At 38.7% G+C, this 72,089-nt stretch overlaps 1 long non-coding RNA gene across 2 annotated transcripts, besides 1 other annotated feature; it reads left to right on the top strand.

The window, feature by feature from the left end:
* Window positions 1-28,832: 28,832 nt before the first annotated feature.
* On the top strand, window positions 28,833-41,114 carry LOC105378783 (uncharacterized). Of its 2 annotated transcripts, none has more exons than XR_947478.2 (4): window positions 28,833-29,039; window positions 29,187-29,351; window positions 33,134-33,215; window positions 40,845-41,114. It is a non-coding gene; the product is annotated as an uncharacterized LOC105378783 (long non-coding RNA). The 2 variants fall into 2 exon arrangements; XR_947479.3 differs by having other exon boundaries at window positions 28,833-29,050.
* Window positions 51,342-51,977: an enhancer, noted in NCBI's record as "OCT4-NANOG-H3K27ac-H3K4me1 hESC enhancer chr1:69347197-69347832 (GRCh37/hg19 assembly coordinates)". NCBI's record gives its function as "activates a minimal SCP1, AML or CMV promoter by ChIP-STARR-seq in primed H9 embryonic stem cells {active_cell/tissue: H9 hESC(primed)}" and the evidence as "EXISTENCE:reporter gene assay evidence [ECO:0000049][PMID:30033119]".

Here is a 72,089-nt window from a genome sequence, read left to right as displayed (position 1 = left end):
AAACCTATAAAGAGAAACCTAAAGAAAACAAACTACAAAAGAAGAGTAGTTCAAAGTTTCTAAGTAGCTCCTAGACTTCAAACTAAAATGGAAGATTCAGTATGATTATGCCTGCATCCAACTCGAGTTACTGAATTCATAAAATTACAAAATAATAAAGTAGACTTTTAGAGGATGTACCTGGGAAATTTTTTAACCCCAAAATTCTATTTTCACATGTAAGGAAATTGAAGTACCAAAAGGTTGTGAGTTTTTAAGAAAGTGACAAGAACGATAACTCACATTTTCTCATTATAATTACCATGTTTGCTCCACTATGATATATTCAGTTGCAGGCAATTACACTATTTCTCAAAACCTGGTAAGGTAATTAGATACATTACTTTAATAATTACATACACTGGAAAAAGAATCAAAGTTCTGGTTATAATGGAAAAGACTATCATACATAACACATCTGTAACATAATCCTACACATAAAAGTTCACCTTTTAGTGAATTGTGAATGAAACATTTTGATCTCCATGTTTACTTTTTGTAATATTTTTCAACTTCTTTGCAAACAGATTAGAGAAACAAGGTGCTATCTGTTGGGGACATTCATCCGAAAAGTACATACAATGACCAACACAGTATCAGGCATTTTGAATTTTTATCTCCCCGGACCACAGCTCAATTATTACTGAAAATCATTGAGCATTTACTATGGTTCATTCCTCATTTCTCATCCCTTGCTTATTTCTTAAGGTTTCTCTCAGGAAAGAGGGGTTCAGTGAACGTACTGGACCTTATCTGTTGGTTCTCAGCATTTATTCCCGCTGCCTTTCATATAGTTCAGCAATTACAAGCTAGAAAACCACTTAGCACTGGCTGTCTTGCAAATAGGATTGTGTATGCAATTAGGTTTCTTTCAATGAAATGTACTCATTCAAGATTTGGGAAGTGGAAAGCATGTGGGGTCATTTCCCCAAAGTTCCAACACATGTCCATGATGGAGATGACTGTACTCTTTGCTCTGGTGTTCCATGGGTGTGAGGCAGCTGTGACTGTGACTGCAGCACCCGTAGAGTCTTGATGGTTTTCAACTGCAGGAGCTAGATCTTGCAATCAGTAGTTCACTAGCAGACCTCCTGACTTTGCTTCTCCATAGACCCTCCAATCATTTTATAAGCACCTAATTCCTTACATTAAATCCCTTACTTCTAGAAAGACATGGAATTGTTTCTTTTCCCTGCACTAACTCCTAATAGGGTAACCATCGGAAAGAGAAACCTTCCAGCATCTCAAATCCTTTGCCTGATTTATTTCCATAAATAAATGGAAATAAATGGGAAAGGATGGGAGGAAGACATTGTCACAGGAGCCTGAACCATGGGCAGAGTCTGGATTGTTGAGAGAGGACACAGTAATAAACCAAGAGCCTGGAGTGGGAAGGCAATTCCTATTTATTTATTACCTACTGATTTTTGGATAAAGACTCAAATCTTTAAGATGGCCCATAAGAAAAGCCTTTGTGGCTTCCTTCCTAGCTCTATGCTCTGTAGACACTTGACTTTGTTTTGGGTCCTTGAACCATCATGTCTTCTCCCATTTTAAAGAATTTGTAAATGCTCTAGCTTTTCACTGAAATACATGCCTTACCTATCACTCCCCTCTCTTCCCACTCCACCTTTTCCCTAAAGCCCTGCTGTCTGCACTGGTGCTCTTTACATACTCCATTCCTCCCCTTTTTTTCTGATCTCATTTCAAATTTCAGTTCCTCAAGGAAACCTTGCCCTAATCCCAGAGACCAGATGAAGATCTTCCTTTATACATTTTATAGCACTTAACACAGTTTGTATTTGTACTCTGTGTACAGGTACCAGCTGTTCCCACTGCATTCTTTCTGAAATCGCAACCCACAGAATCATGAGATAAAATAGTAATAAAATGTTTTAAGCTACTAAATTTTGGGATAGTTGTCTATAGCAATAGATAACTGGAAAAATCTACCTCATATTAATTGTTTTGATTGAAAAATTTATTTGTTGGCAAGCACTGGTTGAATGAATGAATTTCTAATTAAATAGATACATTTTAAAGTAATGAGTGCCCATTCTATTCCTGACAGATTAGCAATGATAAGCAAGGTTGATCATATCTATCACATTAAAAAGACTACAGCAAAATAATATTCTTAGATATCATTGGCAGAAATGTAAATTGGAACAACCTCTTGGAGAACAATTTAGAAATCTCTGTTAGAAGGCTAAACACCTATTTGCTTTAGTCATGCTAGTCTACTTCTAGGAAGGTATCCCACAGACATACTCATATGAGTGCAGAAACATATGCTCAACTACATTCCCTACGGAGTTCTTTGTGATGGTAAAATCCTGGAAATAATATAAATGCCTATCAATAGAAGACTACTTACATAGATTATGATATATCTATTAAATGGAAGAATTTCCCTTTATTGATAAGTGTGAAGTAAAACCTATAAGTACTGATATCAAATTATCTCTGAAATGCATTGTTAAATGAGAAAAGCAAGATGCAGAATACTACTCATTGTAAAAAAAAATGTGTAAAATAAATGGATAAGTGGTTTGTGTATAAGCACACTATTTTTAGGAAGCTGATTAAGAAACTGATGACATTGATTGCCATTGGGAGGTGGAGCAGGGGTCTGGAATAGTGGAAAATTTACTTTTAACTCAGCACACATTGGTACTGTTAGTTCTTTTTCCACATATGCTTGTTTTACTGTTTCAATTTAGAAGGACTCCAGCACCTTATTAATCAAAATTATCAACAGATACATAAGAGTACAAAAAGCTGTTATTGCAAAGACATCATGCTAGATGTTTTCTAAAACTCACAACAGTCATCTCTAACAAAGAATAGACAAGCTAAGGAATGTTTCAAGTGAGAATAAACCATTTCTCTCTGGAATTCTGGAAAATTAGTAAACCTTAAGAGTTTTGCAACCTTATTTCAAGCCTTCTAGCTCTTAACTTTTGAGGCTCAGTTTTTTTTTTCCTGGAATGTAATTCAGAATAATGTTCATATAATCACACATCTTTACATTTGTTTGCAAGCAAAAGCCCAAAAGGACTTGCAGGCAGCATTGTGATACTAGATTTGCCTTCAGCTTTCCCACTTTAATCAAAGTTACCACCAGATGGGCTTCTTTTCAAGCATTTCTATTAATGCATCACAGATTAATTAAGTTTTAAAACCTGGCACAGATTTCTTCACAATTTTTTTAAAATTAAATTACCAGCAAATCCCTCCTTCGCCATTACCTGCCATTCAGTGTCTTTGTAAAAATAATTGGCTTTATAAATAATTCAGATCTGTCTATTATTTTCATGAGTAAATGCAAGATCTCCACAAAGCCTATTTATATTGTCTATTATTTTCATGAGTAAATGCAAGATCTCCACAAAGACTATTTGTATTATTTATTTTTCAAAAAGCTAAAATGATTGCTTGGATAAGGCATAGGGGGAAGAAAAACTTCCCTATTGAATTAATGTAATGCAAAGATCCAGAACTGAAAGCAATGATAAAAGATGTTTCTTGCTCTATTATTTTTGTTTTCATGCTGCTTCCTTCTCCATAATTAAAAAAAAATAAGTTACTCGAATCTGCTTTATTTTTTTAAAGAAACACAGTTGAATTTTTTTTCCTTTCCTTTCCTATTTTTAGTTTCTTTCTCCTTCCTTCTCTTCTCTCCTTTCAGTTATAACTCCACGCTATAATATGCAATCACATTCTATTTTAATAAGCCTTGATTTATATTCATCCTTAAAATTCTTTATTTCTACATGAAGTCTTACTCATGTACCAAAATTGATACTGAATGCATCTTTTTTCTAAGTTCTGAAGCTCTAAAGTACTTTCCAACAGGATGATAAGATGTAACTCTATCATTTTCTGGCATATATTTTTTAATCATTTTGTGCCTACAAAGGTGGTGTACTAGTTTTCTTTTTTTTTTTTTTATTATACTTTAAGTTTTAGGGTACATGTGCACATTGTGCAGGTTAGTTACATATGTATACATGTGCCATGCTGGTGCTCTGCACCCACTAACTCGTCATCTAGCATTAGGTATATCTCCCAATGCTATCCTTCCCCCCTCCCCCCACCCCACCACAGTCCCCAGAGTATGATATTCCCCTTCCTGTGTCCATGTGATCTCATTGTTCAATTCACACCTATGAGTGAGAATATGCAGCGTTGGGTTTTTTGTTCTTGCGATAGTTTACTGAGAATGATGATTTCCAATTTCATCCATGTCCCTACAAAGGACACGAACTCATCATTTTTTATGGCTGCATAGTATTCCATGGTGTATATGTGCCACATTTTCTTAATCCAGTCTATCATTGTTGGACATTTGGCTTGGTTCCAAGTCTTTGCTATTGTAAATAATGCCGCAATAAACATACGTGTGCATGTGTCTTTATAGCAGCATGATTTATAGTCATTTGGGTATATACCCAGTAATGGGATGGCTGGGTCAAATGGTATTTCTAGTTCTAGATCCCTGAGGAATCGCCACACTGACTTCCACAATGGTTGAACTAGTTTACAGTCCCACCAACAGTGTAAAAGTGTTCCTATTTCTCCACATCCTCTCCAGCATCTGTTGTTTCCTGACTTTTTAATGATTGCCATTCTAACTGGTGTGAGATGGTATCTCATGGTGGTTTTGATTTGCATTCTCTGATGGCCAGTGATGATGAGCATTTTTTCATGTGTTTTTTGGCTGCATAAATATCTTCTTTTAAGAAGTGTCTGTTCATGTCCTTCACCCACTTTTTGATGGGGTTGTTTTTTTCTTGTAAATTTGTTTGAGTTCATTGTAGATTCTGGATATTAGCCCTTTGTCAGATGAGTAGGTTGCGAAAATTTTCTCCCATTTTGTAGGTTGCCTGTTCACTCTGATGGTAGTTTGTTTTGCTGTGCAGAAGCTCTTTAGTTTAATTAGATCTCATTTGTCAATTTTGGCTTTTGTTGCCATTGCTTTTGGTGTTTTGGACATGAAGCCCTTGCCCATGCCTATGTCCTGAATGGTAATGCCTAGGTTTTCTTCTAGGGTTTTTATGGTTTTAGGTCTAACGTTTAAATCTTTAATCCATCTTGAATTGATTTTTGTATAAGGTGTAAGGAAGGGATCCAGTTTCAGTTTTCTACATATGGCTAGCCAGTTTTCCCAGCACCTTTTATTAAATAGCGAATCCTTTCCCCATTTCTTGTTTTTCTCAGGTTTGTCAAAGATCAGATAGTTGTAGATATGCGGCATTATTTCTGAGGGCTCTGTTCTGTTCCATTGATCTATATCTCTGTTTTGGTACCAGTACCATGCTGTATTGGTTACTGTAGCCTTGTAGTATAATTTGAAGTCAGGTAGTGTGATGCCTCCAGCTTTGTTCTTTTGGCTTAGGATTGACTTGGCGATGCGGGCTCTTTTTTGGTTCCATATGAACGTTAAAGTAGTTTTTTCCAATTCTGTGAAGAAAGTCATTGGTAGCTTGATGGGGATGGCATTGAATCTATAAATTACCTTGGGCAGTATGGCCATTTTCATGATATTGATTCTTCCTACCCATGAGCGTGGAATGTTCTTCCATTTGTTTGTATCCTCTTTTATTTCCTTGAGCAGTGGTTTGTAGTTCTCCTTGAAGAGGTCCTTCACGTCCCTTGTAAGTTGGATTCCTAGGTATTTTATTCTCTTTGAAGCAATTGTGAATGGGAGTTCACTCATGATTTGGCTCTGTTTGTCTGTTGTTGGTGTATAAGAATGCTTGTGATTTTTGTACATTGATTTTGTATCCTGAGACTTTGCTGAAGTTGCTTATCAGCTTAAGCAGATTTTGGGCTGAGACAATGGGGTTTTCTAGATATACAATCATGTCGTCTGCAAACAGGGACAATTTGACTTCCTCTTTTCCTAATTGAATACCCTTTATTTCCTTCTCCTGCCTGATTGCCCTGGCCAGAACTTCCAACACTATGTTGAATAGGAGTGGTAAGAGAGGGCATCCCTGTCTTGTGCCAGTTTTCAAAGGGAATGCTTCCAGTTTTTGCCCATTCAGTATGATATTGGCTGTGGGTTTGTCATAGATAGCTCTCATTATTTTGAAATACATCCCATCAATACCTAATTTATTGAGAGTTTTTAGCATGAAGCGTTGTTGAATTTTGTCAAAGGCTTTTTCTGCATCTATTGAGATAATCATGTGATTTTTGTCTTTGGCTCTGTTTATATGCTGGATTACATTTATTGATTTGCGTATATTGAACCAGCCTTGCATCTCAGGGATGAAGCCCACTTGATCATGGTGGATAAGCTTTTGGATGTGCTGCTGGATTCGTTTTGCCAGTATTTTATTGAGGATTTTTGCATCAATGTTCATCAAGGATATTGGTCTAAAATTCTCTTTTTTGGTTGTGTCTCTGCCCGGCTTTGGTATCAGAATGATGCTGTTCTCATAAAATGAGTTAGGGAGGATTCCCTCTTTTTCTATTGATTGGAATAGTTTCAGAAGGAATGGTACCAGTTCCTCCTTGTACCTCTGGTAGAATTCGGCTGTGAATCCATCTGGTCCTGGACTCTTTTTGTTGGTCAACTATTGATTATTGCCACAATTTCAGCTCCTGTTATTGGTCTATTCAGAGATTCAACTTCTTCCTGGTTTAGTCTTGGGAGAGTGTATGTGTCCAGGAGTTTATCCATTTCTTCTAGATTTTCTAGTTTATTTGCGTAGAGGTGTTTGTAGTATTCTCTGATGGTAGTTTGTATTTCTGTGGGATCAGTGGTGATATCACCTTTATCATTTTTTATTGTGTCTATTTGATTCTTCTCTCTTTTTTTCTTTATTAGTCTTGCTAGTGGTCTATCAATTTTGTTGATCCTTTCAAAAAACCAGCTGCTGGATTGATTGATTTTTTGAAGGGTTTTTTGTGTCTCTATTTCCTTCATTTCTGCTCTGATTTTAGTTATTTCTTGCCTTCTGCTAGGTTTTGAATGTGTTTGCTCTTGCTTCTCTAGTTCTTTTAATTGTGATGTTAGGGTGTCAATTTTGGATCTTTCCTGCTTTCTCTTGTGGGCATTTAGTGCTATAAATTTCCCTCTACACACTGCTTTGAATGCGTCCCAGAGATTCTGGTATGTTGTGTCTTTGTTCTCATTGGTTTCAAAGAACATCTTTATTTCTGCCTTCATTTCATTAAGTACCCAATAGTCATTCAGGAGCAGGTTGTTCAGTTTCCATGTAGTTGAGCGGTTTTGAGTGAGATTCTTAATCCTGAGTTCTAGTTTGATTGCACTGTGGTCTGAGAGATAGTTTGTTATAATTTCTGTTCTTTTACATTTGCTGAGGAGAGCTTTACTTCCAACTATGTGGTCAATTTTGGAATAGGTGTGGTGTGGTGCTGAAAAAAATGTATATTCTGTTGATTTGAGGTGGAGAGTTCTGTAGATGTCTATTAGGTCCACTTGGTGCAGAGCTGAGTTCAATTCCTGGGTATCCTTGTTGACTTTCTGTCTCGTTGATCTGTCTAATGTTGACAGTGGGGTGTTAAAGTCTCCCATTATTAATGTGTGGGAGTCTAAGTCTCTTTGTAGGTCACTCAGGACTTGCTTTATGAATCTGGGTGCTCCTGTATTGGGTGCATATATATTTAGGATAGTTAGCTCTTCTTGTTGAATTGATCCCTTTACCATTATGTAATGGCCTTCTTTGTCTCTTTTGATCTTTGTTGGTTTAAAGTCTGTTTTATCAGAGACTAGGATTGCAACCCCTGCCTTTTTTTGTTTTCCATTTGCTTGGTAGATCTTCCTCCATCCTTTTGTTTTGAACCTATGTGTGTCTCTGCATGTGAGATGGGTTTCCTGAATACAGCACACTGATGGGTCTTGACTCTTTATCCAATTTGCCAGTCTGTGTCTTTTAATTGGAGAATTTAGTCCATTTAGATTTAAAGTTAATATTGTTATGTGTGAATTTGATCCTGTCATTATGATGTTAGCTGCGGATTTTGCTCGTTAGTTGATGCAGTTTCTTCCTAGTCTCGATGGTCTTTACATTTTGGCATAATTTTGCAGTGGCTGGTATTAGTTGTTCCTTTCCATGTTTAGCGCTTCCTTCAGGAGCTCTTTTAGGGCAGGCCTGGTGGTGACAAAATCTCTCAGCATTTGCTTGTCTGTGAAGTATTTTATTTCTCCTTCACTTATGAAGATTAGTTTGGCTGGATATGAAATTCTGGGTTGAAAATTCTTTTCTTTAAGAATGTTGAATATTGGCCCCCACTCTCTTCTGGCTTGTAGGGTTTCTGCCGAGAGATCTGCTGTTAGTCTGATGGGCTTCCCTCTGAGGGTAACCCGACCTTTCTCTCTGGCTGCCCTTAACATGTTTTCCTTCATTTCAACTTTGGTGAATCTGACAATTATGTGTCTTGGAGTTGCTCTTCTCGAGGAGTATCTTTGTGGCGTTCTCTGTATTTCCTGAATCTGAACGTTGGCCTGCCTTGCTAGACTGGGGAAGTTCTCCTGGATAATATCCTGCAGAATGTTTTCCAACTTGGTTCCATTCTCCACATCACTTTCAGGTACACCAATCAGACGTAGATTTGGTCTTTTCATATAGTCCCATATTTCTTGGAGGCTTTGCTCATTTCTTTTTATTCTTTTTTCTCTAAACTTCCCTTCTCGCTTCATTTCATTCATTTCATCTTCCATTGCTGATAACCTTTCTTCCAGTTGATCGCATCGGCTCCTGAGGCTTCTGCATTCTTCACGTAGTTCTGGAGCCTTGGTTTTCAGCTCCATCAGCTCCTTTAAGCACTTCTCTGTATTGGTTATTCTAGTTATACATTCTTCTAAATTTTTTTCAAAGTTTTCAACTTCTTTGCCTTTGGTTTGAATGTCCTCCCGTAGCTCAGAGTAATTTGATCGTCTGAAGCCTTCTTCTCTCAGCTCGTCAAAGTCATTCTCCATCCAGCTTTGTTCCGTTGCTGGTGAGGAACTGCGTTCCTTTGGAGGAGGAGAGGCGCTCTGCGTTTTTGAGTTTCCAGTTTTTCTGTTCTGTTTTTTCCCCATCTTTGTGGTTTTATCTACTTTTGGTCTTTGATGATGGTGATGTACAGATGGGTTTTTGGTGTGGATATCCTTTCTGTTCGTTAGTTTTCCTTCTAACAGACAGGACCCTCAGCTGCAGGTCTGTTGGAATACCCTGCCTTGTGAGGTGTCAGTGTGCCCCTGCTGGGGGGTGCCTCCCAGTTAGGCTGCTCGGGGGTCAGGGGTCAGGGACCCACTTGAGGGGGCAGTCTGCCCGTTCTCAGATCTCCAGCTGCGTGCTGGGAGAACCACTGCTCTCTTCAAAGCTGTCAGACAGGGACACTTAAGTCTGCAGAGGTTACTGCTGTCTTTTTATTTGTCTGTGCCCTGCCCCCAGAGGTGGAGCCTACAGAGGCAGGCAGGCCTCCTTGAGCTGTGGTGGGCTCCACCCAGTTCGAGCTTCCTGGCTGCTTTGTTTACCTAAGCAAGCCTGGGCAATGGCAGGCGCCCCTCCCCCAGCCTGGCTGCCGCCTTGCAGTTTGATGTCAGACTGCTGTGCTAGTAGTCAGCGAGATTCCGTGGGCCTAGGACCCTCCGAGCCAGGTGTGGGATATAATCTCGTGGTGCGCCGTTTTTTAAGCCGGTCTGAAAAGCGCAATATTCGGGTGGGAGTGACCCGATTTTCCAGGTGCCGTCTGGCACCCCTTTCTTTGACTCGGAAAGGGAACTCCCTGACCCCTTGTGCTTCCCAAGTGAGGCAATGCCTCGCCCTGCTTCGGCTCGCGCAGGGTGCGCGCACCCACTGGCCTGAGCCCACTGTCTGGCACTCGCTAGTGAGATAAACCCCGTACCTCAGATGGAAATGCAGAAATCACCCGTCTTCTGCGTCGCTCACGCTGGGAGCTGTTGACCGGAGCTGTTCCTATTCGGCCATCTTGGCTCCTCCTCCGGTGTACTAGTTTTCTATTGCTGCCATAACAGAGTACCTTAAACTTAGCTACTTAAACCATATAAATTTATTATCTTACAATACCTGTAGACCAGAAGCCTGACATGGGTCTCACAGTGTGTTAGTCTATATTGTCTAGAGACACAAATAAAATTAACCTTCACACTGGGCTAAAATTGCCATGTCAGTAGGGCTGTGTTCCTTTCAGGAAACTCTAGGGAAGAATCTATTTTCTTTTTCCAGCTTCTGGAGGTTGCCTGCATTTCTTAGTCTGTGGCCTTTTTCTCCAACTTCAAAGCTAACAAAAGTGGGCTGAGTCCCCACATCACATCTTATCTCATAAAAATTGCTTTTATTGAAAAATATATTTGTTGACAAGCACTTGTTGAAAGAATTAATGTCTAATTAAATAAATACATGTTAAAGTAACTAGTATCCATTCTATTCCTGACAGATTAACAGTGATAAGCAAGGTTGATTCTACCCATCACATTAAAAAGACTACAGCAAAATAATACTCTTAGTTACCATTGGTGGAAGTGTACTCTTACCTAATCTTCTACTTCCCTCACCCATTTTTAAAGGCTTCTGTGATTACATTAGGCTACCCAGATCATCCAATATAATTCCACATGAAAACTTAATTCCCCTTTGCCATGTAAGGTAACATATTCACAGGTTCTGGAAATTGGGATGTGAACATTTTGGGGACCATTATTCTGCCTCTCACAGGAGATGTTGCACCATGGAGAGTGCGTGGGTTTCAGGCTCAGGTGAATCTATACTACAATTCAAGTGTAGTCTCTCACCCAGTAAATGAGTTTAGCCAGATAACCTCTCTGAGACTTAGTTTTCTATGTGCAAAATGAATTAAATAATTTCTAAATTGTGATAGTTTTTGAGGACTAGGAGTAATATAAAATGCCTAGATTGTGGTAAAAAGAAAGTTAAGAGTGGCCATTATCATTCTTACCTATTTTTATTTGATCTTTACTTTTTTATGACATATATTATTCAAATGATATTTATTAATTAGTTTATTATCAGATTATCACATGTAGAGAATAGTGAGAAGGAGGTACAGAGAAACCTGCATAGTAGAAGGGAAGGTGATTTTAATAAGGTCAAGGCCTTACATGGTGGGATTGATGCCAGAGTGAGTAATCAGTGTACTTGTATTGGCTACTTCCTGGGAATATAAGCAGAAAAAAAAACAAAAACAAAACAAATACTCATTCTTGTTGGCCCAGTTTAATTAAATATGCCACTTCTGGCTCTACTCAGTACCTTCTCAATTAAAGACACTCAGAGTTCGCTTACTCTAAGTAAGGGACTACACAGGCTACTTACACATTGCTTAAAAAATTATCTCAGACAAAATGCATGATATGCTAGACAATCATGTTGTGTTAAACTGTATGCTCCAAGAAGGCAGGGGTTGGACATGTCTTGCTCAACACAAATTTCTTGGCACCTCGTCAGGTACCCACCACAGAATAGACACTCCATAAATATTTGTTGGATAAAATGAAAAGAAGTAGGCATAAAACCTGGATATTTAGTCCGTTTACCTGAACTGCATGTTTGTGAAGTCAGCTGGTATCTCTCAGTTGCTCAGTTTACCTCTAAAAGAGTTTGTGCTATTACCCTGAGTCCAAATTTATAAAAGCTTCATTATCAATAATACCTACTATGTGCAGACACAACAAAAGTTTTTCCTGTGCTCTGTAATTAAGTCTTACAAATCTGTGTAGCAGGTGTTCCTTTCCACATTTGAGAGCTGAGTCACTCACGGGTCAGAGAAGTCATTTAATGTGTTCAAAGTCATCCACCTTTTAATGGCAGACCTGATATTAAGCCTAGGCTTTTTTTGATTCAAAAGATCATGCTGTTTGACTTTTGCGGGCTTTTACGAAACAAATTTTTTTGAGCATTTGTGTTATGTGTTACGCCTCTTATAAGTGCTGGGAATATAAAGATGAAAATGTAAGACCAAGCCATATCCTCAAAAGCACAACTGTAACATGATGTGTTAACAGGTATATTAGCAGTATAAATATAGTACTATAGGGAGCACAGAGATGACAGCAATTATTTAGCATTCAGGGAATTAGAAAATTTTCTTCCTCCAAATTTTTGCATGTACCTATCCCAGTTCCCAGAACACTGTTCCTTTTCTTATTGATAGCCTACCCTTGGATTTCAGTGTAAACATCAGTCATACCAGTTATTCCACAACACTGAAGGCAAACCTAAATATTTCTGCTCACTATTTCCAAAGTTATAATTTCTCTATAATTATTGCTTAAATCTATTTTGTATGCGCCAGACATAATATCACGTGTTTGACATGAGTGATCTCATTTAATGACTAAAACCATAGTAGAGATAAGAAAACTGAGGTTAAAAGTTAGTAAATGTCTCATAGTTACACAGTTGGCATAGAATGGAGCTAGTATTTAAATCTAGACAGTTTGTCTAGATTATCATACCTGTCAAGGTACAGATTACACAGTTATATCATTGCTTATTGATGGCCTATCTGCTCTAAAATAGAGAACAAAAGCTGTGAGAAAAAGAATCTGGCTTATTTTGCTCACCTGTGTTATCTTTAGTTCCTAAATTTATGGTTGCAGGTAATCTGGACCTTGAAGAATTAGATGGAATTTGCTAGAATTTGAGAGAGAAAGAGATTTTGACATCAGTATGATTAATTGATTAGTTTTAGAGTGAATAGCAGCAAGGAAACCAATGGGAAGACTGTCTACAATTACCCAAGTGATGCAAGCATTAACTAGAACAGGAGTCATCAAACATTTTTTTGTGGAAAGCCTGATTGATAACAAATATTTTAGACTTTGCAACTACTCAACTCAGTCATTGTAATGCCAAAAAAGCCACAGACAATGCATAAACATATGAACATGGATGTGTTCCAATAAAACTTTCTTAGCAAAAGCAGTTGGCATACTCCCCCACAGGCAGTTGTTTGCTGACCCTGAAATAGAATACTGGTAATGTAACTGGAGGGTATGTGTTTTGAGAGTCTGTGTGTTATGCTGTGGTGGAAGTGAGTGAGAACTAGAGAAACATTTCAATGACAAAACTGGCAGGACTTGTTGACTGACAAACTATGAAGAATGAGAAAGGGAATGGCTGAAGATAATCCTGATTTCATAAAACCAAAGAAGATTAATTAGTTTAAAAGTCAAAAATAATAACATGAATTCAAAGTCCAAAAAAGTGAGTTTCACGTGGAAAATAGCATCTGATAATTTCTAAAGCCCAGAATAAAAGTGAATAGACATATACAGAGAAGAGCTCTGTCATGTACTTTTATAAGTCCATTATGGAACTCCATTATTACCCATCCCAATCTTTATATTTGGTTACTTAATTCTGAAGTCATTTTTTATGATTCATATTTTCCTTCAGTTCTTATCAAGAACAGCACAAGCTAAACTGTTCAAGCAGTAAGTCACATAGTCCAGTTCACAATTTAATTCACCAGGAAAAATTCCAAGAAGGTACCTTTTAAGATCTTTTGGGAAACCAGTGCTTAGAGAAAATTTTCCTTTGAGTTTTCAACAAACTCACAAAATTATAATTTCTACAGATGAGATTTTGTCCCTGACTGAAGGTTTTCTATTTGGCACAGTGCAAAGAGGCAATCTAGGTATTAAAAGTTGTGCCAAAAGATGAATTCATCCCACTGCATTCAAAGGTATCTTTAGAAAGAATATGAAAGATGGGCCTGGGTGAACACTCTTGGGTTTGATTTAATAGTTACATCCCTTTGCATTACACAAAGGCTCTTTTTGAAATGTTCCTACCACAAAATCTCATTTTATGATAGGAATTTGGGTACCAGATGGACTTTATGGATAATATTAATAAGCAGTACTTGCTACAAGTTATTTTCAAACTGATAGCCTGTACTGATATCCAGGTTTAAGAGAAAACACATTTTCTTCTCCATGTTTTTTAAAGGCAGTTGAACGAACCAAACAATGTGAGGAGCTTGATCAAAAAACTCCCTTTTTTGTGAGACAACTCCCTTTTTTGTGAGATGTAGTGATGGTCTTGAAGCACATAGAAATAGGAAGTGAAGGGAGAGCCTTTGCCAATAAATGCATCATCAGAATTTATAAATTGGCTTGGGAAGGAAGGGATGGAATATCAGAATCTAGTTACTTGTCCTCAGTCTTTCGACTCTTACAAAAATATGAGTCATCCTCTCACATAACTCATATGAACTCTGAGTAGCAAGAAATTCTGGAAACTTAGAAGTGTCACTAGGGGAGTAAGGAGGACAAGCCAGGGCTGAGAACACAAATTGGGCTATAGGGCTGTGTCCTCCCCAGACAGTAGTCCAATTGATAGTGCTCAAGCAGTAGAATAAACAGGCTTTTGGGAGCATTCAGCCATGATGTAGAAAAGACCAGATCTGGCCTTCAGAGAAGAGATTTGGCAAAGCCCAGGTCAGGGGTCAAAAGTGGTATACCCTTTGATAAGGACATAGGCAGCCCTGGTAGAAGGCCTATGGAGACAATCAAACAGCAAAGTGAACAGCCAACACCACAAAGATGGGCTATGGAAGGCTGGACATCACTGGTATCATAGGTGCCTAGGATCTACTCCAGATGCACTACGTACTGATGCAATGGCAATGAAACAAATTCATAACCCTGGTTCTTTACCCTTCACTCTGATGGTTAAGGCTGATGCCATAGTTAATGATTGATCAGTTGTGGCTTCTGAATAAGTTGAGAAGGCAAAACCAACCCTCTTCCTCCTCTTCACCTTCAGTCTTGAGGAAATTGTCCAGTGTCTCTTTGAATTTAGATAATAGTATTGGCTAACAAATATTAGTTCTTACTATGTGCAGACACTATTCTATGTTTTTACATGGTGCCTAATTCTTTTAGCTCTACAGAAAAGTATTATACCCATTCATAGTTTAGGAAAGTGAAATTAAAAGAAGGTTAAATTGTTCATCCAAACCTAAGTGATAAGGCCTACAACAGGAATAGTTAGAACATTATTGCTGCTTTCTAGAGGCCCACTCTACTCTGGATACAGAATCAGTACATATTAGTCACCCAACAAGATGGATGCTGTGGTAAAACAACGAACCAACTCCATAGGAGGAGAGCACAGCTTTTCCTGGAGAGATCAGAAAAGACTTCTCAAAAGAAGTTGACCTTTGATCTAAAATGCCAGGCCTTAACCTCCAGTAAGGGGAGGTCCTAAAAGTGGTGGGAGCCCAAAGAGGGTTGTCTGTGAATAAGTGGAACAATGATGTAGTTGGGAAGGAAGCTGAATCCTGGAGTTAGGAGAACCTGAACTGTGTACCAAACAGAAGGATAAAAGTCAAGTAGAAAACAACCAGGGGGCTTGTGTGAATAAAACAAGAAACAAGGAATGGAGTGAGGGAATTCGACCCAGGAAATAAAAACACTGAAAAAAATAAGCTATTTCCTTTTGCAAAAATGTTATTTGTAGACCAGTCATTTTGCATATTATCTAATGTTCACTAAAAATATTGCACCACACCAGGCACATAGTTTTGAAGGTGAGCATGGCTTGACCTGGCATGAAAATGGTGGTGTAAGGATATTCTACATCCAAGAAATAACATGTGCAAATGTGTCCAGCCAAAAAGTAATGTGACACGGTTCGTGTGCCATAGTTAATGAAGTAAGTATTTTAACAGAGCTTGAATAAAGTATGGTAGTGAACATGGAGCCCCAGAGGGATTGGAGAGGTGGGTGTTAACCACAGCATGTTGAAAGGCCTTTACAGTACATTATAGGAGTTGAATATATTGCATATTTGCTTTCAGTCATGGAATGCCACCTTCTGGTTTACATTTTAGAATATCATTCTCACAGCATCGTGAGGTCAGGCAACACACTGGTGGAAGAATTAGGATGTGGTTGCAAACGCCAGGCAAGCTAAGAGTGCACAAAGAGGAAGGAGTGATAGCATTTCCCGTATGGAAATGCTACTTACATGCTGTTGTTTTATTTTCGAAGGACTTTCTCCTTAACCCTAACAACTACACAACACTGCAAGGCAGACATATAATAACATCAGTTCACAGTATTGAACCCTTACCATGCCAAGTACCAAATCTTAGAGAGGCATTTAAGCACATTAGTAAAATTTTCAGCACTTAGTACCTCTGAGTCCTAGAGAAATGTATCTCCCTATCCCTCAATTTTCTCATCTGTAAAACTGGAATGTTTCATAGTGTTGTGAAGAATAAATATTACATTAAAAGTACTTGGAACAATTCCTTGCACATAGTAAGCAGTCAAAAATGTTAGCCTTATCATGTTTAAATTTTGCAGTGTCTTTTATTACTCTTTTAGTATCGTATTACAGATGAAGAAATAGAATCAAAGAGAATGTAAATATAACTTGCTAATGGTAAAAACACAGCCTATTCTGATTCCTGATCTTACTCGGGAGAGAAAGGGTGCATGATTTTCAACCAGCACAACATCCAATTTTATTATAATAGGTGAGGAGCTGTGGATGAGGGGAATGCCATCATCTAAGACTTATCTATTAATGGCTTCAATGAAAGCACTTCCCAAGCCAAACAGGGATTCTTCTTCTTATCTAATTCACTGCACTGCTTCTTGGAATCCTTTCACAGCATTTTTATCTTCCCTGACATTTAATTTGTAATCCCAGGAAACCAGAAACTTTCACATATGCAGTTGCCTAGGCTCTCAAAGCAGGGAACACTCCCTTAACTAGGCAACAGATATTTCCAGCAGAAACCGCAGTCAGTGAACATGGCAATATGCAGTGGGAATTCAGTGAAGCTTGCAATGAGTCAGCCAGATTTCTGTGCCCAGAGCTGTTCAGGGTTGATAGCACCATGTAAACAGAAAAATCAAGCGTGTAGGTTGAATACAATTGTGATAAAGGCAGAGGCCTACACTCCATTAAAACTATTGTTAGTTCAGTAGTATTGTCTATGTAATATTAATCATAAGAGTAAAGCTAGTTTTTAGGGTTGATTTTATATACTGTGTCACACAGGCAAGGCTCCAACAGGCGTGGTGATTTGTCAAGGTCAAACAGCTAATATATGAGTTTCCTATGGCTGTTCCAACAAATTTCCACAAACAGCGGCTTAAAACAATGCTAATTACTTTTCTTACAATTCTGGATATCAGAAGTCCAAAATGACTCTTACTGGGCCAAAAATAAGTGAGTGTTTCTTTCTGGAGACTCTAGAGACCCTGTTTCCTTGCCTTTCCCATCTGCTAGAGGCTGCCTACATAGCCTGGCTCATGGTTCCCTTCCTCAATCTTCAAAGCTCACAACTTCATCACTCTAACATCTGCATTCATGGTCACATATCATAATCTCTGTTAATTTAAAACCCACAAGATCCACACATTTAGAAAAGGAGATTTTATTTCTTGTAAAGGGTTGCAGCCTGCACATGGCCATTTCACAGAGTGGGAAGCATAGTCTCTGGCAAAGATAAGAGATGGCACTTCAAAGGAGGAGAGGTTAGGCTAGGAGCTTTATGATGAACAGATTGGCTACACATACATATTTAACAGGATGTGGGAGAAGATCTGAATATTCAGGAAGGTGGTCCTGACACATGCGCGCTGAATAAACATGCATGTAACATACAATCTACGTTCACTTTGAGGTGGAGACTTAACACTTAGATACATGACAATTAGATCCTGTATGTCTAAAAGTCTTCTCAGAACACAAAGGCACTCAAGTGTGCTGCCTCTGTAAACTGACCAAAACCTATCCATGGTCAGTGGTCTTCTAATAGGGAGAAAGTTGCTGAAATCAGTCTCTTGTCCAATCAAAGCTTTAGTTAGGGCTGGTGGGACAGGGGGCCCTCAGTTAGTCAGTGTCTAACGATTAGTAAAGTGGAAAGTTTCAACATTGCTTATTTCAAGGCCAGTATTTGTTTAGCCTCTTGCTGGAGAAAAAGGAAAAATTTGTGACAATTAGAACATAATTTATTCTTTAAGTGTAGGGCTGGATGACTTAACTCTTGCCTGGCATGGCCTTAGGTCCTGTTTGTAATTTGGTATCTGACTGCCACAAAGTCTGACCTGTCAGTCTTATGATCTCCAGTTTAACATTGTTTTCTCTAAACTCCAAAAGGGAGGGAGTATAACCAGGTGTGTTTGACCTCCCATCCTGTCAGTTTTCAAGCTTTTTCTGGTGTCTTCTTAGCCAAGAGGGGGTTTGTACAGTTGGTTGGGGCTTAGAATTTTATTTTTAGTTTACACCTGACTCTGGCTCTTTTGTCTCTGTCTTGCACTTGTAAGGACTCTATTATTACATTGGTTTTATCTGGATAATCCAGAATAATCTCTCTATTATAAGGTCAGCTGATTAGCCACAATAATTCCATGTGTTACCTTAATTACTCTTTGCCATGTAACCTAACATAGTCACAGGTTCTGAGGATTAGGCTATGGATATGTAGCAGGCCATTATTCTGCCTTTTACAGCTAGGAAAACTCCCCTACACATTTACTTAGTACAGAGATGCTCATGGAGGCAAAAATGAATGCAGCAAGACACTGTGAAAGTATGCCCAGCATTCGCTGTGGTGGCACACCAACTCCTCAGCCCAACAGTTCATTCTCTATTTGTCAGAACCCTACACACACTTGGTCACTCACTCAGTTAAGGAAGCTCTCCGTATCCACCTCTATAACTGATGCTTCTTCCTCTTTGCCTAAAACAAGCTGTTATTCTTCTATGTCACTTTTATGCCTTGTAGAAGAGATTAATCTACATAACTCTCCCAGTACTTTAAGATCTGCCATCCATTCCACTCCCAACTTTCAAGAGTTCAGCACAGAAAGTTTTATTAAATGTCTTATTGAGTGGATCTACAAATCTACATGTTAAAGGTGGTGATGATGCCAAGAGTCAAATACTGTCTTCCAGGAGCATGATTTCCATTTAATATGCATTCAAGGAGTATTTCCAGAGCACTGCGTTCCTGGTCCTGTGGAATGAGAAAGATAAGGGCACTCTCTACACTCATAGAATGTGCACTGTGATGGAGGAGGGATACAGATAAACAAATTGCTCTAAATCATTAAATGTGCAGGGTCCATAAGAGTGTGAAGGAGAGGCATGTACTTTCAATCAAGTGATCTCTTAGGGGAAACTGTGTTTTGGTTCTGGTTTTGGTTTCCTCACTTGCAAAATGAGACTGGAATAAATTGGAGGATGCTATCGGGCCCTGGACATATTTAGTCCATAGAGGGGATGCCAAACATATTGGCCCTGTGTGGTGGGTTTTTCTTTTCTTTTTTTGAACTAACATCAGATGTGCTGGCAACATGGAGCCTATTTACCTCCCAGCAATGATCTGAGCTGAGATGTGCATGCCTCTGGCATCTGCACATGCTGTCCAATCACCATCAGTCACTTCACTTGCTATGGCCCCTCTTACATGGAAGCCAAGTATCAGGGGCCATTTTTCAGCAGGCAGTAGGTCACCTCACTCATTCACCGTTAGTATTAGCTCATACCTAATGTGACTCCCAATTTTAATGGTCTGGTTTTCCATTTGCTTAATTGTGTGAATAAATCAATATACCAACCTCAACCTTGGGACTTTGGAAATACGGAGATAAATAATAAATATATCTTGCCTTTAAGACAGACACTAAACAGACGCCAATTATAACAAACCAATGAAACAGTGGATATGTGTTAACAAGAAAGAAAGCATGAAACAAACGACAAAGGACAGTTCTCTAAGAAGGGGACAGGCTTTACAGCAGGGTGGCATCAGGTAAGCAAGGAGAAAACAACTTTGCCAGTGCATTGCACACATTTGGATACAATGTAGGTTCAAAATAGATGGTTGCTGAAGAGAATGGAGTTAAATTGAATTCTACAATGAGAAACCTGAATGTCAAAGGCAAAGAGGTGAATGATAACCTTGTGTTCTGGGAGCCATAATCATTTGACCAGGGTTGTAGCATAGAATTTACATTCAGAAGAAGGGAGATATGAGGCTGGGGAGACAGAAAAAAATTCAATAATTGATATCTTGTGTGTCAGGTTGACGAGGTTTAATTTATTCTAAAGATGATAGGGTATCATGGTAGGAGATTAAGCAGGGAACACATGGATAGATTTGAAAGGTTTTTCAAAAGATCACTGTCAAGAGAATGAGTGATCAACATTAGGGGGTTATACCATAGATAGAGAAATAACTTGGGAGACTGTTGTGATAACCATGGTGAGAGAAAACCAATAGTTAAGATTTCTTTGTTGCAAATGAGAGACATTCCAAGTCAAATTCTGTTAATAAATAAGTAAGCTTATTGGCTTATGCAATGAAAGTAGTGAAGTAGGGTGGGCTTTGAAGATGGATTAAAACACCTGTCTCAGATCCATTTCTCTTTCGTTCCTGGGCTATACATTATCTTCTGGCTGGTTTTCCTCCTGTGGTGAATTAATTCAGGCTTTAAGTCTTCAGAAAATTTCCAGCAGTTGTCCCCTTGAATCTCATTGGCGAAATGGATTATGTGCTCTTCATCTAATCTTTTGTTCATGGGAATATGAAAAGCTAGGTTTAGGAGCCCCTCTTTGGGATAAGGATGGTAGAATTGCCATTCAATCAATCAGACCTATCCCTGAAGTTGGGGGTTGGATTAGGTTTTTCTGAATTATCCAGGTCATATACGGGAAAGGTGTATATGGGAACAACATTTAGATTACTATTGGGAACAGGAAAGGAGTGCTTGGGAGACAGCTATCAAGAGGTACTTTGAATGATAATGGTCTAAGTTTTTTTTTTTTTAATTTCAGGAATGAAGTAATGGAGAGGATAGATAAATGTTAAAAGGATGGAAGAATTGAGAGATGGTCATTGATTAATTATGAGAGGTTAAAAAAAATAAAGAAATTGAGAAAGGAGCCTCAACTTTCTGATATGGATAACTGGGATTTCTCAAAAATGAACATATTTTAAAGTAAAGAAAATGAGTTGACAATCCCTGATTCTTTGTTATTCAAGTGAGGTTTAGAAATAAGTTGGATGGTTGTGTTAGAGGACCAACAAGTTCATATGCCCACTGCATAATAACAGACCTAAACACTGAGGCAGCTGGGTTTACATCAGAGAAAATGACTAATGATCTCAGGGTAGCTGAGGAGATGGAAGGAGACCCTCAAACTCATCTCTCCAAGGAGTTTTGGGCTGAGGCTATTTTTATTTTATTTTATTTTATTTTATTATTTTATTTTATTTTATTTTATTATTTTATTTTATTTTATTTTATTTTATTATTTTATTTTATTTGAGACGGAGTCTCACTCTGTGGCCCAGGCTGGAGTGCAGTGGCGCAATCTCAGCTCACTGCAATCTCCGCCTCCCGGGTTCACGCCATTCTCCTGCCTCAGCCTCCCGAGTAGCTGGGACTACAGGCGCCAGCCACTGCGCCCGGCTAATTTCTTGTATTTTTAGTAGAGACGGGGTTTCATCGTGTTAGCCAGGATGGTCTCGATCTCCTGACCTCGTGATCCGCCCGCCTCGGCCTCCCAAAATGCTGGGATTACAGGCTTGAGCCACCGCGCCCGGCAGCCGGGGTTTTAAGGGGATTTATGGAGGGCAAGGGAATGAAAAATTGAGGCCATTCATTGGTTGGGGCAAGAAGGATGAAATCATCAGGATGTGGAAACTGCACTGTTTGGGTAAGTCAGCTTCTCCTGGGGTCCTTCAGGCCAGCTGATGTCAGTAATTTCACTGGTATGCAGGACTTGAAAGAATACCTCAGATGGGTAAATTTAATATTTCATAATGTTTAGGTTGTTGACTATAAAGCAGTTAAGGGGAGCTATAATTTGTGACAGGGCTTATGTGATTCTGAGGCAGTAGGCTGTGAACAACCATGAGGAAGCAGATCAGAGAGCAAGCTGACCTAATGATTAATGCTGAATGTGCTGGAAGCTTGGTTTATTTTGGTTTCTCCCCCTACCTTCTTCTATGATAAATTTTGTAAAATTTATAAGGATGGTTTCAGTTGAGTCCAGATCACAAAAGAGAAGATAGGATTGGAGGTAAAGATTAGGAGCATCATAAGATCACAGATGAGATTCCCCAAGGACAGGACTATGATAAAGGCAACCTCTGAGCATGTTACAATAAAATTGTTCTTTAAAGACATGATTCTTACAAAAGGGCAACTCTCCCCTTAGGAATAAAAGAGGTCCCACTAGCCTCTGAGAGCAGCTACTTCAACCTCAAAACCAAGGAGTTCCAGCTGAGTGGCCAGGAGAGTTGATGAGCAGCTTCTTCGCCTCCCCTTAGTGCTCCTTTGAGGGAGCTAAAATGCATTACAACTGCCACTGTTGTCTGCCCTCTGGAAGTTTACAATGTGAGACAAATGTTCAGTCTATTTAGGACAGGAACTGTGTCTGAAAATATGCCCCTCACCATACAAGAGAAGCAATGGATTCTTAGTGTCCAGAAATAGAGGTCTGACTGAAATTTGACTTGTGCTTGATAATACGTGGCTTGCCTTGTTAGGATGTTAAATATTAGAGAGGTAACTCATCACTGCAGATTAGTGAAGTCATCAAAATCATTTAGAAATAATTGCGGGCCTAATTTTAATTAGAAGTTTGATTGCTACTATTGAAACGAAATAAGAGAAATGCACACTCCTCACCCTCTGAATGTTTTTCCCATTGAAACAACAATTACTGTGTCAATCTTTAGCTCATTAGTGGGCCTTTTCTGAGATTTACATTAGATGGTTTCCAAAGAATAGAGTATTTTAGGCAGGGAATATAGTGTGGCAGGACTGTAATCAAGAAAACTCCTAGAATCAAAAGAAAAGATAGTAATGTCATTTTCTGAATGTAAGCTAATATAATGCAAGAAAAATTGATGGCTTTCAAAGGAGTAAGATAAAAAAGTATTCCAACAGGTGGGGATATTTTCATCAGTCTGGCAAGGAGAAAAAGAAGTGCCCCTAAAATGGAAAGCAACCACCTAAAAAGAAACAAATATAAAAACCTTAAAATGACTGTCTTAAAGAAATGTTGTAGGTAGATATAAGTTGTTGATTAGCATGTTGAAATGGGAGAGGTCCCCGACCCCCTCGTGGGACTTGTGACAGGGGTGTGACTCATTTGTTCACCACCACTCACTCAAGCCCCTTATGGGAGGGGGAGCATGCAGATGGGCAAGTACAGGAGCTGAGGCAAGTGCTTTTGGGCTCCAGCCCCATGGTAGCATCTAGGGGTGTGTTACAATTAATGCCCTTTTAGCAGTTGCCATCCACGGATGGCTAAGTGTTAAACCAGCTCAGTGGAGAGTTGGGGTAGCAGCCTTTTACACCCTGACTACTTGGTACCCAGGTCCTTGTCCAGTGTCCAAGAAGAATCAGGTCACTCGGACTTGAAGGATGGTGAGTGAGGGGCTTTTATTGAGTGGTGGAGGTGGCTTTCAGTGAGATGGATGGGGAGCTGGAAAGGGGATGGAGTGGGAAGATGACCTTCCACTGGGGTTTGGCTGTCTATGGTCAATTCCCCTCCAACCGTCCCTAGTCAAACTTCTCTCAACATTCAGGTGCTCCTTCTCATCTCTCCTTCTCTGCTGCACTGCTCTGCCACTCTGCCACTCTTCTACTCCTCTGTTTCTCTGCTTGTGGAGCTTGGGATCTATATGAGCAGAGGATAGGGGCATGAGAGGCCAGAGTGGCCTTGGAAAAGGCAACATTTGGACAGGAAAACTAGGAATGCCTGTTTCCATTCAGGGCTGTGTGTTTCCAGGGTTGAGGGTGGGGCCTTTGCAGGGTACTGTCCTCTTCTACCCAGTATTTTCCTGCCTTCTGTCCTTATCAATGTGATTTCAGAAATGATACACCAGAGACCAGGAAGCATCATTTATCAAATCTTATCCTCACATGGAAAGAGAGAAGAGACAGACAGAGAGGGAGAGGCAGGTGGGAAGCACAGAAACAGAAAAAGGGGCAGAGACTATGTGGAAAATAAGCATTTTGCTCAACAAAGTGGTGTACTCTGGAATAATGACAGTTCTCTGGGTTCTACATGGCCTATTTTATTCATGTCTAACTAATTTATTTTGCTCTGTTTCATATTTTCCAAAAACTGTTGTATTTCTATTTATTTGCTTATTTATTTAGAGACAGGCTGTTGCTCTGTTGTGTAGGCTGGAGTGTAGTGGTGTAGTCATGACTTACTGCAATCTCAACCTTCTGGTCTCAAGTGGTCCACCCACCTTCAGCCTCCTGAGTAGCTAGGACTACAGGCCCGCACCACCAGGCCTTGCTAATTTTTAATTTTTTTGGTAGAGATAAGGTCTTGCTATGTTGCCCAGAACATTCATATTTTGAATTTGGCTTTTCAAGTATTCCAGGATATGGTAAGAATGAAAAAGTTCAAGTGGCATGATTGACTGCTTAACAAATATCAAAATACTGTTCTAAGTATTTTGTTTGCACTACTGTGTCTAAGGGTACTTAGATAATAACAATTCTGGTCACTAACTTTTTTGCATTAATAAAGAATAAATGTGTTTTCTGAGTATGTCTTTGAGTTTATTTTCCATAAATTAATAACTAAACTAGTAAAATCAAAGATTAGGATAAGACATTAGTTTTCAAAATAATGTTATCATAACCCATTCTATATTAAAAAGAAAACAAAGAAACAAACTCAGTGGTCTGTCTTTCTCTTTGTTACTTCTTATTGCAACAAAGTGCATTTTATATAAAATGTCATCACTGGCCAATTTCTCAAATGCTAGCTGGAATTTTTTGCAGGTATCCAAGAGCTTTTTGCAAAGAAAACAAATGGTTAACCAAGTTAATTTATATAAACAAAGGAAGGGGTATATATGGCAGACACTACTAGTGCTGGCTGCCTACCAAATTATTCCTTCTCTTCTGTGTTACTAAGAGACTTATCCATCTGGAGCATCAGTGTTCCCAGGCTACAAAACAAATAAACAACAAACAAAATCCCAGCCTTCCTTGAAATTAGAGGTGTCCATGTTACACAGTGTTGGTCCCCCCAGAAAGAAAAGAAATGAATGGAAACATGCTAGACGTTTCTGGAAATGTTATTTTGGAAACTTTTATTTATTCACTCCATTATTCACTCGGTTTTAAGTAAAGTATACACACTGTGGCTCTTTATTACAATCAGCACCTGCACAAATTTATAATTCACCCTCTCTGTAACTCTTCTCAGTGGAATTAGAATGATGAGGTCAAGGCCAGTGCATTGCACAACTTCGGTGGGCACTGTAATCTATTCAAATAGTGTATTCTGAGGGCACCAACACTGTCTCTGGAAGAGGTTACAGCCTGATTCCACAGAACCAAACTGTTGTCTTACTTTATGTATAAATGTCTGCAAAATGTCATGGTTCTTTTGGAGAATTAATCGAATTGAGGTATATATTAAGGGAGAAGATATGTTGGATTTTCATAGGAGCAGCCTTGTCATTATTCTGAAATTTCTCATCAAACACTAGCACTTGAATATTTTTCTTGTGATGACAATCCCTTACTTCAGGTGGTTTGGCTGGTTCTCCGTCTCCAAGAGTGCTTTGTCCTTTATAAATGGCAACAATGACAACGGTTTGAAAAAGCCAAGTTGGAGGGAACAATTAAGAAGATAAATCTGATGATTCTGCAACTATTCTGGGCCATCAGTGGAGATGAAACGCGAACAATTTATCTCACAAAACAAGCTTAGCACAAATGCACACTGTGTCAATAGTCTTCCTCATTATAATTGATGGTAACTCTGTCCTAGTTGCTCAGGTCAGAAACAGAGTAATTCTTGACTTTTCTCTTTCTTTCACACTTCCACATCCAGTCCGACCACAAATGATGTCATCACCAACTACCATTTAAATTTCCATGTAAGTTCTTCAGTTCTGGTTTTGCTTTACTGATTTCAGATACAGCTGGAACCAGGGTTTGCAGGACCCCCGAGGTTAGATAGTTCATATTTCTCCTTCCCGCATTTACTCTGTCTCATGTCCTCAAAGCCAAAGAGTTTTAAACGGCAACTGGTTTGCATACTGACTTTCACTTTTTTTTCTTCCTTTGATTTTTGTTCTCACTAGCTCCAATGAAATGTAAAATACCTTGGAATCTTTAATGCTCAATTCTAAATTGACAGGTGTTCTAAACTTGGAATCTAGTCTGTGTGGCACTTGAAATCTCAGCAGATGTCTCCTTTTATGACCTTTGTAGTGAAGACTACTATGATGACCAGATATAGAAAATGATGTCATTATTGAGCTGATTTCTTCAGAAAGTATCTCTCTCTGAGCAAGACTGGACTGAGACATTACCTTACTTCCATGGTAAGGTGGGTGACAATGAGGCAGTAAACATTTTTATGGCGAAAAAAGTGTGTGTGTTATTTTATAGCATCCTAGGACACCCAAAGGGCTAAATCCTAAAAAGGAGGTCCAAGTAATGATAACATCAGTCTAGGGGTTCAAAGAGGTACACCTTGCCTGAGGCATCCAGTTCAGCACTTGTCTGGCTGGAAAATTTACAGAAACAATTAAAATTCCCTGTACAATAATTGTCCCAAAACTTAGGACAGTAAAGATGAAATGAAATTTAGGGAACCTTTTATTCAAATACCTCCTTTAGTAGAACTACAGGCATGATATTCCTTGACCAGATTTACACAGCAATTTAGAGGATGATTTGGACTGAAAACTTGAAAAAAGAAAAATCGTTCAGAGCAATCTGAGCTGTGTGAAGTATGTAAAATATATCAGGCCCAGAGAGATGGGAGTGTGGGACTTCAGTCATGTCACCTCCTCCCCCATGCCTGAGGGCAATTGTTTAAAGTAATTTTGTTCCTGACTAGCTGTCTCACGCATTATCTTCGTATTTCTGGAATTTCAGTTTGTTTTTTCTTTTTATTTTCTTTTCTTTCTCTTTTCCTTTTTCTTTTTTTTTCTTTTTTTTCTTTTTCTTTTTTTTTTTTTTGAGACAAAGTCTTGCTCTATTGCCCAGGCTGGAGTGCAGTGACGTGATCATAACTTACTGCAGCCTCAAGCTCCCAGGCTTAAGCAATCTTCCCACCTTAGCCTCCCGAGTAGCTGGGACTACAGGTGTGCACCATCTCACCAGGCTAATTTATTTTATTTTATTTTTTTATTTTCAGTAGAGATGAGGTCTTGCTATGTTGCCCAGGCTGCTCTCAAACTTCTGGACTCAAGTGATCCTCCTGCTTTGGCCTCCCAAAATGCTGGGATTATAGGCATGAGCAACTGTGCCTGGCCATGGAATTTGTGATACAAAGAAAAATATATAGCTCATCAATAGATTATGCTATTTTAACGTAAATTATTGGTAAACAGTTCTGGAACTGCCTCTTCTTTTTCATTAGAAATCTTTTCGATGTATCAGAAAGCTGAACTTTGAAAAAAAAAAAAGAAAAGAAAATCAATTGATAACTGCTGTTAATTGGAGTATATATTTAGGACAACTTGACTCTATCCTCCCAGATTGCTGTCCAAAGCAGGGTCCAAGTGAACTCTACTTACGTTAATTTTTCCTCAGTTTCTTCTTTTTAGTTTATTGAGAGAATACAGATGAAGTACTTAGTTTTTTGCCTGTTATTGCTAAGACAGCGATCTCAGGAGGGAGCTGTCATGAGTTCAGAAAGTTTCCCTCTAGAGCCTCAAGAACATGAAAATAGATCTTCAAAGCAGGCAGGCTGGGGTCACAATGTGGACAAGAAATTTCAGGGTTTGAAAAACTGTAATTAATCCCTAGAACCTAATGGGAACCCAAAGTGACTTAAGTAACCTACTCTTAACCCAAAAGGAAATAATAATAATAATCAATTGGCCAATGATTGCTATTTTCCAATAAAGTTTTTAAAAATGAACAAAGAGATCCACATTCATTTTCATTTTTATTTTTAGAACTAAAGAATTTGTAGCTTAATTGAAAGAAAAACATAATTTCATTGTTTAATGGCCTTGAAAAAAATTGCAATTTAACATTATGCTGTGATTGGGCTTTTTATACTGCATTTTCATAATCATATTTCTTTAGACTATCACATATAATAATTCTCTATTTTACACTGAAGAATTATTTACCTAAAGTAGTATTAAATTAGACAAATGTTCTGTTTAAAAAGGTTTTTAGCATATGTTTCAGTTTTAGAAAATCACCTACAAATGAATATGTGAACTTTTTGCAGGGAATTACACTGCAATAATCATCGCTATTTAAACACTACTTAAAACCGGAAAAAGACTAAAGTCATCATCATGTCTAGCCTCACTAACTTCAGTAAATTAAAGATTAGTGGCACCAATTTATAGTAACTACTGGAGTAATTGCTTACTACTTTTTACATAGTATTTAAGCCTGTTATATACTGTTAGTACATTTTCTATGAAGATCGAAGGGAGAAACTTCCCTTTGGTCTCAGCATCAGAGATAGTTATATTTCTCCTAAGCAACTGGTTTGTTTGGAGAATAATAGTATCATTTTCTCTTCTTTCTTATTTGGAACTTTCATAAGAAGTTCCATACACAGCTTTCATTTATATAGCCAATCATTTCATTTATATGTCCAATCATCTATTGAGTTTTATTATATATTAGACATCCTCTTAGGCACTGTAGACACTAAAATAAAGCAAGATTCCTGCCCTTAAGCACTCAAAATCTAATGGGGAGGACAAACCAGTAACTAACAGAAAATCCCTTTGCTATGTAAGTGTGAGAATGCCAGAGAAGGTTGCTATGGGAACCGTTGGAAGAGGAATCTGAGTCATAGGCATCAGGGAAGGCTTTTCGTAGGAGTAGATGTCTATACCAAACCCTGAAGAATGAATAGAAATAAGCTGTTAGAGAAGTTGGCGGAAAGTAGGGAGATAAAGAGAATAAGAATATTTACCAGGAAAACAAAATAGAGAGCACCAAACCCCAGAGGAAAGAGACAGCATGGAGTGTGGCTGGAGCAGAAAATGTGTGTGGGAGGTATTAATATGGCGGTGGGATAGTTAGGTTCCTAATGGAACTCATGCATCAGAAAAAGAGACTGGACTATCCTAAGGCAAGGGAGAGCCATTGCAACTTTTAATTTTTATTTATTTATTTATTTATTGAATTTTAGGAAGATCATTCTGGTGTGAAAATTGGTTTGGTTGGGGATCAAGCCTGGAGCACTGGAAACAAATTAGGATACTAAATCAGTTCTCAGAATCGAAGTTGAATGTCCTAACAATAGGAAGAGATTGATTGGAGACAGATTAAGGAGATGGAACCCGTAAAAGACATAGTAAGTAACTGGATTAAGGTTGATAGTGTAAATGTAATATTCTATTATCCTGTGAGATTTGTAAGGAAGCCTGGTCTTCTGTTTGCATTTCTGTGTGTACAACTTGCCTTTTATTACAAAAGATTTGAACTGAAGCTAGCCTCATTACTTCGAGTATCTGGGTATCTGTATAAAGTCATTTAGGTATTTTCAGAAGACCCTCTGACCCAAATAAAATATTGTCCACTTATATCTGAAATTCTACAATTAGAGCTCCATTCTTTTTTTTTTTTAGAGCTCCATTCTTTTTATTTAAGCTACACACTCTGCTTATTCAACAAAGCTTATATGTCACTTATAATTCAAAGTGGATGAGTTTATTGTCTCTTTTCCTGAGAAAATTAGAAAGAGCATTATAAGAAGACTTGCAGTAAAAGAGCAGTGGGAGTAGGGGTTGGGAAGGAAGTATACGATCCGCAAGGAGAGGCTAAGGACACAGAAAGAAGCAGGTGGAAGGTGGGCTTTCTTAACCAGTCTCCCCTCTCCCACTCTTGCCTTGCTTCATCCTGCCAAAAACCAGAAACTGCAGGCATCATGTTAAAACATAAATTAGATAATATAACTTCTCTGCTCAAAAGACTTGAATGGCTTTGCTGTTCATTCTGACTAAAGCCAAAGTAGCCTCCAAGATCCTACAGATCTATTACACCCTACCCCATGATGTTACTTCTTTGAATCTTCTGTCATCTTTCTTTCATCCACATGCTGGCTTTCTTGTTAGTTCATAAACCCATTGAGCATTCCTGTGTCAGAACATTTGTTTCATCTCTCCTCTGTTTAAATGATCTATCTCTAGAAAGACAATTGCTTGTTTCTTCATTTGCTTAGTCTTTACCCATATTTAATATTCTTTATTGAGGTCTCCCCTCATCATTTTATTTAAAATATGCCCCTTTCTCCACACTCCCTACTTCATTCTTTCTGTAATTTACCACCATCTAACATACTATCCACGCTACTCAAGTATGTTTTTTTTTTTTAATTGTCTGACTCTCGCTGGAATGAAATCACTTTGTTGCATCCCTAGATGTATACCACTACCAGACACACAATAAAGGTTAGTAAATATTTATCAAATTTCGCCTTACCAAAGTCTAGCTCTGCGGGTCAGGAAGTATTTGCGGATGGAGAAATAAATAGAGTATCACCAAGTAAGCCAGTAATAAAGTTGGAACAAGGGTGCAGTTCATTCTCGCTACGTGACTTTTACTGGAATACTACATGAGTTATATAGTCATTGTCATTCTTTCCCCATCTTCCTATTTTATATAAAATATATAAAATTCCGGTTGGAATGGGTCATCTGGAGAATTCAAGTCAGGATTCTCTTTAGCTCAACATACAGGCAGATTTCCAGAAAAATTCCTCCATATGCTATTTCTTTTTTCTCTAATGTCCTTTTCTCAAACTTCCTGTGCTGGCCACACCAAGCATGCTCTGTTGACTTAGCTTTGACATTCTCCAGGTGCTGAGAAGAGTCTTGCCAACGGACTCACCTGGGGTGAAACCTTTTCATGTTCTTCTGCCCCTAATACCAGAAGTGATCGGTCTCACTCACCCAGACTTTGAGTTAGGATTCAAAAATTATTTCCCCCATTTCTGTGAAAAATGCCACTGGATTTTTGATATGGATTTCACTGAATCTGTTCTATAGATTTCTTTGGGTGTTAAGGGTATTTTAACAATATTATTTCTTCCAATCCATGAACAAAAGATATCTTTCCATTAATTGGTGTCTTCTTCAATTATTTTCATTAATGTTTTCTAGTTTTTCGTGAACATATCTTTTGTGTGTTTGGTTAAATTTATTCCTAAGTATGTTTTTCTTTTTGATATTGTTGTAAGTGAGGTTTGTTTTAATTTCCTTTTTTGAATAGTTTGATAGTAGTGTAAAAAATGCTATTGATTTCTGCATGTTGATTTTGTTTCTTGCAACTTTACTCAATTTATTTATTAGTTCTAATAGTTTTTAATGGTGTCTTTAGAGTTTTCTATATATAAGGTCTTATCATCTATAAACAGATAATTTTACTTTTTTCTTTCTTTTTTGGATGACTTTTATTTATTTTTCTTGTCTAATTGTTCTGGCTAGGACTTCCAGTACAATGTCAAATAGAAGTGGTAGGAGAGGGCATCCTTGCCTTGTTACTAATTAAAAGAAAAGCTTTCAGTATTTACCCATTGATTATGTTAGCTGCAGTTTTCCATAAATGGCCCTTATTGTGTTGGGGTATGTTCTTTATACACCCTTTTTGTTGAGAGTTTTTATCAGGAGTAAATATTGAGCTTTGTTAATACTTTTTCTATGTCTTTTGAGATGGTCATATGGTTATTTTTCATTTTGTTAATGTGGTGTATCATATTGATTAATTTCTGTGTGTTAAAACAAACTTGAATCCCAGGGATAAATCACAATTGGTCATGGTGTATAATTTTTTTCATGTGCTGTTGAATTTAATTTGCTAGTAGTATTTTGTTGAGAAATTGTGCAACTATGTTCATTAGATATATGGTTCTCTTGTGGTGTCTTTGGCTTTGTTACCAGAGTGATGTTGGCCTCATAAAATGAGTTGGGAAGTGTTTTCTCTTTTACTGTTTTATAGAAGAGTTTAAGAAGAATTGTTATTAATTCTTTAAATGTTTTACACGATTCAGCTGTTAAAACTATCAAGTTCTGGGTTTTTCTTTGTTGAGAGGTTTTGTTTGCAGCTTAAAGCTTAATAACAAATAAGTTATTAGTCTGTTCAGGGCTCCTATTTCTTCTTGATGCAGTCTTGATAAATTGTATGTTTCTAGGAATTTATCCATTTCTTCATGATTATATAATTTATGGCATATAATTATTTATAATAGTCTCTTATGATCTTTTTTATATCTGAGGCATCTGTTGAAATATCTTCTTTTTCATTTTTGATTTTACTAATAAGTCTTTTTTTCTTAGTTATTCTAGCTAAGGATTCAAGTAACTTGCAAGTAGTTACTATCATTCTTATTTTGTAAATAAGGAAACTGAGTCTCAGTAAAGTTCAATATCTGGCCATGCTATGTCACTTTCAGTCAGCAAAATTGAATCCACAGTGAGTAGCTCAGTAGAAAATATTTAATATGGAGAACTATTCTCAAAGGAGTTGGCAGAGCTGAAAAAGCAAATAAGAGGTAGTGAAGCAACTCAGAACTCAGGAATAGCAAAAAGCCATCATCAGCCCTGGGACTGAAGGTCCAAGGAGTAGGTGGTATTACCAGACTCCAAGTGCTAGAGTGGCCTGATGTAAGCTACAATCACTACAGTGCAAGAACTATAAACTACAAAGAAGATGGACCCTGCTGCCCGAGGACTCCCTGTAGCAGAAAGAGTGGGAGAGAAAGAAACCAGCTTTCTTCTTGTTTCACCTTTCATTTCTCTTCCAGTGCCCTCCATTGGCTGATCCTAGCTAGAATACAACTGGCAAAAGAGCTTGTGAAATGCAGTTTGATGAAGTCAGTGCCCTGCAATACAGAATAGAGCAGAGAAAGTACAAGGAAAAGATCGAAGAGCAAGTAGGCTAGTGACCAGAATATCAAACAGGGACTCACAGCCAATAAGTGGCAAACCTGTGATTGAAACTCAAGTCTTTATACTCAGAAGACACAAGTACACCTTGACTTTTTAAAAATGCTCTAGTGTCCTTCAAGTGAAAGTAACTCTTTTTTTTGTATGTAGTATATCTTAATTTTTTCCTTGTTTCTGCTTTTTAAAAAACTAGCTCATAGGATGAAGAGACTGTGTTAAAAAGGGGACAGAAAAATGATGGGATACCTTGCTTGCACCTTTCCAGGTACTTCCAGGTAAACATTAAACAATGGTATGGATATCAGAAAATGACACTACTGTAGAAACAAGCAGCCAAGCATAATATTGGTGAAGACAGGCTTTATTGTTGGACAAACTGGCTTTGGAATAATATGACGGATCACACTTGCTTGTCACGTAATCTTGGGATAAAATTATGTAAATTATTTGATCTTCAGTTTCCTCATCCATAAAATGGGAATAATAACATGAACTGTTCATAGTTGCATTCATAGTGGAATTTATGAGGGATAAATTAAAGTATATATCATAAATACATAGATAGTTTTAATTTATTCATGTATATATACATATACATACACATATAAATATACATATATATAGTCACCTCATTATAATAGTGACTATTATATATTAGTCACCTCATTAAGTTCCTGATGTTTACTAGTGGTCAATCAGTGGCAGATACTGTTGGTGTCATGTCACGCAGTGTGAAAAGACAGCTAGAATTTGAATAGAATAGCATGCAGTTCAGAACATCCCACACTTCCTTCAAGGTAAAATTCACAGGACCCAAAAGTCAGTATTTTTGTACTAGATCATCTCCCTCAAGTGTCATGCTACAAATTCTTGAATTTTGACAAATTTGAAAAAAAAACTTACTTTAGACACTGAAGTTTCAGATATTCACTTTGATTCACTATAGTGATAGTACTTTGGAATAATTTCATCATTCGTAATGAATCCTCAGTAGAAAATGAATTTAAAGTGATTATATTCTAATGGAATAACATGGCAGTTTATGTAACCATATTGAAGAGGTTATCAAGAACTTGGATCAATTTAGATTTATTTTGCTATTTTTTATTTGGAAATGGAATGCAATATTATCTAAAAATTCTCACCTTGGGAATGTAAATTGGTTCAACGATTGTGGAAGACAGTGTGGTGATTCCCCAAAGGCTTAGAACCAGAAATACCATTTGACCCAGCAATCCCATTACTGGGTATATACCCAAAGGAATATAAATTATTCTATTATAAAGATACATGCACGCATATGTTCATTAAAGCACTATTCACAATAGCAAAGACATGTTATCAACCCGAATGCCCATAAATGATAGACTGGATAAAGAAAATGTGGGGCATATACACCAGGAAATACTACGCAGCCATAAAAAGTAATAAGATAATGTGCTTTGCAGGGTCATGGATGGAGCTGGAAGCCATTATCCTCAGCAAACTAACACAAAAACAGAAAACCAAACACTGCATGCACTCACTTATAAGTAGGAGCTGAACAATCAGAACACATGGACACAGGGAAGAGAACAACACACACTGTCAGGGAGTCAGTAGGGAGGGAGAGCATCAGGATAAATGGCTAATGCACGTGGGGTTTAATACCTAGGTGATAGGTTGATAGGTGCAGCAAATCACCATAGCACACGTTTACCTACGTAAGTAACAAACCTGCACATCCTGTACATGTATCCAAGAACGTAAAATATAATTTAATTTAATTTAATAGAATTTAATTTAATAGAATTTAATAGAATTAAATTTAATTTTAAAAAATACATATATATGTATGTGTATATATATATGCATGTGTATATATATACATATACACATATATGCATTTATGTGTATATATCATATGTGTGTGTATATGTATAGGAATATGTATTTGAAAAAAATAAGGTTTTTCTCAAACTTGTCAAAATTCAAGAATTTGTAGCATGACATTTGAGGGAGTTGATCTAGCACAAAAATACTGCCTTTTGGATCCTGTGAATTTTACCTTGAAGGAAGTCTGGGATGTTCTGAACTGCATGCTATTCTATTCAAATTCTAGCTGTCTTTTCACACTGCATGACATGACACCAACAATGTGTGTGTGTGGTATATATATGTGTGTGTGTATATATATATGTGTTTATATATTATATATATAATATATATGTATTATATTTGTATCATATATGTGTATATATAATATATATATAATATAATATGCATTATATAATATGTATATAATATATAATATGCATTATATAATATGTATATATTATATAATATATATACTATGTAGATAATTATATAATATATATTATGTATATATTATATTATATATATGTATATATAATATAATATATATAACATGTATATATTATATATTATATATATACACATATATATATAATTAAAAAGAGCCATTCCGGAGCCATGGTCTAACATTTTCCAGACTGGATCAATAAAACAAGCCTCAACAAGTTCTTAAAATCTTAAATAAAATATTCTCGCCTAAATATGTTTCCACTGCTTTCTCATGGCAAGGAATTTCCTAAGATAGATAGTAGATATGTGACCCTTTGTAAGAATAAATTGACAGATACAGTTTCTCTTAGCTTAATGCTGACATAAATTTAATTTGAATGTGGATAAGAAGTAGCTGTTGGAATTCACAGGAACCACTGAATTCACGTCTGATTCCAAGAGTACGGAAGCATCATTATTAATTTCCTATTGTTTGAGACATGTATAGTCTCTTCATCACCATAAATTATTTTGCCTTTAGGCATGCTGTTGGACATAATAAATAATTTCCTTTTTGTCATTCTGCCTTGCATCTGTTAACAAGTTGAGCTGAATCCACACACCATTTTTGGCATATTCATATGCTGACCAAACTATAACCTCCCCTTCGTTCACCCCTGAGCCTATCTCTCACTAGCTATCTCTCTACTACCAAATACTTATCTCTCACTCTGAGGGCAAAGGTATACCAGTTCAAAGAAGAGAGAGACACCAGAGAAGAAAAGGCAAAAGTGAAAGGGCATTTCCCAATATCCAGAGTAAAGCTAGTCCAGGCTTCACATCCATGGCTTTCAAAGGTTGCAACCTCAAATTAATAGGAACAGCTTCTGCACCTGTGTTCCTTCACAAACGGGAGAACTTCAAAATCACCTGAAAGGTCAAAATGTTCCTACTTTTGGTTTTTCCTGTTATTAAATAAAGTAGCTGAGAGCTGGGTCTGTGGTTAACCAGGACCACTGCTGTCCCCTCAAGAAAGGATATAAACAAATAGCCAGAAAGCCAGCTGGGCACAGTGGCTCACACCTGTAATCCCAGCACTTTGGGAGGCCAAGGCAGAAGGATTACATAAGCCCAGGAGTTTGAGACCAGCCTGGGAAACATGGAAAGACCCTGTCTCTACAAAAAATTTTTTAAAATCTGGGCATGGTGGCATGCCTATTGTCCCAGCTACTAGGCAGACGGAGGTGGGAGGATCACTTGAGCCCAGGAGTTGAAGGCTGCAGTGAGTTATGATCATGCCAATGCCCTCCAACTTTGGCAACAGAATGAGTCCCTGTCTCTAAGAAAAAATAAATAAATAAAAGAGTCAGAAAATAGTTAACACCTTCATAAAGCAGCTTCTCCCCTTCTCCCAGTTTTTGCTGTAACTCACAGTTATTGCTATAACTGCAGTATTCATTTTATTTCCCTCCAAGTTCAGTGTACTAATATAACCCTATTAACCAGACAGAAGTAGGATACTGCACTAGACTCCTATATATCTTTCATTCATTCAGAAAATATTTATTGAGCAACTGTAGTATGCTAAGTACAGTCTTAGTTTCAGTTACCAAAACAGACAGAAATCACTCCTCCTGTTGAATTTACATTCTGGTGGGAGAAAGAGACGATAAATAAGATAAATAATATATAATATGTTAGATGATAACTGTGGTGGAGGAATCAAACAAGAAGGTATATAAAGAATGTTAAAGGTAGGGAGTATATCCAACATCTTATTAAATGCCAGTGTCACCCTAGGGTTTATGAAAGCTCTTGAGATTTAACTGAGAGTCATTCTCATGATATAAACAATTAATATATCAAGCCTTACAAAAATGACTCCACTCATTTGAATAGTAGAAGTTTGACAGTTAATTCATAAGAATTTTCAGGACCATGTACTGGCTTATTTAATGATATAATTCTATCTTTAATGATAGATGACAGGGTCTTGGGTTATGACTAAAAAGTGTTCATTCTTTTTTAAAAAAAATTTTTTATTTTTGACAGAATTAGAATTTTTTTATTATACTTTAAGTTCTAGGGTACATGTGCACAACGTACAGGTTTGTTACATATGTATACATGTGCCATGTGGGTGTGCTGTACCCATTAACTCATCATTTACATTAGGTATATCTCCAATGCTATCCCTGCCCCCTCCCCCCACCCCATGACAGGCCCTGGTGTGTAATGTTCCCCACCCTGTGTGCAAGTGTTTTCATTGTTCATTTCCCACCTATGAATGAGAACATGCCGTGTTTGGTTTTCTGTCCTTGCGATAGTTTGTTCAGAATGATGGTTTCCAGCTTCATCCACGTCCCTACAAAGGACATGAACTCATCATTTTTTATGGCTGCATAGTATTCCATGATGTATATATGCCACACTTTCTTAATCCAGTCTATCATTGATGGACATTTGGGTTGGTTCCAAGTCTTTGCTATTGTGTATAGTGCCACAATAAACATACTTGTGCATGTGTCTTTATAGCAGCATGATTTATAATCCCTTGGGTATATACCCAGTAACGGGATGGCTGGGTCAAATGGTATTTCCAGTTCTAGCTACTTGAGGAATTGCCACACTGTCTTCCACAATGGTTGAACTAGTTTACAGTCCCACCAACAGTGTAAAAGTGTTCCTATTTCTCCACATCCTCTCCAGCACCTGTTGTTTCCTGACTTTTTAATGATGGCCATTCTAACTGGTGTGAGATGGTACCTCATTGTGGTTTTGATTTGCATTTCTCTGATGGCCAGTGATGATGAGCATTTTTTCATGTGTTTTTCGGTTGCATAAATGTCTTCTTTTGAGAAGTGTCTGTTCATATCCTTCACCCACTTGTTGATGGGGTTGTTTGATTTTTTTTTTTTTTTTGAAATTTAAGTTCTTTGTAGATTCTGGATACTAGCCCTTTGACAGAAGGGTAGATTGCAAAAATTTTCTCCCATTCTGTAGCTTGCCTGTTCACTCTGATGGTAGTTTCTTTTGCTGTGCAGAAGCTCTTTAGTTTAATTAGATCCCATTTGTCAACTTTGGCTTCTGTTGCCATTGCTTTTGGTGTTTTAGACATGAAGTTATTGCCCATGCCTATGTCCTGAATGGTATTGCCTAGGTTTTCTTCTAGGGTTTTTATGGTTTTAGGTCTAACATTTAAGTCTTTAATCCATCTTGAATTAATTTTTATATAAGGTGTAAGGAAGGGATCCAGTTTCAGCTTTCTACATATGGCTAGCCAGTTTTCCCAGCACCATTTATTAAATAGGGAATCCTTTCCCTATTTCTTGTTTTTGTCAGGTTTGTCAAAGATCAGATGGTTGTAGATGTGTAGTGTTATTTCTGAGGGCTCTGTTCTGTTCCATTGGTCTATATCTCTGTTTTGGTACCAGTACCATGCTGTTTTGGTTACTATAGCCTTGTAGTATAGATTGAAATTGGGTAGTGTGATGCCTCCAGCTTTCTTCTTTTGGCTTAGGATTGTCTTGGCAATTCGGGATCTTTTTTGGTTCCACGGGAACTTTAATGTAGTTTTTTCCAGTTCTGTGAAGAAAGTCATTAGTAGCTTGATGGGGATGGCATTGAATCTATAAATTACCTTGGGCAGTATGGCCATTTTCATGATATTGATTCTTCCTATCCATGAGCATGGAATATTCTTCCATTTGTTTGTATCCTCTTTTATTTCATTAAGCAGTGGTTTGTAATTCGCCTTGAAGAGGTCCTTCACATCCCTTGTAAGTTGGATTCTTAGGTATTTTTTTTTCTTTGAAGCAATTGTGAATGGGAGTTCACTCATGATTTGGCTCTCTGTTTGTCTGTTATTGGTGTATAGGAATGTTTGTAATTTTTGCACATTGATTTTGTATCCTGAGACTTTGCTGAAGTTGCTTATCAGCTTAAGGAGATTTTGGGCTGAGACGATGGGGTTTTCTAAATATACAATCATGTCATCTGCAAAGAGGGACAATTTGACTTCCTCTTTTCCTAATCAAATACCCTTTATTTCCTTCTCCAGCCTGATTGCCCTGGCCAGAACTTCCAACACTATGTTGAATAGGAGTGGTAAGAGAGGGTATCCCTGTCTTGTGCCAGTTTTCAAAGGGAATGCTTCCAGTTTTTGCCCATTCAGTATGATATTGGCTGTGGGTTTGTCATAAATAGCTCTTATTATTTTGAGATACGTCCCATCAATACCTAATTTATTGAGAATTTTTATCACGAAGGGCTGTTGAATTTTGTCGAAGGCCTTTTCTGCATCTATTGAGATAATCATGTGGTTTTTGTCATTGGTTCTGTTTACGTGATGGATTACGTTTATTGATTTGCATATGTTGAACCAGCCTTGCATCCCAGGGATGAAGCCCACTTGATCATGGTGGATAAGCTTTTTGATGTGCTGCTGGATTCGGTTTGCCAGTATTTTATTGAGGATTTTTGCATTGATGTTCATCAGGGATATTGGTGTGTCTCTACCAGGCTTTGGTATCAGGATGATGCTGGCCTCATAAAATGAGTTAGGGAGGATTGCCTCCTTTTCTATTGATTGGAATAGTTTCAGAAGGAGTGGTACCAGCTCCTCTTTGTACCTCTGGTAGAATTCGGCTGTGAATCAGTCTGGTCCTGGACTGTTTTTGTTGGTAGGCAAAAGTGTTCATTCTTAATCAGTAGGCTGGCCAGTTCTGGTCAGTCTCAGTCCTCCATTCCAATATGACTCCTGAGGTCTTGTGTGGTGCTCCTCACAGTGACCTTATTCTGGCTGGATCTGCCCAGATATATGACTTACTTGTGGGCCTGACAGAATCCAGCTTCTTATGAGCTGTTCTGTTCAAATGGTGCTTAATGGCTCATGATGGCAAGCTCTGTCTTTATCAGGGTGCAGTAGCGTGTTATGAGTTGTCTATCAAATGGTTTGTAATCCATTGCAGCAGATGACATGACTTTTTTATTTAGAACACTCAAGGTCTGTATTGTAGTTTTTTAAACCACAGCTTGCTATAAACTCCACATAGCAATTTTCTCATCATAGATATCTATAATGCTATATGAACTATCCAGACATACCGCCCAATGTCAGGGCTGCCTACACTGTAGCCTGTATCAAGTGCTGAGGGCTTTATTGCTCTGGGCTCATTAATAGACCCATATTCTCAAGTGTGGAATATGTGCTTCTAGAACCCAGAAATGTCTACCCAGTGTTGTGATTCCCTCTTAGTTGTGAAAATTTCAAAATAAAATAATTTGTTCTTTAATGTGAGGGGATTTTGCGGCATACCCTCGAATCCTGAACCTCTAAAAATGTCATTAATTTGGCAGGACGCTTCCTAAGATTTCTCTTCCACTCTCTGAAGTACCTCTAAGGTACTTTCCACTTCTTTCTTATTTGATCCCATAAACATGATGCCTCTGATTCACTGAACTACATTGATATTCTGTGGAATGTTCAGACAATCCAGATCCCTTTGGATTATGTTATGAAAAGCCCAGTAAGTTAGCATAGCCCTGGGGCAAAATCATAAATGTAAAATGTTCTCCATCCCAGGTGAATGAAAATTGCTTCTGTTCCTTCCTCCTGATAGAAATGGAAAAGAATGTATTCGCAAGATCAGTGGACACATTTAATGTCCTGAGGCAGCATTAACCTGCTCTAGCAAAGATACGTCATCTGGCACAACAGCTGCAATCGGAACAAGTATTTGTTCAAGTTTATGAGAGTCCACTGTCACCCTCCAAGACCTGTCTGCTTTTTCAGAGCAATCGTGGTGTGTTAAATGGCGCATTAACAGGATCATCCCTGGCCGGGTGCGGTGGCTCACGCCTGTAATCCTAGCACTTTGGGAGGCTGAGGAGTGTGGATCACGAGGTCAGGAGTTTGAGACCAGCCTGGCCAACATAGTGAAACCCGTCTCTACTAAAAATACAAAAAATTACCTGGGTATGGTGGTGAGCGTCTGTAATCCCAGTATGGGCAGCTGAGGCAGGAGAATCGCTTGAACCCAGGAGGCAGAGATTGCAGTGAGCCTAGATCACTCCACTGCACTCAGGAACTCTTCCTTAGGATGAGGTGGTTGTTGTTTTGTTTTAATTATCTTTCTTGGAGTGAGGGAGTTCCTGAGGCTTCCAATATGCTTTCCCTCCTAGAATAACTATTACCCCATAGGCCAAGGATTAATGTGGCCTTTTAAGATGATCTAAAAACTTATTGTCTACAATATAAGCTCTCTTTTTATGGTTTTTTCAAATATGCCTTCCAAGAAATAATTTTCAACAATGAAAATTCTACTGGTTAACAAATATTTTAAAATGTGAAAATGTACTCTTACTAATAATCACTTCACCAGTGATGACAAGAGTATGGTAAAATGGGCACTTTTGTGTTGCTGTTTCTGGAGTTGCTATGTTGACACAGGACAATTTGCAACATATGTCAAGAATTTCAAAAATGTTCCCACCTTTTGAACTGAACTTCCCAATTCTAATAATGTATCCTAAGGTAAAAAATAATAAATATAATTATACTTAAGAACATATGGATTTCAGTATTTGTTGAAATATTACTTCCATATTTTCATTACTTAAACAAGTACAGACTAAGAAATACGTGATTCTAATAAAACAAAAAATAGAAAATATAGATTGGGGGAGGTATGTAAAGTTACATTGCCAAAATCTCATTCGCCAGAAATAATCATTGTTAACATTTTCTGGCTGATTCTTCCAGTTGTTTTCCAAGTGATCAGAAACACAAATACATGCAAAAAATAGATTACCATAAAATAATGTTTTATTTAATAATGTTTTTTCCCATTTACAAATAATAATTCTCTTCAATTCTGTAATACCATAATATATAAATGTACATCATTTTACTTAGGAACCACATGGCTTTCTATTATGAGACCATGCCAATATGTTTTTTAACAATCTAGCATTGCTAGACATTTAGGTTGCTTTCCACTGTTCATGGTTTATGTACAACACGGAGATGAATATCTGTCTGTACATACCTATGGATACTTCTTTAATTGCATGCTTAGAATAAATACAAGGAATTCAATTTCTTTTTTCTTTCTTTTTTTTATTTTTATCTCAATTTTTTTGAGACAGGGTCTTGTTCTGTCACCAGGCTGGAGTGCAGTGGCACGATCATGGCTCACTGCAGCCTCAACCTCCTAGGGTCAAGCAATCCTCCCGCTTCAGCCTCCTGAGTAGCTAGGACTACATAAGTGCACCACCAGACCCAACTAATTTTGAAATTTTTCTTTTGTGGAGACAGGGTTCGCTATGCTGACCAGACTGGTTTCCAACTCCTGGCCTCAAGCAACCCTTTCATCTTAGGCTCCCAGAGTGCTAGGATTATAGGTGTGAGTCACTGTGCCTGGCCCAATTTCTTTAAAGTACCCAATATTTAGGGTCTTTGATATATATATTGTTAAAGTATCTTGTAGGGAAGTTATATCAACTCCATGAGTGCTTGGAAATACCTATTTCCCCACAGTTCTGACAGCACAAGATGTTACTAGTGTTTAGATAAAACAACATATTTTAAGTATATGTCTTTTGTTACTATAACATGTGAACATTTTAAATGTTTGTCATATTTTCTGTAGTGTATCATCTATGCATCAAGCTTAGACCATTTTTGTCTTTTTTCATATTTTTAATTATTGATTTCTAAGAGCTTTTTAGATAGTTTGGTTTGTCATATTTCCTTCAACATTATGTTTGTATGTATCCATAATTAAAAGCAGCTTTTAAATTCTGTGCATTTAAATATACTAAATATTTTCTTTGTGACTTCTGCTTTGTTTCTCAGAAATTCCCTTCTATACCAAGATTATATAATAATTCACCCTTATATTCTGCTAGCCCTTTTAGATACCATTTTAAATATTAAATGATCAATCCATCTGGAATTTATTTAGAAAAAAGTTAAGAAGGGTAATCTAATTTGTGCTTATTTTGGGGTGATGGTGTTCAGGACATTATTTTCATTTGCCCACTACTTTGCAATACTATCTTTATCAGATTCTAAATTTGAAATAACTGGAAGTAACTTGAATATCCCATAGTAAAAGATAATTAAATCCAATTATTCAATAAAATATTGGGCTGTAATTAAATACCATGTTTACAATGAATTTTCATTACCTTTTTCTTATGCTGGAGGAAAGTAAGCAATTAAATTCTAGAAACAATAGGCTTAAAACTGTATTTTTTCATATATTCAAAAATTTACTTCTAGGGAGAAAAAGGACTCCCCAAAATATACAGAAACAATAATTACTTCTGTGTGTTAAGAACATGGCAGAATGTTCCCTGCTTCTTTTGGCCTTTCTGTATATTATAATTTTTTAGATGAGTATGTTCCTTTTGTAATGGGAAAAAAAATCTTACATTTTATTTAAAAATATGATAAGCATACCTAGTTGTATTCTCCATCTTAAGGGCAAAATATCAAGAAAACGTGAATTAAAGGGCCTGCAGTTTTCAGCAAAAGAAGGAATACAGGCATTTTGGTTATCTCTTTTACCACTATGAGAGCTTCCATGCTAACTGGCTATTTGGGAGGATGAATGAGTCAGCATTCTCCAATGCAGGTCGGCACCTCTGAATCCTCTCCCCCAAACCCCACAACCATTTATCCTAAAGGCTCCCATTTCCATTTATTATGGCAAGCTCAAATGCTTGCCCAAGGTCTGAGGGGGTCAATTTGCTGTGAAAAATCGATTAGGCATCATCGTTCCGACAGAGTACTTAAATTCCAAGGGAGCCTTAAACGAGGCTTATACAGAATTGTTCACAAGGTGGCTTTTAAGGGGTATGTGCTTTGAGAAATTGTCAGTACTGGAACTTTATTGATTGATCTGAGCAACAATTCAGTGAAATTGCATAAGATACTTGTACAACTGTTAATGTAGTGAAGAAAAAGAAACACGTAACTAGGCCAGAGAGAAAATACCTCTTGAAGGGGATATAGCATTCTGTTCTACCCAGAAAATGTGAGGCAAAACCCAATGCTGTTGTGTAAATTACATTGTATAAGATGTTTTTCCTTTTCTTATTTCTCCTTAACACTCTTTCAGAGCTTACACTTTGGAGAAGCAGTGAAGTGGCTACCAAATTCTCACATTTATTCCTGGTCCTCAAATTCACCCACTTCTTCACTCCATTTGGAGAAAGAGTAACTGCCATATACTCCAACCGATGGAGATTCTCACGCTCAAGGCTCTGGCTGGGGAGACAATAGCTCAGTGATCCCAAAATAATGTTCCCTTTGCTTTTTTTATTTATTTTTTTGATACAGAGTCTCGCTCTGTTGCCCAGGCTGGAGTGCAGAGGCGCAATCTCGGCTCATTGCAATTTCTTTCTCCCAGTTCAAGCATTTCTCCTGTCTCAGCCTCCTGAGTAACTGGGACTACAGTTGCCTGCAACCAAGCCCGGCTAATTTTTTGTGTTTTTAGTAGAGATAGGGTGCCAAGTCGGGGAGACCCTAACCCAGCGGCTTTAGAAGAATTAAAGACACACACACAGAAATATAGAGGTGTTGAGTGGGAAATCAGGGGTCTCACAGCCTTCAGAGCTGAGAGCCTCGAACGGAGATTTACCCACGTATTTATTGACAGCAAGCCAGTGATAAGCATTGTTTCTATAGATTATAGATTAACTAAAAGTGTTCCTTACAGGAAACAAAGGGATGGGCCAAAGTAAAGGGATGGGCTCTGGCTAGTTACCTGCAGCAGGAGAACGTCCTTAAGGCACACGTTGCTGACGCTATTGCTTGTGGTTTAAGAATGCCTTTAAGTGGTTTTCTGCCCTGGGTGGGCCAGGTGTTCCTTGCCCTCATTCCGGTAAACCCACAACCTTCCAGTGTGGGTGTCACGGCCACCATGAACATGTCACAGTGCCGCAGAAATTTTGTTTATGACCCATTTTGGGGCCAGTTTATGACTGGATTTTGGGGGCCTATTCCCAACAATAGGGTTTCACCTTGTTGGTCAGGCTGGTCTCAAACTCCTGACCTTGGGTGATCCACCCGCCTCAGCCTCCAAAAGTGCTAGAATTACAGGCGTGAGCCACCACACCCAGCCCCCTTGCTTTTTTTCTACATGACTTATCCCATCCTAACCAGGTAGCAGGATAAGAGGATGACATTTTCAAAAAGACATATCCACAGTGATATAGAGCCCAAATTAAATTAGAGTAATAATTTTTTAAAGTACAAATCTATAAGAATTATCAATAAGTGTAAAGAAAAGCCACTGCCTATATCTGCAAGATTAGTAAAAGCAATGATTGGCTCCTAATAACAGGCCATGGAAAAGGAGAAAAAATAAGAAACATGAAATAAGTTTCTTTCTCCTGAGACTCTAACAGTCTTGAAATGAAACAAAAATCATGATGAATCTAGGTGGCCAGTGCTCATGTTGTAATGTTTGTTAAATATTTTGAATGTCACCTCTGCTTTTAATGTTGCAGAAACTGTGCAAGGTACTTTTCATACCCAAAGAAAGTATCTTATCATTTTATAAGATCTTACTATTGTCCTATTCTTGCTTAAAGACACACAGCTACTTAAGTATATAGATGGAAAAGGATTTTCAGTTAAAGATGTACACTGAATGTACATATTTACTTTCAACCCCTTCCAAAACTCCATTAAACTGACAGTAAAGAAGTTTTTAGGCATGATCACAAAGGACAGGGAGACAGGCAGAGAGGACATCAGCAGCAAACTCATAAAGTCTAAAAAACAAATAAATGAGAGGTCAATATTTGGGAGATTTGAAAATACTAAACCATAGGCTGATGGGGTGAAAGTTAAAAACCAAATCAATTTGAGGCTGCAGAATTCCCAGTAGGTTCAGGAATTGGTAACATCAGTACTCTGAAAGAGGGAATGAATAGGGCTAAAATTACAAAGATTAGTTGAATATCTGTGTAGGAATCAACTATAAAAATCAGATTATGTCCACGCACGGTAGCTCATGCCTGTAATCCCAGCACTTTGGGGGGCTGAGGTGGGTAGATTGCTTAAGTCTGGAAGTTTCAGACCAGGCTGGGCAACATGACAAAACTCCATCTCTATAAAAAACACAAAAATTAACTAGGCATGGAGGCACATGCCTGTAGTCCCAGTTGTTCGGGAGGCTAAAGTGGGAGGATCACTTGAGCCCAGGAAGCAGTTTGCAGTGAGCCAAGATTGCTCCACTGCACTTCAGCCTGGACAACAGAGTGAGACTCTGTCTCAAAAATAAAAAAAGATCAGACAGTACTCCATACAATCCATACAATCAGGTAATTTCTTCTTCCTTCCTCTGGCAAGAATCAGAAGATTTATTTTCTGAAAATGTAAAAACAGTCTTTGTGATGTGGCTCACCAAATAGAATTGAGACTTGATACATTGCATTGAATAAAGGAAGTGCATTTGGATGCTGAAATCCTGAGCATTTTTCCCCACTGTGCTTCCAAACTTCTGGCAACCAGTCCTTGACCATCTAGGCAGGAAATTAGTAGCAACCTCCCTGAGAATCCGCTGAGCCTAAGAGAAAAGTCTTAACAATATTAACATTGATGTATCATCAACTGCATGACCCAGCCAGGTCAATTTAGTGAAAGTCACAGTCAATAATGCCTATCAGCACATTTAGAGCCTTCAATTAGTATTTTCAGTCATGGATGATCAGATGTCTAATAGTTCATATAGTAAGGGAAATACTGTTACATGAAGTTCTAATCCCCAATGATGTGCAAATGTGTATTTCTCTCTCTCCTGCCCTATCTTTTCATGTGTGTGTGTGTATGAATGAGATGTGTAGTGGGTACAGAAATAAAAAATACTTTTAACTTTACAGTCAAATGTGTTTAAAAGTCCATGCTGTAATTTCATTGATAATAACCACCAAGAAATTGATTGTAAAATCCTGGAAAAATCAGAGTCTATGCAGGTAGAAGAAAACTAAAATGAATTATGAATGAAAGACCCTTACTATATTCAGGAAAACTATAATTATATTAATGAAGTACATTACACACAAAAAAGGAACACTTTTAATACCCAAAATAGTCCTTGGAAGTTAAGCAGAAGCATCAAGATTCAATAGCAATTTAGAACTTCATAAAACGGGAGGAAGGAAATATAGAAGAAATTTCCCAGAAAGCAAAGCAAAATAATTAAACTTTATTGATCACAACTTTAGATGTGTTGTCATTCAATCCTCACAACAATCCATAAGCTGAAAAGACTGAACTTTATAGCTGAAGAGACTGAAGGACAGAATGTTTAAATAACTTCCAAGTGTTCACACAGGTAATAAGTGGTAGACTCATGACCTGAAACCAATTTAATGCAATCCTCTTTTGCAGCCCCAAATTATATTACTCTTTCTGTTCTGCTCCTGATTTTTTCTTTCTATTAATATACTTTTAAAAAGTGTTTTGTGACTGCTTCAAATCTTTTTCAGATGTAGATGGGCTATAAATGCATTCGGTAAGTAAATACACTGAGCTAAGCACCATATGAGACAATGAAGAACAAATGAATAAGCCACTATTTCAGTTTTTACTTGCATGCTTACTTCTCTCACTGTATCTAATTCTTAAAGAAAATAACTTATTTTGATCATCCGAAGCTCACTATACAACTTTTTGGACATAGTAGATGCTCAGAAAATTATTTTAAATCAGTTGAATATTCCAACGAGATAAAATCTGAGATTTTAACCCAGAAAAGATTAGTTGTTACATCATTTCCTTCCTCCTAAAACCAGCAAACCTCATCCTCAAACATCCTCAAAGCCCCCGATGTCTCTTTGGTGCCTCCTGACTATGCAGAGCTCAGACCTCTTATTCCCTTGCCACACACACACACACACACACACACACACAGAGATGGCTTTTGGAAAGCCCAACAATAGTGGTCTCCTCATCTAAGCACCAGAGATGAATGTGTGCCCATTAAGTCCTGGCTCCCAGACACACAGTTTAGTCCCAGTTGGATTCTGTGCTACATCTTCACGTGAGAGACTTCTACTTCTTACTTGCCCTCAAGAACTCTACTCATTCAGGCCCACCTCCCTGGCCAACTACCACTCCTACTTAATTGAACTTGGCAGGTGGCTAGTTAGTCCCCTGAATTAAAACTTTATGTATTTTTCCCATATGATTGTCATCCTCCTGGGACTCTTCCTGTAGATGGAGGGGCTGCAGTTCCATTATGAATATTTTCTTATTTTTATGGAACACTGGTTGCAAAAATAAAGTGGTAAGGTGGTGATTTGCTCAAAATGCAGGCTTTAAAAGGCCACTCCAACAAAAGCCCTGGGGGAGAATTGAAGACTGCTCTGCCAGGATCTGGTGCAAGCTACTTATCTTCATATGACTCAGTTTCCCTTCCTTAAATAAGGCAGTTGGACTAAAAGCATGATTATATACTTCATACTTCATGCTTCAGAGCCCTAGGGTTTCACCATGGTACCTCAGGGACCATCCAAAGTAGAGGGCTGAAGGAGGCTGAGAAAGTAAGGCTTAGTGGCTTCCATCCCTGCATCAATGTGAGAAATTCTGTTAACAATTTGTGTAAGATTTTATCTGCCAGAAGAAAGTTCTGCTGCAAAAGAAAGCAAAACGAGAAATATCAGATTCCATGATCTCTAAGATCCTTACTAGTTCTTTCAATGATTCTATAATATGTCCCTGGACATAGTATTCATAGCATTTTAAAATTGTCCTTATTTGGAAAAAACAAAACAGAACTTATTTAGCTTGTGTATTAGTCTGTTTTCATGCTGCTGATAAAAATATACCTGAGACTGGGAAATTTGCAAAAGAAAGAAGTTTAATTGGATTTGCAGTTTCATGTGGCTGGGGAAGCCTCACAATCATGGTGGAAGGCAAGGAAGAGCAAGTCATATCTTACGTGGATGGCGGCAGGCAAAAGAGGGAACTTGTGCAGGGGAACTCCTCTTCCTAAAACCATCAGGTCTCATGAGACTTATTCACTATCACAAGAACCACATAGGAAAGACTTGTCCCCATGATTCAATCACCTCCCACTGGGTCCCTCCCATAACATGTGGGAATTCAAGATGAGATTTGGGTGGGGACACAGCCAAACCATATTAACCTGTCATAATATTTTTCTCTCCCTTTCTTCTCCCCCCCTCTCTCTCTCTGTCTCTCTCTCTCTCATTCCCTTGTGTCTTAGGTGACCCATCTTAGCATCAGAGCCTATTCAATTGATGTCCTCAAATGAGTGCTGCTAACCTGAGTATCCAAACAGTTATTTCAATTTATGGTTGCATATCCTGACTAATATATAATTCCTTAACTACAGAAAAAGTGTGTTTCAATTTGAGATTATAAGCTAAAGCAGTGTTCATTGCAAATGATTGAAAATGCAACAGGGAAGAAAGAGAAAAAAAGAAAGCAAGAGAAGTACTAGAAAGTGAGAGATGGAGGAAGTTAGCCTTACTGAGCACCTACATTGTGCAGATCTGTGCCTTATTAGAACTTCTTACCATAACCTTACACGTTAGGAAACTGTAAGTCAACAAGATTAAGTAAATTTCCCTAAGTTCCACAACATGCAACGAAAACGTTCAGGATTTGAATCCAACTTTGGAACACTGTTCAGCCCACATTCTTTCTTCTCCTTACCTCAGTTTATATGTTACTAATAAGCACCACACATTCCAAGCCAAATGGCTTCACTGTGACCCTGCTGGTTGCCTTTTATGAAGATATTTATAAAAATGTTTATTCAGGGTTACCCATTGGCTCCGCTTCTTTCACACAGCTGTCAGTTTTCTATCTCAAGCATTCATGTGCTCTTAATAAGAAATCTCCAGTCTCTCTCACGATTTACCAGAACCTGTGTTCTTCCCACTCTCAATTATAACTCCAGCTCTCAACTCCCTCCTGAGTCTTTGTCAGGAGGTTGCCACCTGAGTGTCTTAAGACATGTATGTCACATTCAATGAATTTGAATGAAACCTCGTTATCTCTTCCCAAATTTCCCCAAACCAGCTTCTCTGCCATTCCCCATCTCAGTTAACAGAAAACCATTCACCAAGGCAGAAACAAAAAATCAGCTTTGACTCTTGCCTTCTCCAGTCTTTATATCCAGCCACCATCAGTTTCCAGCCAAGTGACCTCCTCTCTGTCTCTTTTTTCTTCATATCCTCAATTCTATAGGTTGGTGGAGGTAAATTCCTTTCTCTCAGCATATGATAGCATCCAGCTCCTTTTCTCTCTTTTTTTTTTTTTCGTTTAGTTCACTTTCTAAAAGCAAAATTGATTATATTCGATCCTTGTTTAAAACCTTTCAAATTAACCATCCACTACTTGAAACTCTCTCCCCCATTAGCCTTCAGGTGACACAATATTTCCGGTTTCAACTTCTATGGCAACTTTTCTTTACTTATTCATTGGCTTTATTTATTTCCCCCCTTAATCGTTCTCTTCTTTTTTTTTTTTTTTTAGAATTTTCCCCCTTTGTTCTTTACTCTGCTTATATATCTTCTCCTTTTGCAATGCTGCAACTACCATCCATATGTTGATAACACCTACATCTCTATCTACACCCCTGATATCTCACCAAGGCTCTAAATCCATATTTCTTTCTACCTACTGAGCTCATGATTTTTCTCATAAAACCCATTCTTTTGGGTGATCATTCTCTCTCCACAATGCCACAAGTTATCAACTCCCCAAGCATAAAGAAAACATTAACCCTCCTCCTCTTACAGTCCCAGAAAGAAACTAGACATCTACTACATTCAAATGTCCCTTAGGAAAGCCTGTAAATTCTGACTCTTTTTCTCATCCTTTCTGTAATTGTCTCTGTCCAGATCTTTACCTTTTCTCCTGATATATGGAAACTACTTCTCTGAATATTCCCTTTTACTTCTATTTATCTAATCTACCGATTCCAAAATTATCTCCTTTAAAAACACCGGCATAGCTCAGCGATAAGCAAGTGTGGTTCAAAACCACCACAATAAAGCAAATATTGCAATAAAATGAGTCCAGCGCAGTTTTTAGTTTCCCAGGGCATTTAAAAGTTATGTTTACACTATGCCATTGTCCACTGAGTGTGCAATAGCACTATGTCTAAATAACAATGTACATGCCTTAATTTAAAACTTTATTGCAAAAAAAATGCTAACAATCATCAGAGCCTTCAGCAAGCTGTAATCTATAGCTGATGCTGGGTCTTACCTCAGTGTTGATGTCTGCTGGACTGATCAGCGTGGTGGCTGCTGAAGGTTGAGGTGGCTGTCATAATTTCTTAAAATTAAACAACAAAAATTTTTCTACAACTATTGACTCTTCCTTTCATAAAAGTTTTCTCTGTAGCGTGTTATGCTGTTTGACAACATTTTAGCCACAGTATAATTTATTTCAAAATTGGAGTTCGGAGGAGCCAAGATGGCCGAATGGGAACAGCTCCAGTCTACAGCTCCCAGCGTGAGCGACGCAGAAGACGGGTGATTTCTGCATTTCCATCTGAGGTACCGGGTTCATCTCACTAGGGAGTGCCAGACAGTGAGCGCAGGTCAGTGGGTGTGCGCACCGTGCACGAGCCAAAGCAGGGCGAGGCATTGCCTCACTTGGGAAGCGCAAGGGGTCAGGGAGTTCCCTTTCTGAGTCAAAGAAAGGGGTGAGGGACGACACCTGGAAAATCGGGTCACTCCCACACGAATACTGCGCTTTTCAGATGGGCTTAAAAAACGGCGCACCAAGAGATTATATCCGGCATCTGGCTTGGAGGGTCCTACGCCCAGGGAGTCTCGCTGATTGCTAGCACAGCAGTCTGAGATCAAACTGCAAGGCGGCAGCGAGGCTGGGGGAGGGGCGCCCGCCATTGCCCAGGCTTGATTAGGTAAACAAAGCAGCCTGGAAGCTCGAACTGGGTGGAGCCCACCACAGCTCAAGGAGGCCTGCCTGCCTCTGTAGGCTCCACCTCTGGGGGCAGGGCACAGACAAACAAAAAGACAGCAGTAACCTCTGCAGACTTAAGTGTCCCTGTCTGACAGCTTTGAAGAGAGCAGTGGTTCTCCCAGCACGCAGCTGGAGATCTGAGAACGGGCAGACTGCCTCCTCAAGTGGGTCCCTGACCCCTGACCCCCGAGCAGCCTAACTGGGAGGCACCCCCCAGCAGGGGCACACTGACACCTCACAAGGCAGGGTATTCCAACAGACCTGCAGCTGAGGGTCCTGTCTGTTAGAAGGAAAACTAACAAACAGAAAGGACATCCACACCAAAAGCCCACCTGTACATCACCATCATCAAAGACCAAAAGTAGATAAAACCACAAAGATGGGGAAAAAACAGAATAGAAAAACTGGAAACTCTAAACAGCAGAGCGCCTCTCCTCCTCCAAAGGAACACAGTTCCTCACCAGCAACGGAACAAAGCTGGATGGAGAATGACTTCGAGGAGCTGAAAGAAGACGGCTTCAGACGATCAAATTACTCTGAGCTACAGGAGGACATTCAAACCAAAGGCAAAGAAGTTGAAAACTTTGAAAAAAAATTTAGAAGAATGTATAACTAGAATAACCAATACAGAGAAGTGCTTAAAGGAGCTGATGGAGCTGAAAACCAAGGCTCCAGAACTACGTGAAGAATGCAGAAGCCTCAGGAGCTGATGCGATCAACTGGAAGAAAGGGTATCAGCGATGGAAGATGAAATGAATGAAATGAAGCGAGAAGGGAAGTTTAGAGAAAAAAGAATAAAAAGAAATGAGCAAAGCCTCCAAGAAATATGGGACTATATGAAAAGACCAAATCTACGTCTGATTGGTGTACCTGAAAGTGATGGGGAGAATGGAACCAAGTTGGAAAACACTCTGCAGGATATTATCCAGGAGAACTTCCCCAATCTAGCAAGGCAGGCCAACGTTCAGATTCAGGAAATACAGAGAACGCCACAAAGATACTCCTCGAGAAGAGCAACTCCAAGACACATAATTGTCAGATTCACCAAAGTTGAAATGAAGGAAAAATGTTAAGGGCAGCCAGAGAGAAAGGTCGGGTTACCCCCAAAGGGAAGCCCATCAGACTAACAGCAGATCTCTCAGCAGAAACCCTACAAGCCAGAAGAGAGTGGGGGCCAATATTCAACATTCTTAAAGAAAAGAATTTTCAACCCAGAATTTCATATCCAGCCAAACTAATCTTCATAAGTGAAGGAGAAATAAAATACTTTACAGACAAGCAAATGCTGGGAGATTTTGTCACCACCAGGCCTGCCTTACAAGAGCTCCTGAAGGAAGCACTAACCATGGAAAGGAACAACCGGTACCAGCCGCTGCAAAATTATGCCAAAATGTAAAGACCATCCAGACTAGGAAGAAACTGCATCAACTAACGAGCAAAATAACCAGCTAACATCATAATGACAGGATCAAATTCACACATAACAATATTAACTTTAAATGTAAATGGACTAAATGCTCCAATTAAAAGACAGACTGGCAAATTGGATAAAGAGTCAAGACCCATCAGTGTGCTGTATTCAGGAAACCCATCTCACGTGCAGAGACACACATAGGCTCAAAATAAAAGGATGGAGGAAGATCTACCAAGCCAATGGAAAACAAAAAAAGGCAGGGGTTGCAATCCTAGTCTCTGATAAAACAGACTTTAAACCAACAAAGACCAAAAGAGACAAAGAAGGCCATTACATAATGGTAAAGGGATCAATTCAACAAGAAGAGCTAACTATCCTAAATATATATGCACCCAATACAGGAGCACCAAGATTCATAAAGCAAGTCCTGAGTGACCTACAAAGAGACTTAGACTCCCACACATTAATAATGGGAGACTTTAACACCCCACTGTCAACATTAGACAGATCAATGAGACAGAAAGTCAACAAGGATACCCAGGAATTGAACTCAGCTCTGCACCAAGCGGACCTATTAGACATCTACAGAACTCTCCACCCCAAATCAACAGAATATACATTTTTTTCAGCACCACACCACACCTATTCCAAAATTGACCACATACTTGGAAGTAAAGCACTCCTCAGCAAATGTAAAAGAACAGAAATTATAACAAACTATCTCTCAGACCACAGTGCAATCAAACTAGAACTCAGGATTAAGAATCTCACTCAAAACCGCTCAACTACATGGAAACTGAACAACCTCCTCCTGAATGACTACTGGGTACATAACGAAATGAAGGCAGAAATAAAGATGTTCTTTGAAACCAACGAGAACAAAGACACAACATACCAGAATCTCTGGGATGCATTCAAAGCAGTGTGTAGAGGGAAATTTATAGCACTAAATGCCCACAAGAGAAAGCAGGAAAGATCCAAAATTGACACCCTAACATCACAATTAAAAGAACTAGAAAAGCAAGAGCAAACACATTCAAAAGCTAGCAGAAGGCAAGAAATAACTAAAATCAGAGCAGAACTGAAGGAAATAGAGACACAAAAAACCCTTCAAAAAATTAATGAATCCAGGAGCTGGTTTTTTGAAAGGATCAACAAAATTGATAGACTGCTAGCAAGACTAATAAAGAAAAAAAGGAGAAGAATCAAATAGATGCAATAAAAAATGATAAAGGGGATATAACCACCGATCCCACAGAAATACAAACTACCATCAGAGAATACTACAAACACCTCTACGCAAATAAACTGGAAAATCTAGAAGAAATGGATAAATTCCTGGACACATACACTCTCCCAAGACTAAACCAGGAAGAAGTTGAATCTCTGAATAGACCAATAACAGGAGCTGAAATTGTGGCAATAATCAATAGCTTACCAATCAAAAAGAGTCCAGGACCAGATGGATTCACAGCCGAATTCTACCAGAGGTACAAGGAGGAACTGGTACCATTCCTTCTGAAACTATTCCAATCAATAGAAAAAGAGGGAATCCTCCCTAACTCATTTTATAAGAACAGGATCATTCTGATACCAAAGCCGGGCAGAGACACAACAAAAAAAGAGAATTATAGACCAATATCCTTGATGAACATTGATGCAAAAATCCTCAATAAAATACTGGCAAAACGAATCCAGCAGCACATCCAAAAGCTTATCCACCATGATCAAGTGGGCTTCATCCCTGGGATGCAAGGCTGGTTCAATATACGCAAATCAATAAATGTAATCCAGCATATAAACAGAGCCAAAGACAAAAATCACATGATTATCTCAATAGATGCAGAAAAAGCCTTTGACAAAATTCAACCGCCCTTCATGCTAAAAACTCTCAATAAATTAGGTATTGATGGGACGTATTTCAAAATAATGAGAGCTATCTATGACAAACCCACAGCCAATATCATACTGAATGGGCAAAAACTGGAAGCATTCCCTTTGAAAACTGGCACAAGACAGGGATGCCCTCTCTCACCACTCCTATTCAACATAGTGTTGGAAGTTCTGGCCAGGGCAATTAGGCAGGGGAAGGAAATAAAGGGTATTCAATCAGGAAAAGAGGAAGTCAAATTGTCCCTGTTTGCAGATGACATTATTTTATATCTAGAAAACCCCATTGTCTCAGCCCAAAATCTCCTTAAGCTGATAAGCAACTTCAGCAAAGTCTCAGGATACAAAATCAATGTACAAAAATCACAAGCATTCTTATACACCAACAACAGACAAACAGAGAGCCAAATCATGAGTGAACTCCCATTCACAATTGCTCCAAAGAGAACAAAATACCTAGGAATCCAACTTACAAGGGATATGAAGGACCTCTTCAAGGAGAACTACAAACCACTGCTCAAGGAAATAAAAGAGGATACAAACAAATGGAAGAACATTCCATGCTCATGGATAAGAAGAATCAATATCATGAAAATGGCCATACTGCCCAAGGTAATTTACAGATTCAATGCCATCCCCATCAAGCTACCAATGACTTTCTTCACAGAATTGGAAAAAACTACTTTAAAGTTCATATGGAACCAAAAAAGAGCCCGCATCGCCAAGTCAATCCTAAGCCAAAAGAACAAAGCTGGAGGCATCACACTACCTGACTTCAAACTATACTACAAGGCTACAGTAAACAAAACAGCATGGTACTGGTACCAAAACAGAGATATAGATCAATGGAACAGAAAAGAGCCCTCAGAAATAACGCCGCATATCTACAACTATCTGATCTTGACAAACCTGAGAAAAACAAGCAATGGGGAAAGGATTCCCTATTTAATAAATGGTGCTGGGAAAACTGGCTAGCCATATGTAGAAAGCTGAAACTGGATCCTCCCTTACACCTTATACAAAAATTAATTCAAGATGGATTAAAGACTTAAATGTTAGACCTAAAACCATAAAAACCCTAGAAGAAAACCTAGGCATTACCATTCAGGACATAGGCATGGGCAAGGACTTCATGTCTAAAACACCAAAAGCAATGGCAACAAAAGACAAAATTGACAAATGGGATCTAATTAAACTAAAGAGCTTCTGCACAGCAAAAGAAACTACCATCAGAGTGAACAGGCAACCTATAAAATGGGAGAAAATTTTTGCAACCTACTCATCTGACAAAGGGCTAATATCCAGAATCTACAATGAACTCAAACAAATTTACAAGAAAAAAACAAACAACCCCATCAAAAAGTGGGCGAAGGAAATGAACAGACACTTCTCAAAAGAAGACATTTATGCAGCCAAAAAACACATGAAAAAATGCTCATCATCACTGGCCATCAGAGAAATGCAAATCAAAACCACAATGAGATACCATCTCACACCAGTTAGAATGGCAATCATTAAAAAGTCAGGAAACAACAGATGCTGGAGAGGATGTGGAGAAATAGGAACACTTTTACACTGTTGGTGGGACTGTAAACTAGGTCAACCATTGTGGAAGTCAGTGTGGCGATTCCTCAGGGATCTAGAACTAGAAATACCATTTGACCCAGCCATCCCATTACTGGGTATATACCCAAAGGACTATAAATCATGCTACTATAAAGACACATGCACACGTATGTTTATTGCGGCATTATTCACAATAGCAAAGACTTGGAACCAAGCCAAATGTCCAACAATGATAGACTGGATTAAGAAAATGTGGCACATATACACCATAGAATACTATGCAGCCATAAAAAATGATGAGTTCATGTCCTTTGTAGGGACATGGATGAAATTGGAAATCATCATTCTCCGTAAACTATCGCAAGAACAGGAAACCAAAAACCATGTATTCTCACTCATAGGTGGGAATTGAACAATGAGATCACATGGACACAGGAAGGGGAATATGACACTCTGGGGGCTGTTGTGGGGTGGGGGAAGGGGGGAGGGATTGCATCAGGAGATATACCTAATGCTAGATGATGAGTTAATGGGTGCAGCGCACCAGCATGGCACATGTATACATATGTAACTAACCTGCACAATGTGCACATGTACCCTAAAACTTAAAGTATAATAATTTAAAAAAAAAAAATGAAGAAAATGCTCATGGCATATAGGCATGGAAATGCCGAATTCTCCCAGGATATGCTAGCAAAGACTTTGCAAAGGAGGTGGCCTTATCTTAAAATATGAGGGTAAATTCATGAAGCAGAAGGGTAGGATAGGATACATGCTGGAGAAACAATGTGTAACTGTATAAAGGTATTGGGACATAAAAAGTAAAGGAGAATTTTGGAAATGGAAAAAAAAAACAAAATTGGAGTTCATCTTCTCAAACCCTCCTGCTGTTTTATTAATTAGGTTTATGTATTACTCCAAATACTTTGTTGTCATTCTGACAATGTTCATATCATTTTCACCAAGAGTGGATTCTATCTCAAAAAACTATTTTCTTTGATCATCCATAAAAAATAATTCCTGACCCATTCAAATTTTATCATGCAATTGAAGCAATTCACTTACATCTTCAGGCTCCACTTCTCATTATAGGTCTCTTGCTATTTCTACCACATTTACAGGTACTTCCTCTAATGAAGTATTTAACTCTTCAAAGTCATTTATGAGGTTTACAGTCAATTTCTTCCAAACTCCTGTTAATGTTGATATTTTGACCTTCTCTCATGAATCACAAATGTTTTTAATGGCATCGAGAATGGTGAATTTTTTCCAGAAGATTTTATATCTACTTTACCCAGATCAATTAGAGTCACTACCTATGACAGCTATAACTTTAAGAAATATATTTCTGAAATCATAAAACTCCTGATCTATGGCCTGCAGAATGGATGTTATGTTAGCAGGCATGAAAATGACATCACGTCCTGTACATCTTTATCAGAGCTCTTGGGTGATCAGTGTCATTGTCAGTGAGCAGTAATATTTGGAAAGGAATCCTTTATTTCTGAGCAGTAGGTCTCAACAGTGGGCTTAAAATACTCAGTAAACCATGCATCAAAGAGATGTGCTGTCATCCAAACTTTGTTTTTCTATCTATACAGCACAGGTGGAGAAGATTTAACATAATTATTAAGGACCCTAGTATTTTGAGAATGGTAAATGGGCATTGGATTCAACTTAAAGTCACCAGTTGAATTCACCCCTAGCAAGAGGGGTCAGCCTGTACTTTGAAGCTTCGAAGCCAAGCATTGATTTCTCTTCTTTAACTACCTAAGTGCTCAGTGGCATCTTCTTCCAATAGGAGGCTCTTTTGTCTGCATTGAAAATCCATTGTTTAGTTTAACCAGTTGTATCAATGTTCTTGGCTAGATCTTCTTGATAAGTTGCTGCAACTTCTCCATCAGCACTTGCTGCTTCATCTTGAAGTTTTACATTATGAAGATGGCTTATTTCCTTAAACCTCATGAACGAACTTTTGCTAGCTTCCAGAGTTTCTTGTCACATCCTCACCTCTCTCAGCCTTCATAGAATTAAAGAGCATGCGTCTCTGAATTAGGCTTTGGCTTAAGGGAATGTTGTGGCTGGTGTGATTTTCTATTTATACCACTCAAACTTCCTCCATATTGGCAATAAGGCTATTTTGCTTTCTTATCATTTATGTGTTCACTGAATTAGCACTTTTAATTTCCCTCAAGAACTTTCCCTTTGCATTCATAACTTGGTTGTTTGACACAAGAGGCCGAGCCTTTGGCCTATGTGGTCTTTAGACATGTCTGTCACACTAAGTATAATCATTTATGATTTTTGATTAAATGTGAGACATGTGGGAAAGTTCCTTTCACTTAAACACTTAGAGACCATTGTAACATTATTAATTTGCCCAATTTCAATACTGTTGTTTCTCAGAGAATAAGGAGGCCTGAGGAGAAGGAATGAGATGAAGAACAGTCATCAGAGCAGACAAAACACACACTACCTTTGTTGATTAAGTTTGCCATCTTTTATGGGTGCAGTCCAGGGTGTCCCAAACCATTACAATAACAACATCAAAGATCACTAATCACAGATCATAACAGTTAATTTTTAATAACCAAATATTACAAGGTTTGAAATATTGTGAGAGTTACCAAAATATAACACAGAGACACAAAGTGAGCACATGCCATTGGAAAAATGGTGCCAGTATACTTGTTCCTTGATGAGTTGCCACAATATTCAATTTATAAAAAATATCTGCAAAGCACAATATAATGAAGTACAATAAAAAGAGGTATAACTGAAATTACTAAGAGTCAAAATTCTGTCCTTGAGAACCTGAGTGATTATAAATTTGAAAATAAGCATTCAATTATGTTATGTTTTCTCTACTTATTAAGGCAAGGTAATGGTTACTAAATTTTAATTTAAAAATTCAATTAACTAGATGCTCCGAGCTTTCCAGTTGACAGATATTTTATTGGATGTGACTTACATAAAGTTACAAGGCATATGTAGCCATCACTGGCAGCAGTAAAAGTGAGTCACGTAGTGACCCAAACCACTGAATACTGATTTCTTGAAGGGCAGTGTAGTGAATTGATTACAATCAGGGTTTCTGGACTCAGCTGGCTAGTGGTTGTATTCTGTTTTTTCTACTTGCTGACAACAGGACTGGTGCATATAGCTTTAGTAAGCCCCAGTATTTTTATTTTGAAAGGGAGGATAACATCCCTGCTTACAAGGTTACTGTAAGAATTAAGTGCAATATTTCATGTAAACACCTAAAACAGTACCTAGTACTCAAAGCATACTCAATAAATGATAGCTTTTTCTATCTTAACAAAGTAAATCATTCCTTTATCCAACCATGTCAGGTGCTGTGTTAGATTCTGAGAACAAAAATCAAGGGCTAGATTTTTTTTCTATGATATGCTAATAATCTAGTGAATACAATAAAAAATACACACTAACTTCTGCTGTACAGTTTGTTAAGAATTTGATACTACAAAACACTGGAATAATTCTTTAAAAAGGAGTTAAATAAACCCTTTAGAGGTGGTGGTGCTTAGAGGTAAAACTTTTAATTGTTCATTTAATGATTATTTGTTAAAATCTTACTATGTGACAAAACTTGTAGTAGAGGCAAAAGATATAAAATTAATAGAGATGGTTCCCAACCTTAATAACATCTCGATATAGTAAGAGAGATTGACATACAATGACACAACTTACAATATGCCATGGTGAATGTTTTGATTAAAAAATGAGTAAAATACTGCAGGGTGTTATGCTTAACTCTGGCAAGAATGTCCAGAGATGATGTAACAGTTTAGCTGTGTATAGAACTATAAGCAGGAATGTGCCTCAAAGGGAGGAAAGACTTCAAGGCAAAAGAAACAATGCCTGAAAAAGAACCATCCAAAAAAGGTTTATACAGAGGCAGATCTACCATGTAGCAGATGAAGCATAAGTTTCAGAACCTACAACTTAGATATGCATCTTCCATTTCTCCATGTGTTATTCTCCAAGGCAGTAGAAATAAACAGAAAAACAGGAGACCTGCTCCTGGTGGCAGTGCTGATACTGTAGGTGGGCTGACAGGCTTCCATTAGTACTTCTATCTATGTCTGGTTCCATCAGCAGCCTGCCCCCATTGTACCACAACAATCATCCCAACCCTACCTTAGATTTCAACAAAACAATAACATGCTGCTGTGCATCATCATGGGGCCACTACCATCTAGCTTATGGCAAACTGGTCCCTCAGATTCCCAGGATCGTGATGGTGGAACAGTATGAGAGTGGCAGGTGGTGCTGAGGCAAGCAAAGATCTCTCTGTGCTCTGCTGGACATAGGGAGAGAGAATGACTGGAGTTCTTTGTAGGCTTGTTGCTGAGCCAGAAATGCATTTGAGTAGAACCAAAAAGAAAATTACAGATGAATACTACCAAAAATTGAGTCTTGAAACTGAAAAAAATCCTTCTACTCTGTCAACAAGAAACAAACCTAGATTAACAACGCCAGAGGAAATTCAGAATAACATTGTTATTCTACAGAAAGTATTAAACATAATTGCACATGAGAAAAATGATAAAAAAATTTTACAGTCTTAAAATTTAGATAAATAGGTATTAAAAAGGTTTGTCAGGACATTAGTTAATTAAAAATGTTAATTTTCTGGATTGATTTTTATAGTTGTGGTGTTTGTTAGCTATAAAAAATTTATAATTTATCATAATTATGTGTTTATAATTTTATTTTCATAACAAGAATCCCTCACTTTACACAAACAACTGGACTCACAAAAACTAGATTCCTTCCCGATTCGCGGCAACTCAGTGTGAAGCAAGGTGACTGGCATTATTTTGCTAACAGCTAGAAATCAAAGGTGACTTATAATCCTTTGGGCACATACCCAGTAATGGAATTGCTGGGTCAAATGGTATTTCTAGTTCTAGATCCTTGAAGAATTGCCACACTGTCTTCCACAATAGTTGAACTAATTTACATTCCCACCAACAGTGTAAAAGTTTCCCTATTTCTCCACATCCTCTCCAGCACCAGTTGTTTCCTGACTTTTTAATGATCACCATTCTAACTGGCGTGAGATGGTATTTCATCGTGGCTTTGATTTTCATTTCTCTAATAACTAGTGATGATGAGCATTTTTACATACGTCTGTTGGCTGCATAAATGTCTTCTTTTGAGAATAGTCTGCTCATATCCTTTGCCCACTTTTTGATGGGATTGTTTTTTTTTTTTTTCTTGTAAATTTCTTTAAGTTCTTTGTAGATTCAGGATATTAGCCCTTTGTCAGATGGGTAGGTTGCAAAAATTTTCTCCCATTCTGTAGGTTGCCTGTTCACTCTGATAATAGTTTATTTTGCTGTGCAGAAGCTCTTTAGTTTAATTAGATCCCATTTGTCAATTTTGGCTTTTGTTGCCATTGCTTTTGGTGTCTTAGACATGAAGTCTTTGCCCATGCCTGTGTCCTTAATGGTATTGCCCAGGTTTTCTTCTAGGAATTTTATGGTCCTAGGCCTTACATTTACATCTTTAATCCATCTTGAGTTGATTTTGTATAAGATGTAAGGAAGGGGTCCAGTTTCAGTTTTCTGCATATGGCTAGCCAGTTTTCCCAACACCATTTATTAAGTAGGGAATCTTTTCCCCGTTGCTTGTTTGTGTCAGATTTGTCAAAGATCAGATGGTTGTAGATGTGTGGTGTTATTTCTGAGGGCTCTGTTCTGTTCCATTGGTCTATTTATCTGTTTTGGTACCAGTACCATGCTGTTTTGGTTACTGTAGCCTTGTAGTATAGTTTGAAGTCAGGTGGCGTGATGCCTCCAGCTTTGTTCTTCTTGCCCAGGATTGTCTTGGCTATGCAGGCTCTTTTTTGGTTCCATATGAAGTTTAAAGTAGTTTTTCCCAATTCTGTGAAGAAAGTCATTGGTAGCTTGATGGGGATAGCATTGAATCTATAATTTACTTTGGGCAGTGTGACCATTTTCACAATGTTGATTCTTCCTATCCATGAGCATGGAATGTTTTTCCATTTGTTTGTGTCCTCTCTTATTTCCTTGAGCAGTGGAACAATGAGAACACATGGACATAGGGAGGGGGACATCACACACTGGGGTCTGTCGGGTGGTGGGGGGCTAGGTAGGGGAGGGATAACATTAGGAGAAATACCTAATGTAGGTGATGGGTTGATGGGTTCAGCAAACCACCATGGCACGACCACCATGGCATGTGTATACCTATGTAACAAAACTGCACGTTCTGCACATGTACCCCAGAATTTAAAGAAAAAAAAAACCCATGAAGCAAAAAAAGAAAAAAAAGAAAAAAAGAAAATGCCAGTATGTGCAATAAGTAGGTTATTTAAATTAAAGTATCTTGAGGTGCTGACATGGCCTTTTTTTCAAGTTTCCCGAATGATTTTTATGTACAACCAGGATCAGAATCCCCACTGACCTACGTTATAGTAAATGTTAAGTTACATAAACTTAGTCTTAATCTTGCTTTCAGTCTTTCCATCCATAAAATTGGTACAATGGTAGCTTTGTATGGAAAAGTTTGAAGACTTTAATGCAGTGGTGGGTGTAAAATTGTTTAGCACATTGTCACATAGCAAATAGTGAATAAATAATAGGTATCATCATCGTTCATAGAAAAAAAAAAGAAATCAAAGGTGAATTCTTTCCCCCTGGTAATTTCCTCCTTTTCTCCATGGGATTTCTAATCAAAAGAGCTGAATAAAAGACAACAGAGAAATGTATATGTGTACAAACTCATACACACAGAAACACACATGTATAGACATAACCTTTTTTTTTTTTTTTTTTTTTTTGAGATGGTGTCTTTGTCTGTCACCCAAGCTGGAGTACAGTGGTGTGGTCTTGGCTCACTGCAACATTTATCTCCCAGGTTCAAGTGATTCTCTTGCCTCAGCCTCCTGAGTAGCTGGGATTACAGGGGTGTGCCATCATGCCCTGCTAATTTTTGTATTTTTAGTAGAAACGGGGTTTCACCATGTTGGCTAGGCTGGTCTCAAAATCCTGACCTCAAGTTATCTGCCTTCTTCGGCCTCCCAAAGTGCTGGGATTACAAGCATGAGCCACCACACCCAGCCTAGGTATAACTCATTTTATTGTGCTTCATGGATATTGGATTTTTTCACACATTGAAGGTTTGTGGCAACTCAGTGTGAAGTAAGGCGATTGGCATTATTTTGCTAACAGCATGTGCTCACATTATGTCTCTGTGTCATGTTATGGTAATTCTCACAATACTTCAAACTTTTTAATTATTATTACATCTGCTATGGTGATCTTTTATCAGTGACTTTTGATGTTATTATTGTTATTGTTTTGGGACACCCCAAACAACACCCATAAAAGACAGCAAACTTAATCAATAAATGTTGCGTGTGTTCTGCCTCCTCCTCCCACCAGCAGTTTCTTGTCTCTCTCTCTCTTCAGGCCTCATTATTGCCCGAGACACAACAATATTAAAATTAGGCCAATTAATAACTCCACAATGGCCTCTTAAATGAAAGAAAGAGTCTTATATCTCTCCCTTAAAATCAAGAGCTAGAAGTGATTAAGTGAGGAAGGCATGATGAACTGAGATAGGTCAAAAGCTAGGCCTCTTGCACCAAACATTAAGCCAAATTGTGAATGCAAAGGGAAAGTTCCTGAAGGAAATTAAAAGTACTGCTCCAGTGAACAAACAATGACAAGAAAACAAAACAGTCTTATTACTTTTATGTGGAGAAAGTTTGAGTGGTCTGAATAGATCAAACTAGCCACAACATTCCTTTAAGCCAAAACATAATCCAAAGAAAGGCCCTAACTCTTCAACTCTATGAAGGCTGAGAGAAGTGAGGAAGTGACAGGAGAAAAATTGGAAGCTAACAGAGGTTAGTTCATGAGGTTTGAGGAAAAAAGGCATCTCCATAATGTAAAACTGCAAGGTGACGCAGCAAGTGCTAATAGAGAAGCTGCAGCAGTTATCAAGATGATCTAGCTAAGAACATTGATGAAGCTGGCTAAACCAAATTACAAATTTTCAATGCAGACAAAAGAGCCTTCTATTGGAAAAATATGCCACCTAGGACTCTCAGAGCTAGAGAAGACAAACTATTGCCCAATTCAGACCTTCAAAGTACAGGCTGATCCTCTTGTTAGGGGTGAACTTAGCTGGTGACTTTAAGTTGAGGCCAATGTTCATTTGCCATTCCCAAAATGGTAGGATCCTTGAGAATTATGTTACATATTCCCTGCCTGTGTTTTAGAAATGAAACAACAAAGCTTGGATGATGGCACGTCTGCTTGCAACATGATTTACTGAATATTTTAAGCACACTGTTGAGACCTACTGCTCAGAACAAAGGATTCCTTTCCAAATATGACTGCTCATTGACGTATGTCTTGTCACCCAAGATCTCTGATGAAGATGTACAAGGAGATGAATGTTATTTCCATGCCTGCTAACACAACATCCATTCTGCAGCCCATGAATCAAGGAGTAATGCTGACTTTTCAGAAATACATTTCTTAAAGCTATAGCTGTCATAGGTAATTATTCATCTAATCAATCTGGGCAAAGTACATTGAAAACCTTCTGAAAAAATTCACCACTCTAGCCATTAAAAATATTTGTGATTCATGGGTGGAGGTCAAAATATCAACATTAGGCCAGGCATGGTGGCTCATGCCTGTAATCCCAGCACTTTAGGAGGCCAAGGCAGGTGAATTGCTTGAACTCAGGAGTTCAAGAACAGCCTGGGAAAAATAGTGAAACCCTGTGTCTACCAAAAATATTTAAAAAATTAGCCAAGTGTGGTGGCGCACATTTGTAGTCCCAGCTACTTGGGAGTCTCAGGTGAAAAAATTGCTTGAGCTCAGGGGGTGGAGGTTGCAATGAGCCAAGATCATGCAACTCTACTCCAGCCTGAGCAACAGAGTGAGGACTCATCTCAAAAAAAGAGAAAAATCAGTATTAAGGGGAGTTTGCAACAAATTGATTCCAACCGTTATGAACTGGGGAAGTCAAGACTACAGTGGAGGAACTGACTGCAGATTTATTGGACATAGCAAAAAAAAAAACTAGAATTAGAAACAGAGCCTGAAGATGTGACTGAAATGCTTCACTCTCATGATAAAACTTGAACAGAGAGAGTTGCTTCTTATTCATAAGCAAGGAAAGTGGTTTCTTGAGTTGGAATGTACTCATGTTGAAGATGCTGTGAACATTGTTGAAATGACAAGAAAGAATTTAGAATATTACATAAACTAGTTGATAAAGCAGTAGCAGAATTTGAGACAATTGACCCCAGTGTTGAAAGAAGTTCTACTTTGGCTAAAATACTATCAAACAGCAGTATGTGCTACAGAGAAACCTTTAGTGAAATGAAGAGTCAATCAATGCAGCAAACTTTACTGTTGTCTTAAAAAAATTGTCACAGCCACCCCAGCCTTCACCTACCACCACCCTAATCAGTTAGCAGCCATCAACATGGAGGCGAGACCCTCTGCTAGTATAATGGTTACAATTCACTTAAGTCTCCGATGATTGTTAGCATTTTTTTTAGCAATGAAGTATTTTTAATTCAAGTATGTACATTGGTTTTTTATACGTAATCCCATTGTACACTTAATTGAATACCATATGGTGTAAATATAACTTTTACATGCACTGCGAACCCAAAAAATTTGCCTGATTTGCTTCATTGTGATATTCACTTTATTGCAGTGTTCTAGAACCAAACTCTCAATATCTCCAAGGTAAGCTTGTATTGTTCCACACATGGTTACAGGAAAACATATTTGGATATCAGAAAACTGGTGACAGAATTAGATGCACTCAGAAGAAATGATCTAAGATGCCAAAGATTCTAAAAATTGTAACACACAAAAAGCTGCTCAAAAAGCTCTACTCACCCTCGGTATGAGAAAACTTGGGTCATTGATTAAGTTAAACATAAAATGTTAGCATCATCGGTCCACTGAACACTGCTCTTTTAGGTCTCACTTGCTCACTTACACACTCACTGCTTCATTTCATTGCCTTTTTCTCATTCTCCATTTCATGTCCTTCCCACCAAGGCAGCATTTTAATGTATTTGTCTATTTCTTAAAAAGTGTTCTATATACCCAAAGGATTATAAATCATGCTGCTATAAAGACACATGCACACGTATGTTTATTGCGGCACTATTCAGAATAGCAAAGACTTGGAACCAACCCAAATGTCCAACAATGATAGACTAGATTAAGAAAATGTGGCACATATAAACCATGGAATACCATGCAGCCATAAAAAATGATGAGTTCATGTCCTTTGTAGGGACAGGGATGAAGCTGGAAACCATCATTCTCAGCAAACTATCGCAAGGACAAAAAACCAAACACCGCATGTTCTCACTCATAGGTGGGAATTGAACAATGAGAACACATGGACACAGGAAGGGGAACATCACACACTGGGGACTGTTGTGGGGTGGGGGAAGGGGGGAGGGATAGCATTAGGAGATGTACCTAATGCTAAATGATGAGTTAATGGGTGCAGCACACCAACATGGAACATGTATACATATGTAACAAACCAGCACATTGTGCACATGTACCCTAAAACTTGAAGTATAATAATAATAAAAAAAAGAAAAAAAATCCTATTAATACATATTGATTTCCTTTAAGTAAAGACTTTAATTCCCAGTGGAAAAAAAAAGTATTCTTTTCAAGAAAATATTGGTGTTTTGTCCTTACATATTTTAAATTCACATAAAAGGGCCAGCCACAGTGGCTCATGCCTGTAATCCCAGCACTTTGGGAGGCCAAGGTAGGCAGATCACCTGAACACAGGAGTTCGAGAGCAGCCTGGCCAACATGGCGAAACCTCGTCTCTACTAAAAATAAAAAAATTAGCTGGGCATGGTGGCACGCACCTGTAATCCCAACTACTTGGGAGGCTGAGACAGGAGACTTGCTTGAACCCAGGAGGCGGAGGTTGCAGTGAGCTGAGATTGCGCCACTGCACTCCCGCCTGGGCAACAGAGTGAAGAAAAAAATGCACATAAAAGTTATTTTATTAAATAGTTCATTCTTTTCACTCAGCACTGTGCCTTTGTCATCTATCTACATTACTCTGTGTGCCAATCTGCTGTTTGTAACACTTGCATGGTTCGTCATAACGTTCATTCATTGTATTTTACCTCTCCATTCTCCATGTTGTAAGCCTCTGTATTTCTCTGTAATTCTCTGCATTTCCTCCAACTCTCTGCAGACACAAATAACCTGGAGTGAACATCCTTTTTTCTACCTCTAATGGATCTATGTAAGAATTTTGGGGGGACATAAATGAAAGTGAGTGATGGTCTTCAAAGAGTGCTTAAAGAGCCCTCATGTTTGTTTTTGACTCACTAATGAGTCAAAACAAAATAAAATAAAATCTATAATATTTAGAACAGTACATGTTATACAGTGGTGCTCAGTAATACATTTAATTTTGTTTCCAGTCTGCTTAATATCTAATGTTTGCTGAATGGATGAATTAATGAATAAATAAATACAAAATAAATGAACATCCTGGCCTTGATGATATGGGAAGGGTAGAGAAGGGTGGGGTCCCTGCCAAGGGCTCCACCCTCGGGCTTGTGCCCTTGGACCTAAGTGAGAACAGGCACTCCTGTTTTTGTGCCCAAATGTTACATGTTTCAAGACCACTCTGGCCTGCCACACCCCCCATCCTGTGCCCATATAAACCCGAGAGAACTTAGCAGGCACACACACAAGTGACTAGATGTCGAGAGGAGCAGAAGAGCAGACACCAGCAGATGCCGGCAGGCCACCAACAGTGGGACAATGTGGAATTCAGTCGAGGGCAATCAGAGGAGAGTCTGGATACTGGGTGGCCCAACTCCAGAAGAAGACCACTTTTCCACTCTGTCCCCCTTCTGTCTCCCCATCCACCTCACTGAAAGCAACTTCCACCACTCAATAAAACCTTGCACCTATCCTCCAAGCCCAGGTGTGATCTGATTTTTTCTAGTACACTAGGGCAACAACTCAGGACACAGAAAGCCCCCTGCCCTTGCAATAAGGCAGAGGGTCTAATTGAGCTGGTTAGCACAAGCTGCCTGTAGATGGCATAACTGAAAGAGTACACCGTAATGTTACGGGTGGGTCTGTGTTCTTAGAGCTCCCAAGATGGTGGTGGGCCGCTCCCAACATGGTGGCAGCCGCTCCCAAGATGGCAGCAAGCCTTTTGTTCTCTGACCTGGGGTTCCTGGCCTCACAGATTCCAAGGAATGAAACCTTGGGCCTATGTGGTGAGTGTTACAGCTTGATTAGAAGCCATGGGTCACAGAAGAGAACCGTAGAACCCAGCAACTAGTGTTCAGCTTGATTAGGATGAACCCGGGCACTTAGCTGTGCAGGAACAATGGCGAGCCTTTAGCCCAACTGGGAGTGGCAGTGGGCGCCTCGCTGGATCAGGAGTGCAGCAGACACCCAGCCGGATCCAGAGGGGTGGAAGTCAGTGGCAGGTGTGCGATGGCGGCCAACAGCAGTGGTGGACGGTGAGCAAAAGCTCAGCTCGAGCTGTAACAAACATGGACCAGAAGAGTGTGCAGTTACAAGATTTAATAGAGTGAAAACAGAGTTCCCATACAATGGGAGGGGACCCAAAGGCGGCTTCCCCCAAAGGGGGTTGCCACTCCCAGCTCGAATGCCTGGGGTTTATATCCCAATTATTGTCCCTCCCCCTGTGCGTTCAGATGATACATGATTTGACTATTTCTTTACCTCCTGCTTTTAGCCTAATTTGTATTTTAGTGAGCCCTCTTTACTACCTGATTGGTCGGGTGTGAGCTGAGTTACAAGCCCCATGTTTAAAGGTGGGTGCGGTCACCTTCCCCAGCTAGGCTTAGGAATTCTTAGTCGGCCTAGGAAGCCCAGCTAGTCCTGTCTCAGTAACATACGCCCACCTGAGGCTTTGGGAGCTGCAAACACTCAACTCCAAATGCTGCTGTGGGGTTGGAGCCCAAAAAATGCTCCCCACGACCTGCCCATCGGCATACTCCCCCTAGGAGGTTGAGCAGTGGGGCACCAAAGAAGCGAGCCACACTCTTGTTGCACGCCCTTTGATAGGGATAAGGGAACTCCTCCCGTTTCAACTGGGGCCTCCCCTGGGATATGGAAAAATGACTGCAAATGCAAAACTGTAGGATCTGCTTCTTTTCCAAAACCCTGCCACCTCTCTCTCTTTCCTGCAGGTTAAAAAAAAAAAAAAAAAAGCTCTGTTTCCCTTTACAGAGGCTTAACCACCCTAAGTGGGTTGGTCAAAACCCCTAGACTTCATATCTTTTCTCTCTCTCTCTCATGGTTTGAAATGGCTCTTATCTCTTCCTTTATAATGTTAAGAGTTTTGCTACAGGCTGCACAATGTTACTAAGTAAAACAAGCATATGGCTCAGCCACCAAAGGTGCAATCAGAGCAATTGTTCTTAGAAGTACCATCTCTACCTCCACCCTGACAGCCAGAGGCACATGGTTCGGGGTACCTTCCCTTGCCCTCTCTCCTCCCAGCACAGGTATCTGGGTATGTCCATAGCATGCAAAAGTCATGCCCAACAGCCACAAGGGATGGGAAAGAAAACTGTAGTTACCACCGGGACCCCACAAGCCTGACAGGTGGGTCCTTCTTGCCCACAGTGCCAACAAAACTTTTCTCCACTGGCCAAGGAATCAACCTGGTTTGAATAGAGGGAAGGATACAAAGATTAAAGAGATCCACTTGCACTAAGCAAAGGGTTCGTCTCCCAGGACCTCCCCCTTTTGCCCTTTTGTTTTTCTCTTTTTTCTTTTCTAAGTGAGAGGGCTCCCCCTCCCCAGCAATCTGATTCTGATAGGAAAGTTAATGAAACAACTCCTGCTGGCTGATAGCTGCAAATTCAGCAGGGCTCATTTGAGACACTCTAAACAGATAAAACAGGCCCTGAAATACTTTTTCAGTCCCAAGCTTGATTCCAAGCTTCGGGCTGAGTCCCTAGAAAGGAAACCCAGGTATGAGGGATCCAAAGCTAGGCAATAGGCAGAGTGTAAATGGGCAGGACCAATTCTTGCTGACTGAATCCCCACCCCATGGAAAGAGTTCATGCTCCATGGCATAAACAGGCCCATGGAACTCAAAGATTGTCAAAGCAGGGGGAGATGGAGACATAGGTCAGGGCAGTTAATGCCTATTCTCTAGGGTTTCCTTCTTCATGAATATATACCGCATTGGTACCTATGGCCAGCACCTGCCAAGGTCGCCAGGACTCAGGGATAAAAGGATGGCAGGGGAAAGGAGGACGCTCATGTTCTTTCTCCATCACACTCTGAGTTTTCGCTGAAAGAAGGAAGGGAAGTGAGGGATGCTTTTATTCCCTGTCTTTCAGAATGAGCAACAAGCTCTCTTCACCACTCCCAGTTTGTACTCCTCAGGAGTTTATCCTGAACAATTGAGACTGCTTTGACCCTCAGAATCTGGAGGAAAAATGTCTCACAGCCCTCTGCACGAAGGTTTGGCCACATTATGATTTACAGCAAGAACTGGCTTGGTCTCAGGAAGGAAGCATTCATTTCAATACCATCCAGTAGTTGGAACTTTTCTGTAGACATGAGGACAGATGGCCTGAGACCCCATATGTGCAGACTTTCTATACCTTGTAAGGCAATCCAGACCTTTGCTGATGGTGTAGAATTGATCCAGCCCTCCTGTTTGCCATCTCAGGGAAGACTGCAAGGGGCAAGCCCAGGGAATTAAAGATACAAGTCCCAGAGGCACACCTGGCAGAGGAACCAGCTCCCTCCAGCCCTGCTTCTCTGGGTCTACCATGACCTCCCTATTCAGCTTCAGCCTCTCACTTGCATCCTATAGAAATCATCCTAAACAAGCCCCAGTCTCACTCTTGCCCTTGCAACAGATGCCCAGTGAATTTGGGCCTAGTAAGGTCCAAGTTTCCTTCTCCCCACAAAACTT

Source organism: Homo sapiens, chromosome 1, assembly GCF_000001405.40.
Source record: "Homo sapiens chromosome 1, GRCh38.p14 Primary Assembly".
Classification (NCBI taxonomy): Eukaryota; Metazoa; Chordata; class Mammalia; order Primates; family Hominidae; genus Homo; species Homo sapiens.
Note: the sequence above shows the minus strand (reverse complement) of the source record. Positions and strands in the feature narration are given on the sequence as shown.